Source organism: Myripristis murdjan, chromosome 16, assembly GCF_902150065.1.
Source record: "Myripristis murdjan chromosome 16, fMyrMur1.1, whole genome shotgun sequence".
Taxonomy (NCBI): Eukaryota; Metazoa; Chordata; class Actinopteri; order Holocentriformes; family Holocentridae; genus Myripristis; species Myripristis murdjan.
In genome coordinates this window covers 19,525,623-19,594,642 of record NC_043995.1, presented here as the reverse complement: position 1 = coordinate 19,594,642, position 69,020 = coordinate 19,525,623, and the positions used below count along the sequence as shown (strand labels likewise).

The following is a 69,020-nucleotide window of genomic DNA, read 5'->3' as shown; positions in this document are numbered from 1 at the left end:
AATAATGACTGATCAGATTCAGAACTGAGATATATTTATTAAAAAAGAGTCTCACAGACAAGTCTGAAATACACTTTACAAAATACATTCACAATATACATATATTAATAATAATAATAATAATAATAATAATAATAAAAAAACACTAAGCTTTTAGTTAAAAACATGAAGCCTGTATGTTATGATGGTTATGTCAGTCTGTTTTTGCCCTCTCTTTTGATAATGTGGTTTCATTGCAGTGTGCAGAAAAGACTGCTGGGGGCGCTTGGTTCCAGCTAAGGGAGTGGACAGAGCTGTACTGTTTCTCATTTGCTTGCACTGTATTCTGTGGTTAAGAAAGTAATTTGTATTATGTGGCCAGTTTAGCCAGTCGAGGTGACTTTGATGGCTCCCAGGCGCCTCCATGTGGAGGTGTTCCAGGCACACCCGGCTGGGAGGAGACTGCTGGGCAGACCCAGGACAGGCCGGGGGACAGGCCTTCCTTGGGATTGGTGAGGAAGGCTGCCCATTCAATCTGCTGCTGGTGTGACCCAATCCTGGATAAAAAGAAAATGGAACGATGGGGAAAATAAAAAGTTCTCCATAGTCAAAACAACAGGTTGGAATAGCTCGGCTGAATTTGACAAACTCTCTCTCTCTTTGGTGAAGAGTGACCACAGTACATTTTATGCCAGCTCCACAAACCCCCAATGGCATCATTTCCCAGGTAAATGTATAACACCAACAAATTTACAGTGATATGCAATGGCAACATGCATTTAATGGGAGAAGGAGTTTGAGATAGACTGCAGTGTAAAAAACATTACACTACAAAAAAAAAAAAGCTTTCCTAACTTTTTCCTGCTTTGCCAAGTTTTGTTATGTGAAAGGAAAAATAAATCATTTTGTATAAATGTTTTTTTTTTTTTTTTTTTTTTTTTTTTTTTGACTCTGTTGACTACAACCAGGATCACTCACAGACATCTATTGCCTCTAATATTTCAAAAACCCAAACCTCTGTGGCATTTGGGAAGGATTGGGGGGCAAATTCATGATGAAATAGATAGATTTGTGCAATCTATTCATGCAGGGAAACCATCTCTTGTGTCCAGTCTGTCTTTAACTCTGGATAGAAAACAAGAGCAGGAAGTTCACAGAGTGGGCCATATGAAATGACAAATGAACTCAGCTCCATTCGCGCCTTCATGGATGACCTGACAGTGACCACCGAGTCGGTGCCGGGAGGCAGATGGGTCTTGAGGGGGCTGGAGAGGCTGATGGGATGGGCCAGGATGTCATTCAAGCCAACAAAGTCAAGATCCTTGGTCTTGAAGAAGGGAAGAGTGGCAGACAAGTTCCGCTTTTCCATCGCAGGAACACCAATCCCTACCATCTCTGAGAAGCTGATAAAGAGCTTGGGGAAGTTCTTTGACAGCAGTCTCAGGGACACAGCTTCCATCAAGAACACCTGCGAGGAGCTGGAGGGTTGGCTGAAGGATGTCGACAGGTCTGGCCTCCCAGGAAAATACAAGGCGTGGGTGTACCAACACGGGATTCTGCCAAGGATACTATGGCCACTGCTCCTTTATGAGTTTCCGATCACCACCATCTCAGACCTGGAGAGGAGAGTCAGCCGCTACCTGAGGAGCTGGTTAGGTCTGCCGAGGAGCTTGAGCAATATCGCCCTTTATGGAAACACCTGCAAACTGACACTCCCCTTGAAATCTATCGAGGAGGAGTTCAAAGTTTTGCGAGTAAGGGAGGTGTTGCAGCTGCGTGAGTCAACAGACCCCAAAGTTGCCGGGGCAGGGGTGGCAGTCAAGACCGGCAGGAAGTGGAGAGCAGAGGCTGCAGTGGAGCAGGCAGAGGCACGGCTAAGACATGGAGTCCTGGTGGGAACAGTGGCCAGAGGAAGGGCTGGACTAGGAACCAGTGCCCCCTCCCCCCGTTTTGACAAGGCTCGGGGGAAAGAGTGGAGGCAACTAGTCCAGAAAGAGGTGAGAGCAGCCGTTGAGGAGGAGCGGTCCAGCAGAGCAGTGGGGATGAGACAGCAAGGCGCCTGGACTAGATGGGAGCAAGTTGTGGAGAGGAAGATCACGTGGACTGACCTCTGGCAGGCAGAGCCACACCGCATCAAGTTCCTGGTCCAGGCCGTCTATGATGTCCTGCCCAGCCCATCCAACCTGCACTGCTGGGGCCTGGCTGATACATCAGCATGCCCCCTGTGCCAGAGGAAGGGAACCCTCAAACACATATTGAGTTGCTGCCCAAAAGCTCTGGGGGAAGGCCGATACCGGTGGCGGCACGACCAGGTGCTCAAGACCATTGCAGAGAGCATCGGTTGTGCCATCACCAGCTGTCAGAAGTCAAGACCCGTGAAGAACAAGATCAACTTCATCAGAGCCGGGGAGAAGCCAAAAACAACCTCAAGAGCAACACCAGGGCTTCTCAACACTGCACAGGACTGGCAACTGTCAGTGGATTTAGGTAGCCAGCTCAAGTTCCCCAGCACGTAGCTAAAACCACCCTCAGACCTGACATCGTCCTAGCGTCAGAGGCAACGAAAACCATCGTCATGCTTGAGCTCACTGTGCCTTGGGAAGAGCGCATGGAGGAGGCCTTTGAGCGAAAGAAGGAGAAGTATGACAGCCTAGTCAGCGACTGCCACAGACAAGGCTGGAAGGCAAGGTGCTTGCCTGTGGAGGTTGGGTGCAGAGGCTTTGCAGGACAGTCTCTCTGCAGAGCATACATAGCAATCGGCATCACAGGAGAGAGGAGGAGGAGGGCCATCTGCAGTAGCACAGAGGCAGAGAAAGCCTCTAGATGGCTCTGGATGAAGAGAGCAGATCCGTGGTTGAGTGCAGCTAGGGTGCAAGCTGAGGCCTGATCAACCTCAGCTGGGTCGCCTGAGCGAGGGTGTCTGATGTTCGGAAGACCCGAAACACCCAATGAGCTCAGGATACATCACTGATGATGTGCCCTAGCTTTGCATCGGAAGATGTGTCATTACAACTATAACACCAACAAATTTACAGTGATATGCAATGTCAACATGCATTTAATGGGAGAAGGAGTTTGAGATAGACTGCAGTGTAAAAAACATTACACTACAAAAAAAAAAAAGCTTTCCTAACTTTTTCCTGCTTTGCCAAGTTTTGTTATGTGAAAGGAAAAATAAATCATTTTGTATAAATGTTTTTTTTTTTTTTTTTTTGACTCTGTTGACTACAACCAGGATCACTCACAGACATCTATTGCCTCTAATATTTCAAAAACCCAAACCTCTGTGGCATTTGGGAAGGATTGGGGGGCAAATTCATAATGAAATAGATAGATTTGTGCAATCTACTCATGCAGGGAAACCATCTCTTGTGTCCAGTCTGTCTTTAACTCTGGATGGAAAACAAGAGCAGGAAGTTCACAGAGTGGGCCATATGAAATGACAAATGAACTCAGCTCCATTTCAGCTTTCATGACCATGAGGTGTCTGAGCTTGAAACTGGATATTGTCTATTTTGTGCATGTGCAAGTTCAGTTTACACAGACAGTAATGTGTGATCTGGGGTGACACAGGTCAGCCCCGTCCCACCCATGAGCTCATATCCTGAGGTCTATCCCTTCCACTGTAGCCTCTCTTGCAGGTGATTTGTGACTCCAGGTTAAAGGAGGAAGTGTTCTCCGGTTCACTCTGAAGTAGCTGAAGTAGGAGCCACAGTATTTTTGCCTGTGCAAAGCTGGCAGCCAAAATTCACAGTACAGGCTGTTACTTGTTCATATTTTATTAGTGCTGGCTGAGACACATTGCCACTGAAGTGCACACACCTCTGGCATTTCTCAACTCAAGTTACTCCGAGTTACCTTAACACAAGGTGGCTAGTGACCCAGCCACACCTGGGCAGCCACACATATTTGATACATATTATAAATGCAAACAAGCAAACTGGTTCATCTGATTTTCAAGGGAAATGTGGGTCATTGGGGACTTATTTATACAAGGTCTGGCTTTTAGATCCTCAATAAGTAATAATAATAAAAATAATAATAAGTGTTATTATTATTATTATTATTATTATTATTATTATTATCATTATTATTACTGTTGTTGTTTGTTTGTTTCTCTTTCATACTGCAACAAACCTTATGGGCAGGACAAAAGATTATATGTTTCAAAAGCCTTTGCAATAAAATGTGGACGTGGTTAGATACTACAGTCAAATGCTGACTGGATGCACACTATATTATGAAATCTATCTTTGACAGTGTAGTTACCGTGGTGCAATAAAACCACCTACAAGGCCTACGTATGTGGTGTCCTCCAGTGGCATATGAACAAAAACAGGACAAGCTCGCTTTCAAGAGGTTAACTAACTGTTGTTTTGTCTTAGCTTGCCACAATGGGTTTTCTGGAGGGATTCCAGATTCCAGGTCAAACAGCAGCTGTGACTGGAGTTTCTTCAGCAATGACCAAGCACCTGGTTTGCACTGATCCAAGAAGCAATAATTATTTATGTCCTTCCTTCCTTAAATTTGCTAAGTTTCATTACCTCACTCTTTGTGTGACTGCCAGATGCTTATTTGTCACGTTTTTATGATAATCTCAATATAGACATCCACTGGTATTATTGTGCATCATTGGTTCAAATGTACACTAACTTTGATGTATCAGTGGTTTAAAAGATTAAAAAATAGCCAGCGACCAATCTACAGATGGTTCTGTACTTTGTGATGCAGCGTTGCTGAGTGAGCCTTTGGAATTGCTTTCTGAAGATCTCTTTATGAAAATTTGCAGACACAGGCTCTGTATTTAGGCTTGATTTCAATCTGGCCTTGCTTCTCTACACTTGTTTTTGTTCACCTGCCTCTGCATAGAAACAAAAGCGTAAGACGATCTCAGATGAAATCCAAGCTGTCAGTCATCGTCACCTGCTGCCCAGCTCCATTACCTGTACACTGTTGCACTCACTAATCTCTATCAGTATGCAGCTATCCTGTTGGGTTTTAGCCCAGGATTTGTAACGTTGAGAAAAAAAAAAGATTTCATTGTAGATTTAAATATTATGAATAACTGCCTTTCTTTCATCTCCAGGTATCTGTTATAGCCGCCGTGTGTGTGCATGTGCAACAGCCAAATGGGTAACTGGTCAGCTGTAAGAGTTCACTTGTTTACCTTGTAAACAGGGCAAACGCATTCCTGGTGTGTCTTCTCTGTTTAATTAAAGGCTCACTTAAGCTGTGTTTCCATCAGAAGTGCCCAGAACTTTTAGTCCCAGGGATTATTTTTCAAGGAACTAAAAGGTTCCATCAGCCCATTGCTGTCACCATGCCGGTTTCATTCCACAGTAATGATATCTAATTCATGCTAGATGTGCAGTGATTTCTACAAAAAAAAAAAAAAAAAAAAGCATATCTTCTGTTGATTTCTATGAATTCTCTGCTACTAACGAATATGCAGTACATTTCCAAAACCAAGATAAACACAGGACACATTCTGCACATCAAAGGGTACTAACAAGCCAAGTTTCAGCCATGTATGTTATGCATCAGATGTGCAAATTGCCTGATACCTTATATCTGCACTGTATTTACTGGGCAGATTATTTGATAGCTGCCCAGTGAACACAACACTTGGCTATGCTTCCGTATAGTTTTCTTGTTCTACCTCTTAATCCTTACCACTGTGTAATTATCTCGTTGTGAGGAAATACATGCACACAGTACAGTACAGTTAAAAACCTCATGTGCATGTAGTATGTTAACAGATGCACATACATAGAGGCAGTGAACAATTATTTTGTGTAGTTACATGAAAAATATTTTACATTATAATTTTATGACATAATTTTTTCATACACTATCTGAACAAAAGTACTGGGCCACCTATATACTACACCTATAGGAGCTTTTCTCATAGGCATTAATTTGGAGTTGGTCCACCTTTTGCAGGGATAAAAGCTCCTGCTCTTCTGGGAAGGCTTTATACACGATTTTGAAGTGTGTCTGTGGGAATTGTTGCCCATCGAGAACAGTATTTGTGAGGTCCATTCTAGCTCATCCCAAAGGTGTTGGATGGGGTTGAGGTCAGGGCTCTGTGTGGGCTAGTCAGGTTCTTCCACACCATACTCATCCAACCATGCCTTTATGGAGCTTGCTTTGTGCACTGGGGCACAGTCATGCTGGAACAGAAAAGGGCCTTCCCCAAATTGTTTCGACAAAATTGGAAGCAGAGAATTGTCCAAAATGTCTTGGTGAGCTGAAGCATTAACATTTCCCTTCACTGGAACTAAGGGGCCAAGGCCAACCTTGGCCATGGAAACCCATGCCATGAAGCTCCTGGCGCACAGTTTTTGTGATGATGTTAATGCCAGAGGAGGCTTGGAATTCTGCAGTTATTGAGTCAGCAGAGCGTTGGCCACTTTTACACACTGTGCACACTGTGGTCTGCCTCTTGCTGGCTGCACAGTTGCTGCTGTGCAGCTGATCGTGGAAAATCTAGGAGAGAAGACCTTTCGCAAAATTACTTGTTGGATTGTGGCATCCTATTACATTACTATTACAGTGGCACTCTTGAATTCAGTGAGCTCTTCAGAACGAGCCATTCTTTCACAAATGTTTGTAAAGGCAGACTACATGGCTAGGAGCTTCATTTTATACAGCTGTGGCAATGGGACTAAACGAATCACCTAATTCAATAATTAAGAGGAGTGTCCCAATACTTTTGTCCATGTAGTGTACCATGCTCCTTGCAGTCCTCAGCAGAAGTTGCTCAGAAGTTGCTGTTTCGATGCTCTTGCTCCACCTGCCTGACAATAAGGAGAGTGCAGCTGCTTTACCGTACCAAAACCACAAAAACTGAATGGAGTAGATCAGACCTCGTTCTATTTGCTGAGGTCATTTGGGTCATTCTGAATAAAATTGCGATTATAGGCTGCTTGTTTTCCATGGTAACATGCCACTAGGCTTGTAAAATGTGTCACATTTGCTTGAACACTGCAGAAATGTTGTGCCATGACTGTGGCATTAAAAAAAATACAAAAAGAATTATTTGAAATATTTGAATTCATGTGTCATATGAGGTGAGCATAACATTAGTAAGACTGTGCTTCTCCTATAGCTCCTCCAGCCAAAATGTGCAAGCTAGTAAACCTTGCTGGTCAGCCTCATCAAACAGACTTTTTACTTAACCTTTTGAATGCTACAAACTGCCATAATTTAGGCCAACTATAGCAGAGAAGAAAACATGATTGTTTACTTTAAACACAAAAATGCACATAAAATGATCTGCCGCTCCAACCGTCTTGGTATATGAATTTGAATGGTAAAGACTGTTCCATCCCATTCAAGTTCTGGGAACAAAACAATCAACATCTTTTAGGTACCCGTGGGAGCCAAGATTTTCAAAGTGCCAGAGGAACAAAGTGACCAGAAGGTCTGAGGTTCCACGGCAGAATAAATTTACATTCTGTAATCCCAGTTCCTGCAGTGCTGTGTGATATTCAGTGACAATGTACGGCCTGAACACAAACTTTTATACACAATTAAGATTCAGATTCAGATAACAAATCCTTCTCTTTTTAAATTACAATTGCAGTTTGAATAAAAGCTAGAGCTAGATGGTCAAGCCACTCAGTCAACCACATGAAAAGGAGGCAGGAGCAGAGTGAATATGGACAAATAGATATGTAGCTTTGAGGCTGTGATTGTTTCTACACAGGATGGAATGTGAGTCAGTTCATTTTTTTGTGAGAAGGATTCACAAATGGAACTCTTTCACATGAATGCATGAAGAATTAATATCATATTGGTGATAGGGAACATATAAAAGTCATCCGAAAGTAGGTACATATCCTATGGCCCCTGTTTACTTCATGCATTTGCATTACTTGAAGCTTTGCAGAGGTCAGAGGGCTTTCTCAGTGAGTATACTTCACAGATAAAGTGCTGAATAAAAACAGAATTCTCCTTGAAATACGGTGTTAAAATCTAATGAGTGAAGATACAATCAAATGCAATGAGATCTGCCTGAACTTGATGGCCTGATAGTGTCTTGTGAAGACCTTGGCCTACTTGGATTCTGTCGGCCCTTTTCGTCTACCAAGGTTAACCTGGAACTTTCCATAACCTGTGACTTGTCAGAAGCCATGAAGTTCAGGGACTGCCTTTTATTATGGTTATATCGTAATTATAAATATCATTATTGAAATTAGATTATTATTATTACCATTGTACTGATCAGGACATGTACCCATTCTTCTGCCCAACTTGCACTTCGTATTTGCTGTTTGCTTTTCCAGTCTGTTTTGCTTCAGCTGCTTTGTGCTGAAGCCCTCAGATAGTGCATGTTAAGGAGGTATTGTGAAGTCAATGCTTGGACCAGTTAAGATCAAAAGCCCTGCTAACCCCCCCTAAAAGTTCTTTGAGCTTGATGCTGGCATAATCTCCAGAGCAGAGGTTCAATCATCTTTATCTGGAACAGTGTCACTGCGAGTGGAGACAATCCCAGAGTCTGTGTAAAAGCCTTCATGCCGCATGGCTCGCTAAGTTGTTACAGCGGGAAAGTGCCATCATGGTGCTGATATGGCACACACATCAGTCAGTCTACAACAACAAAGAGCTTTGTAATGGTGACAGGTGTCTTAGAATGTCTTGGAATGTCTTTGAAAATGAACTACTGATGACACACCGATCAAACAAATCCAGACAGCCATGGCATCCCAAACAAACATTTGTGTTTGCCTGTGTTTGCTGGGATTTCTTTGATCGGTGTGCCATGGCCAGGCTGTTTCCTCGTGCGATCAAGGCTCTAGGCTAATTAAACTTGATATCCCAAGTCAGTTCATCTGATCATCATATCAGCTCAGGTGCACATTGACATTGGGCATTAATTCTTATCAAAAGCATGCTGCCTTAAATGACAAGAGAAGAAGTTTTCCCTAAAGCATAGGGTGTGATTTCCACTTTTTCCATGTATAAACATGCCTTTAGTAAGACCAGGTACCATGCTTTTATTCTGCTTGAAATGGCTGGCAGGTTCAGACAAAATCAGATAGATGGAGCAAGAGAAATGAGAGAAAGATACAGAGAGGGACAGACGCAGAAACACAGAAACAATTCAGTGACTCTGAAGAGGTAGGAAAATGACATGAAAAGGATCTGATGCGTATAGCTGCACATAGACAAAGCTTTGACCTGTGTGGGTGTCAGTCAATGGGATTGGAAAGAATAGACCAGACATTCCCATTGAGGAAGCACTGACAGTGATGTCTACACTAGAGTGCATATTGGGTGACCGGTGATGAATGTTTGATGAGTCTATGGTTGTTTCATTTCACAGAAATGACATTTAATACTTGCTGTACACATGCAATGATTGCCAAAACAAACCCCCAAATACCACATTAAAATATATCTTCTGTTGATTTTTATTAATTTTCAGATAGTAATGAATATCCAGTACATCTCAAAACCAAGACAAAGAGAGAATAAACACTCTACATATTACATTCTGCACATCAAACTGTATCGAGAGGTGGTATATTTTTGTATGTTCCCAGTGGACACACCAGTCTAGGCAGCAGTGCATATAGTACCTACATGCCATATGTACAAGATAGTTTGTTAAATGTACATCATGAAGGCTAGAAGCTTTTTGAGGGTTTCATGAGTCTGCTTCTGGGTCTTCTTTCCCCTTGCCCCTCTTGCCACCCTTGCCCCTCTTCTGTTTGTGGTAGCCTTTGGCCAAGGCAGCCAAGCACCTTGAAAACTCACGAAAGTTGACTTCACCATCATGGTTCTTATCCAGCAACTCCAATGCCTCTTTGATGTCATCTGGGTGGATTTTCTCCTAAAGAACATATTACTTATGTTTACCAAAAAGCATGAAACCTATTGGGTTGTGTTTAATATCTATTTATGAAGAAATACTTGCACACAGCACACTACAGTACAAACACACAAGCAAGGCAAGGTTAATGTGTATAGCACCTTTCAAACACAAGGTAATTCAAAGTGCTAGACATGCCGTATATGCATGCATGTTAATGCTATTACATGTTGGTGACAGTAGATTGAGTGTGTTCAGTCTCTCACCTTGAGTTGAGGGCTCTCCACATCTTTCTCAAGCAGCTCTTTGAGTTCTTCTATGCTGACCTGCTTGCTGTCCTGGCCTGCATATTCCTCAAACAGCTCCACCATGATTTTAATGGCCTCCTCTAGACGAGGCATAGCTGCAGCTGGAAGAAACCGGTGACTTCTATTAATTACAAGTAACTAAAAGGGAAACACAGAAGTAAAGTGCAGGAAGAATGGAGAGCAAAGTTGATACAAAGAATTTTACATACATAAAAAATGGCATGCATGCAAATTGTTAAGATTCATGAAATTCATTGACAGTGAACAGCTAGATATGTATACTAAAAGCCCAATGTTGTTGTTGTTGTTTTTTTAATCAGCTTATGTTGTAAAAGTCCCAGCAAGACTTGAAAGCTGACAAATGCTCCATGTATTTGCAGTAGTTCTAAGTGAAACTACTGCAGACTCACAAAACTGTTGTCAGGTTTTGGGTAAGTAATAGTGCCAGCATATAATCAACACTTGACCATTTCAGTGGCATGTTTGTGCTCCACCATATCCTGTTGTTGCATATCTTATTGCTACTTTCTCTCCATCCATGAAATGTTCTTCTTTCAATAGCTTACCCTTCATCTGTACTCACCGTAGAGTAGAGTAGTAAACTTGGAGAAGAGAGCTGTTGTCTGTGTTGCTGGCTTGGTCCCGTGTGAGACTGGTGTCAGACTGAGGGCAATGCCTCCTCTTAAAGAGCAGACGCACAGTCTCACACATGCACACGCACACACACACACACACACACACACACACACACGCGCACACACACATGCATGCACAGACATAGACACACACCAGCAGTGAGTCATGCACATAAAATGTGCCACACTCCACTGGCTTCACCATTCCTGTCTCACATTTGCCCCACCCCATGATTTTCTAATGCATTTATTATTGCTCAAAAGACTGACATTACAGTCATGTTTCTTTTGTATATATAGTCGGTGAATGCTAGTAAATACATGCATGCAAAGTGTGTGTGCATGGGTGTGTGAACTGCTAAATTTGTACCAAAAGAGTAGACAATTAGTGGCGGTGGCGTTCACAGATTCCCTCTTTGGGGGAATCCCTCTCTTCAGTGAGGAGATGGTTAACTTGGTAAAGCTGTGGTGAAATTACGTCAAAGTAAGTGGAAAGTTACAATGAAGAGATTCCATTTCAGCTCGAAACAGTGGGTTTAAGTCACAGCCTTACGTTTGTCTGTATGCATAAATGCATGTGCATGGGAAAGCACTTCATTTCATTTTTGCAAAAGTATGCTTGTGTAAGGGCGCTTGAGTTTGTGTTTGAACATGTTTATGCAACTCCCATTCATCGTGCCTGTTACATAACTCAGCCTCCATTTTCCAACCCTCTCTTCCAAGGCAGCAGTCAGACAGAGTTTTCTTTTATAATTCCCTTCTCTTACCCCCTACCCATCACCTTTATAGATCAGTTAAAACAGTTAAGCACTAGGCTCTGTTTGGTTTGGCTGCATAACTTACCCCTATCATATGCTATCAGATTCTCCTTGCAGGGGAGAGAATGATAATGGAGAGGAAGGATCAAGTGCTCGTAATTACAATGAATGGTGTCTATCTCTCCGCACTCTGCCAGCTGGGGCAGGTGCTACAGTTTCACTGCTGGACACGACCTGTAACTCTACAGTTCAACGTCTGCACCAGGTAGATATCCACACTGCTTTGACAGGGTGTTAAATTAATAGGAAGAGCTTCTAATATCTGTTTGCTGTCAACTTTTGTATGAATGTTTCAAAAGTAGATTTTTTTTCAAAGAACATGTATTATGGGAATGATCATCTTGGTGTAAAGCAGCAACTGCACACTGCAGTGGTGAACCCTACCGGCAACATATAGGAAAAAAAAAAACAAAAAAAAAAAACATGAGTCATAGTCGGAAAGAATTTTCTTATGACATGTTAAGTGTGGGTTTGTTATGTTTTGGCAAAAAACTATGGGTGTGGCATACAGGTTTCTCTACATTGGGTGGGGAAGACAGGCTAATCAACATTTTGGCGTTTACAGAGCAAACCATCTGAATGCATACATAAAAGAAATGGGAGTTTCTGTTATTATTTTCTTTGTGGCGTGTGTGTTACATAACTGATGTTTTGGAATAAATTGTCTGCTCCGAATGATACTGACTGGCCTTTCATGATCATTATGGATGAAGAAACATTGTATACTAACACCAATGACTGTGGTGGAGAGCGTTCACATTATTTATTTAGGAATGGCATGATGCCCCCTAGAGGAGTATCTGGGCCTAATTGATAATACTGAATTCATGCTATTTTTGGGAATCATTGGTGTCATATTCACATTTTTAATACCTTGATATTGTACTGTGTTTTGCCCTTTTAAATATGTAAATGATCATTTTTAAGTTGTGTACATGTAGTCTTGACAACACACCAGGATTGACACCCTCTCTGGCCACACCCTGATGAAGATACCAATTTTTTTTTATTTTTGTATATGCCTTAACACGCTCTAACTCCTAAGGTATTTGATGTACTCCCCTGCTTTATGTCACTGTGCCTGAAGCCAAGCCCTTTTTACGACTGTTTCTCTAATTTCCAGCAAAGTTGTCCTTTTCTAAAAGAGCACCATGCACAGCCTGGAGGTTACCAGGCCTGTACCTCTCGCTGATGAACACTTGTTTTCTCCATTTTTTGCTGAAAATGTGTTCTCTCGCAACTAGTTGATCTGTCCTGTCTGATCAATTGTGTTCATTATAGCTCCTGCATTTCTGTCACCTCTGATGTGTGCATGTGAATGCTGGCTTCCTCCTTGAATCTGTCTCACCCACAACTGTTCATTTTGGCCCATACAACAAATAGAAAATATTTAATAGGTGCTAATTTACCTAAACTATGTACTTCTTCTCACTTCCCAGTTATTGTAAATTAGGGTTCTTCCAATCTAGTAAGCTCTAAAATGAACTAATATCAAGTTTGTGCAATAGTAAGAACTGTCCTTACACACCCTGTCTGGCCCTAACAAACATGTTATTATGACATAATAGCTTGACTCACTTTGGAAAGAAAAGGCATGGGGGAATGCTGGAAGAGCGAGTAGAGTGATCTGCAGGGTTTTCATGACATCTAGTGTTCGCTTAAGGACAGAGCGTCAGAGGTTTTAAATCACGTGGTACAGTCTGAGTAACCCACAGTAGAATCAGGATTTCAACTTAATAATATGGTAATATTAAAATCTGAATTGTGAGATTACATGAGCCCACTGGGATTGAGGTTTTTTAGATCTTCCCTCCAACCAAAGTCTGCACCATGGGTGGCAATTTTTCATGCTTTTGTATAAAACTTGGATCACACTTTTCTGGGTAATCTGTCTGAAAGCAGAATTATCTCACCAATTTTGAGTCACTTTGTCAGAACATGATAATATCAGATGATTCTGATACAGAGATCAAAAGATCAAGATTTCAAGAGCTCCAGAATTGCAGTGTTTTTATAGTCTTCTATTGTGCCATCTGTTGGATGAATCATGTAACAGCATGTTTGTCTTTCATGCTTTTCATGCCTGGATTAGAATTTATGATATCACTTTTGAAATGCCCAATTTTTAGATATCATCCAGTCATATTACTGTTTTCCTATCAGATAGGGCTTGGAAAAGTGGGCCTTGGTAGTCTTTGTTTGGAATAGAAAGCTGGATACTCTTTGCCCTCCTTGGCACATGATTTGCGACCCCTGCAATACATTCACTCCGTGGAGCTATCTCAGCTCAACTTATGCCTCACCGTTTATCATTTCTTTTGGCTCCGATAGCTGTATGCTTTCTGAGGTTTGTTACACCTTGTATCGGTGAAATCACACCCACATACACAAAAATGCAATGTCAGCTGACCAGATATTCACTTGCAATAAGAGCTGCCGCGGGAGAGCCAAACTTGTGTGGTGGCAAGGCAGGGCAACTTTATTTATACATAGCACATTCCATACACAGAGGCAATTTAAAGTGCTTTACAGGTGGATGTGAGGCTGGAGCACAGAGGGGGTCCATGGGAGAAATACCTCCTCCAGAAACCAATAACCTTCATAACTCCCATCAAATCTGGCCCTGATTTGCTGCTGGCATTTGCTGACTAAGTCAGCCAGTAGTAGAGCATTTGTAAGAATGCTTACTTGGAATTATTACAGAGCTCATACAAGCATGTGTGGTGCAACTGAGTTTAGGCCTAGTTGTGGTGCGCGCGCGCACACACACACACACACACACACACACACACACACACACACAAACACACATCTGGAAGCGCATTCTCATATGAAATAGTTTATAGATGGGAGTGAGCCTCTCTGAAAGATGTATGGGATGAAAAATACTGGCTCAGTGGTAGATTCTGAGAAGATTTGTGGATGAAATGTGCATCAGATGTGTACCCATCAGTGCACTCTTGACATATCTAGAGGCGTTCTACAGGATTTGCTGGCGCTTTTCTTAACTAAAATGGTGCCAGGTGTTTTAAAGATAACAAATGGATGACATAGTCTACACCAAGTAATTATGTTTAGTATTTTGTATTTTTAAAAAAAAGCCAAAATATTATAATAAGCACAAAAACATTTACAGACACAGTACTTAAAGGTTGTCAAATTCAGTGTTTACTTGTGTTCAAACAGTACATGTTCACCAATACATTCTTATCCTAAAAAATTAACCAAGCAAATCTCATTATGTCCTTGGGATGTGTCCTTCACTTCTTGGTGGGCTTCTGCTTGTGGAACTTGTACATCTGCTCACAGGCAATCGAGAGGCCAACGACCAGGGGCACAAATTCTTCAAAATCCACCTTGCCATCTTTGTTTGAATCCAGGTCCTTCATTATCTTATTCACTGTCTCTGTGTCTTTCTGGCTCTGAAAGGCAGATATAATGGTATATGGAGTTAGGCGTTGCAGAAATATGTATGGGTGGAGGCTGCGTGGTGGGTGGTGACACAGCATACTGTAACTGGATGAGAGAGGAAAAGTAGATCTATACCTTAAGGAAGGAGGACAGCTCCATCTCCAGGAGTTTTTTCAGCTCCTTTTTGGTCAGGGTGTTTTTGTCACCATCTTCTTCAGCGTAGCGGTGGAACACCATAATCATGTTCTCAATGCTTGTCTCCAGGTCAGAAGGCATGGCTGCAGACACGTTTGCTGAAAGAGAAGTAGCCTCTAAATACTGGTGGTTTGGTGGGTCTTTTATGCTGAATTACAAACTTCACTCAAACTTGACCACACAATTTTGCATTATACAAGCTGCAATAGGCCTATAGCTCATTTTTCCACAATGTGGTGTTTCATCCAGATGTTATATTTCACAGGACATGGGTGTTGGTTTCACTGGCACTCAGATCAAATTCTTTGGATATTAGGCAGTTCTTTTTTCTGGCACACAAACTGCTCTCCTTATCTCATGGCTTTCACGTTGTCTCCGCCTTTTCCTTCCATGTATTTTTTTTTTTTTTTTTTTTTTTTTTTTGTGATGAGAACTGAAGTGAAAAACTGACCTAGCTCACAGAGAAACTGGAATCAAGTTGAACCTTATGTCAGCGTCAGCAAATGGAGCCAGTCTCAACTTGACCGAAAGGAGAGAAAGATACGCGTAATGCTCCAAAAATGTCCAAGCCCACCGAGACTTGTGGAAGTCATCACACTTAACAAAGTCTAACCTACACATAAACCTTACAGAAAAGTGTCTTTAAGAGAGGATCTTATGCAAGTTAGGCCCAACGCATCAATCGAAGTCGTCTCAGACACACGTGAAGAATCAAACTCATATAACAGTCCTTATAATAAACCAAATAACTCCGAGCGCATTGAGGCCATTGCCCCTAAACACGCAGTGTGAAGAAATAAAACGGAAAAGGACAACTGGTATAAGATTATTCACACCTGAAGAACTTACCAGAGGAGGGCTGAGTAGAAAAGTGTGGACTCAGAGAAGATCGCGAAGACTGGGAAAAGTTTATTCAACAATTTATAGTCTAGGAGGCAACGCCCATGTGATGAGAGAGGAGGGGAGAGAGAGAGAGGGTGAGAGAGAGAGAGAGAGAGAGAGAGAGAGAGGTGCAAATACTGGAGTAAAAGGAGTATTACATGTGTAAATATTGTCTCTGTCGAAGACGTTTATCAACCGAAGTACTACAGTCGACCTAAATATTATGAAAGTCGCACAGAGGTTGCCACAGATACTGAATGGCAGAACATGAATTTCAGTTTATGTAGGTTCCCAGCCTCCGATTTAACTTTGTTGAGAGCTACATGAGGTCTACTTATAAATTTAAAAAATGTCAATGAATGTGGAAGTTTACGGCATGTGGTATAATTTTTCTCTTCTGAACTTTGTCTTGGATCTTTATTTATCAAAGGAGGGGTCATTGCCCTGGGGATCCGGCACAACCAGTCCATTACTCCTGCGTATCATCATACAGAAGCTCAAGCAGAGCAGGGATGGTTAATTTGAGACCACCTCCACCTCAGCTCTTATGGGAAAGGAGGTACTTGCTTGGTCTCCACCCTCATTTTTTCCCCATTGGTCCTGGACATTTAACTGGTGGTCCTCCAATAGCAGCTCTGCCTCTTAAACCTATAGGCTGCTGCCACATCAACATATATATAAGAGTCTACATGTGTACATCGAATGAGGAACACATTCAAAGTCTTTGAAAAAAAAGTTTTAATTACAAATTCATTTCAATATAATCAAAAAAAGCAGTGCTCATGTCCTGATGACTGTATCAGAGAAAAAAAAAAAAAACTGAGGAGATGCATGATTCTCTGTACAACCAGTTAGAAACAAGTGCTGAGCTCTGCCCCATGGAAGGAATGTTGACAACGATGTCAGCCAGGCTTTTTTTTTTTTTTTTTTTTAAGTCTTTCAACCTCGGATGAAAATTTCTCTGTGCTTCCATGTTTGAGATGACCACAGTCAGGGGGGTAACAAGTGAAATCTTCAAGGTTTAGGGTGTATCGGGGTCACTGCACTATTACATTTGGAAGAATTACTCTGAAACAAATACAATAATACAGCAAAAGGATGATCCATCTGTTGACATGAATGTGAGTGATTGTGTTTTACGAAACACTTGAGTAACTGTGTTGGCAGGCACTGATCATCAGCAGCACTGGCAGACTGAATCCAGCTGTGATGGGCGTGATTGCTCAGTTCTTCCTCTTGCCCTTGCTGGTTGCCTTGGCTGGTGTTACTGAGGGAACAGCTGCTTGGTAGAGGGCAGCAGATACTTTGTTGATGTAGTACAGAGCGAAGAGGGAGAATATCAGACTGGACAAGGGGGTGGGGGGTGGGGGGTGGGGGGGACAAAAGACAAGACAGTTAGTGAGTAAAAATTCTTCTAATTTTGCGATATGAAGCTGAAACTGGTTGTTTCTGATCTGCACAGGTAATTTTACTCACCACGTGGTGACACACACACGGTGCACCAAGCCCGAGGCAAACAGTGAGAGGCACAGGCACAACAAGACTGGAAGACAAATGGAAGTAAACATACATGAGGAGTGAGATAAAGCAAACAAGGTAACTAACTGCACAGACACATCCCTTAAATCTTTAAGATGCTACCATTAATGAGACTGTACATGCAACCATTATCTTCTTTAAAATCAAACTGAGGAACACCCATGATGATGAGAAGAAACCAGAATATGATAGCTTAAATATGCTAAGGCATTGACAAAACCTTATTCCAGTTACTGCTGGCTACTGAGGTGGACACAAGCAATATTCAGAATAGTCTGTTTATTTGTGTACACAAGACCTCTGATTATTGGTTATTAACCATGGCATGTAGGGGTAGTCATAGATACAAAAACAGGACAAATAAAAATAAGTACCCAGGGGACACTCTACTCACCATATCATGGGAAAAATATTTAACAGTTACACAACATACTGGCCTATAGACTGACTTCATTACATGTCCAGACTATCGACACTTACTCTCTGGGAATATCTTGGCTTGGAATCCCTTCCCGAAAACAAGGTTTTCAAGGTTATTGAACGCCTGTAAACAGAGTTAAGGTGGGTAGCTCCTTCATGATGCTGCAAACATAAATCACATAAATGCTACAAAGGTGCTATGGTGCTTTGGCTTTAATTGCAAATGCGTCACTGCAACAGATAATAAAACTGTCAAAGCAAAGATTATAATAAGACTGCTGAGGGAAACAAATGAAGAACTTTATTGTCACAATCAGCAACGCAGGTTAAACAGTTCAATCAGTCCATGCTGCTGCTGCAATAAAAGGATACAGTGAGAGAGCAGATGAAGAGGACGGAGCCGAGGAAGCCTCCCAGGATGGTGAGCCACTCAGTGGAGCCCAGCTGTTTACTGAACATCTGCATCCCAGCAAACACCAGCACGGACAGCAGGCTGGACAGCACCAGGGATGTGCCTGTGTTCACCGCTGTAAAGTACAAAATGTGATGAGGAGGGACACCTCAGGCTAGTATAGAGGTATCAACAAGTGAACATGATATAACTGAAAAGGCAAGTTAGTGTTTAGTAGGAAATCTACTGGTCTGTGCCAGAAATAATAATAATCTGGGCCAACAAAGTGCAGGCTAGACAGGAGCAACTGGCTTTAAAAAAGGGGGCATGTCTGAGATACTGAGCATTAAAAGTGGACACGAGTCGTTAATAGAAAGATTTTTCGCTGCATGGCAACATCAAGTAAGTGATCTCTTTGTAATGTTTTATTTTATTTTTCTCGACTGATATCAGTTTAGCTTGCTAGGCTAACGCAGCGCCACGTCAGTGTACGCACGTAAACGCTTCCGTCCTAGCTACAGCTGACGTTAGCTTTGCTAGCAGCGACACAATTCAGCATGTTTGACGGCCCAGCCTCACAAACACAGTAAACCCAACTAGTTTCAGCTCACAATCTACGTGCTGCATAAGTGATAAAACACTTAAGTGTGACGGTCGACAGCAATCAGTTAACCGATGCATTTTCAAACATTAGCTAGCTAACTCGAATTGCCGGCTAGGACGATTTTGAATGGTTGTTACAGTATTTTATTGCAACCTCCAGCTTTGCCTTGTAAGATGACCTAAAAGATGCAGTAATCATACGATACATACCCATAACGTGTCGTTAATTAGGTAATCTCTGTTGCAATTTAAAGAAATCACGTTCCACTTGGTTGAGCCGGTGAGTCGCTGGGTTCCAGGAACTTACAACTTCACCACCCGGACCGAATAGCAGGTGGCACCAGGAGGCGGAGTCAGAGCGCAAACGAGAACGCGCGCGCGCACACACACACACACACACACACACACACACACACACACACACACACACACACACACACACACACACACACACACACACACACACACACACACACACACACACACACACACACACCACCTTAAGAGAGAATTTGTACAAAATGCTCAAGAATGAATAACAGAAAATCACAAGTTATAACACAAATAATTTTAATGCATCCATTCATATTGTTAAAGGTAAAAAAAAACACAGACAAAAACAAATCTTTAGGCTATGAAACCATCTTGACTTTGTGTTCCCAGTAAGGACCTCTGTTGTTGTTGTTGTTGTTGTTGTTACAGCAGACAGTTTGTAATCTATGTAGGGCAGCATGTAGGTCATTCCATTCATTGGCACCAGTTTTCAGTCTGTCTCATAGTGGCTTTTTCTTAAGTCCAAACACGGCAATAAAGAGAAGAAACTCCACGAATGCAGGGAGCACACTGAAGGGAGAGAAACACACAGAGAGAACATGTAAGACCCTCACAGCCGTTGTACATACACAGGTACATGCCCTTACTCGTTTGAGCTTGCATTCTTGTCTTCTCTGTGACTGACACACACACTCTCGCACACAAACCTGCAGAAGGCAAAAATAACCCAATACGTCCAGCATTCCCACTTCTGAAATACATAGAAAGACAAGGAGACTGATGCGCTGCAGTGGACAGCCAGTGCTGGGTGAAACGTCTGTCAGGGAAAAAAATAAAACGTTTTGGAGGAATGCATACACGTGAATGCACTGACCTGCAGGTGACAAAGATCCACCAGTAGATGTCACACTCCCATTGCTCAAAAAGAAAGAAAAGCAGAGCCACTGAGGCACTGGCATGGGCTGCTGTGGCTATGGTGGACGGAGAGTCATGGAATCACCAAAGTCCAGATCAAACCTTCACTCCTAATAAACTCTCATTTCTGTACAGTGCTGCTTTATTTTCAAACTAATAAGTGAGTAGATATCTTTAGCTGGATTTCCAAGTGACACTTTACTGGGATGAATACACCGGCTTGTCATTTAGAGACAGAAATGGCTTCATAGCTCCCATTCTTTGTTGTGGGAAGCATTACATTGCTGATGAAAACGGCAGCTGTGTTTTCTGTGTGGCATTTTTCTGCTGAAACATCTCCCATAAACACCACAATCACAGCTGTAGGGCAGCTGATATCAACCTTTACTGTTGAGATCCAGAAGTGTGTCTGCATTTGCTTTTGGTAACTTGTATATCGGTGTCTAAATCAATGAGTCGGAGCAACACAGTGATGTAAAGGATACAGAGGAGGCCCTGGCTGCAGTTGAACATGGACACTCCTGAGAAGAAGCCGGCCAGCTCCACAGCAAACAGACCGAGGGTGACTGCCAGTGCCACCACCAACCTGAGATACAGACACGCACATTACTGAGTGTGTGTGTGTGTGTGTGTGTGTGAGAGAGAGAGAGAGAGAAAGAGGTAATACTCTTCCCAGATTATTACCTCATTGTATATTACTATATATTACTTATACACTGTATATTGAACTACTGCAACTGCTCATATTGCTGTTGTTGTTGTTACTATGACTATTATTATTTATTTTTCATGTACAAAACGCCATATGTCATGCCAATGACGTATGAACTGAACTGGAAAAGAGAGAGAGAAAGAAAGAAAGAAAGAAAGAAAGAAAGAAAGAAAGAACGAAAGAAAGTGTGTTTGAGAGAGAAAGAGAAAAAGAGAAAGAAAGAAAGAAAGAGAATGAGTGAGTGAGTGAGTGAGTGAGTGAGTGAGAGAGTGAGAGAGAGAGAGAGAGAGAGAGAGAGAGAGAGAGAGAGAGAGAGAGCCTCTTGCCTTCTGTCTTCAATGTCGTACTGCTCCTGTGTGAACTCCAGAGGCAGGCAGGCCTTCACATTATATTCCTGTGAAACAAACATTAATAGCGACTCAACGGACTACATGAAAAATAACATAAACAGAAAATATAAACTGAGGCTAGTGGTGAAATGAGAAGCGATGTGGGCGATGGTGTAGGACACTTAGCGTGAAGTTATTACACATTACAGCAGGTGGAAATGATCAGGCTCACTCACCCTCGACCAAAAGATGGTGATCACGATGACGAGGTGAGCTGTGATGGTGAGGAATCGTGCAGGGACGAGGCTGCTGACGGCAGACATCTCTTTAGCTCTTTAGGTTAGCTAACACAACGGGAAAACGGCAGTATGGTTCACTGAATGTACGGTCTGCTAGCAGCATTAGTCCCGATAAACGACTAGTAACCCTAAATATATTGGTAACATCATCAGCTGTTACTTCAGTGTTTATGATCGTTAATACTGATGCTAACGCTAAAGCGCTAGTAACACGAACACAGTGAAGCTAAGCTAATCAAACGGATCACAGGTGGAAGCTAACAGCTAGCTTAATGTCACGTTGCCTCAGCTAAATATGGATTACCAATCACAGCGAGCAGCGCAGATAATGATTAAGTTATCCTTTAATTCCCTTGTTGTTGCTAATGAAGACGGTTGCCACAACAACTGCATGCGATGTGCATTCCTTATTACTGACCGGTTCAATCAACAACCAGAAACAAAGGTTCCTACATCGCAATGCTTCTTGCCTTTCTTACATAATGCTGCCATCTAGCGGCCAGATGGTTAACTGGGCTACAAATATTATTTATTTATTTTTTTTTGCACACAATAGGCTTACATTATACCCATGACACGTACAGATTACACTGCACCTAGGCTACACGTGTCACACGGACGATCCTCGACCCCCCCAACCCTAAAACACATAATAATACGGAAGTAGGATGACAAATGAATCAAATATGTGTTGCAAAAATGAATGCCTCATTTTTGCAATATGTAGAAATTACCCTCACTAACAAGAGTTAGCCTACAGGAATAAACACAGCAAAACAGTGCATATGCTACAATATTTAAAATATTATAGGTATAATGATATACTAGTGATACAGTTTGATAGTGGTACTGTAAAGGAAAGCCACTGGTGAACATCACAGGTAGACCTATTGGCCAAAACAAAATACATTAAAATATAGAAAAAAAAAAAAAAAAATAGTGATTTTTTTTTTTTTTTTTTTTTTTTTTTTTTGTCAGGGCAATGCGGCTGCGCTACCAGCCAGACACTTCCAAACCCCCCTCCCAACCTGTCCCTACAATGAGTGAGCCCCCTGCGAGAGGAGCAAACAGAACAGTGTGTGCGCCACTGCTCATAGTCAGCACACCAAATCAATTAGACCAGATCTGTCGAGCTGTTCGCCGTTCAGGCCGGGGCTCGCTTGCTTCACCTGGATCACTGGCTTTCCCGGGAACGGATTTAGTCATCCTCTCGCCGAGACACGCACAGTCACAGACATTGTACAGGCATGGCAGAAGCGGAGTTACAAACCTTTACCTCGATCATGGACGCGCTGGTTCGCATCAGTGTAAGTGTGATGCTCGTGGTATTTCATTATTTCATTCGATATTTTTTTGCCTGTTCTTATTTTTAATCTAGATTACCGGTTGGTGTTTTTCACCCCCTTTCATTTCATCCCGGATTTTGCAGCATTTCTCTGCGATCTCGCTCCACACAAGGGTGGCTGTGCCATCCAGGAATATGAGGCATGAGAAACAATTTTTGGCATCTCCAGAATTAAAGAGGAATGGTTCGCTTTTTGGCACAGCTCCAGCGCCGTGGATGGAAACACGAAGGCAAGGCCACCGATGAATAGAGAGGCTACGTGCAAGATGCAAACCCCGGCAATGGGGATATTCTCATGCGCTTACAGCTTACTCAAGCAAAAATATGTAGACAAACAGTTGCTTCAAAAGCTTGCTTAAAGGCCGCTCAAGATAAGAGGGCAGAGATGATGCGCGTTGTCATAGAAACGGGATGCAGCGCCTGGCAGCTGCAGGGCTGGAATACGGCCTGGAAAAGCAAAGCATGTGTAAAACCGGGGCACACCGCTTTGCACTGTGCAGAAAAACGGAAGCCTTATACTTTTTGAGCATTTTGATATGTATATGCTTTCTCCTGGTTTCGGCCTTGCACTCACTGACCAAGGCCTAGTCTACTTCTGAGCTTGATGAGCCAATTCTGTATCATCATTATTTCTGACAGGCAGAAGAAAAAGGTGAAGCTACAAGACTCCATTCATATTGTAGGAGACTAGCTAGTGCCTGAAGTCAGCAAAGGCTATTTATACCCCCAACACACACACATCTGCCCCTTCTATATGCCCAACATCAATACTTAACCAGAATCTTTCCACTTTCTCCATTTCTGACTCTCTACGCCTACACAGGTTTGCTGTCTCTCTCCTCCACATTTTTTTTTTTTTTTTTTTTTTGAGTACATAGGATGCTGTGTTGAATGTAAAGGGAGAGCATCTGAGTCTTACTTCTTCTGGTGACTCAGCCTTTATCTGATCTGGCTGCTCTCAGTTCTACTTTAACCCCCTCCTCCAACAACACTTGTGTTTTATCTCCTCTCCTCTCCTCCAGTCCAACATGAAGAGTATGGAGCAGGAGCTGCATTGCCCAGTGTGTGACGAGATGGTGAAGCAGCCCATCCTCCTGCCATGCCAGCATAGTGTGTGTCTGCTGTGTGCGGCCGAGGTGTTGGTGCAGAGAGGCTATCCTCCTCCAGACCTCCCTCCAGAGCCCAACTCACCGGCCTCCACCCCCAACACACGCTCCCCCCGGCAGGCACGCAGACCCACACCCAGGACCCCGGACCGCCTGGAGCGGGTCCTCAGAACAGGTGGATGTGTGGAGTAGGTGGTGTGTGTTTATGTACGTGCGTATGTGTGTGTGGGATAGTTTACAGTTGCAAGTGGTTATAATAGAGTAGGGTTATGGTTGCATTGGGGATACAGTTTGCAAGTGTATTCGTTTGTATGTGGTTGCAGATGAAAAACTGAATGATATCAGCCTCCAAGCAGATGACTGCAGGGTTATCAAGAGTGACATCATCATCTAAAAATACAAAGACGATGAGCTGATATGACATCATTGTCCACAGACCTCTATTTTAAGTGATTTTGTTATAGGGAGCCTGGTATGAAAAGATATTTTGTGCTAAGAAATGAATTGTTTAGATGTCATTGTTGAACCCGGACAAATAGATTCAAAATGGTGGGTTTAAAACATAATCTTAAAATAATAACTTGTGTTATTTTTGGATTGCCACAATTTCTTGTCAATAACTGTGAAAGCAAACTATTCCTAATTTTACTGAAGACCCCTTGGCAGCCTGTCAAGGACTCTTGGTTGTCATTGGACCTCCCTTTGAAAACCACTGATATGGCTGACACATCAGTGTGTCCTTTTACATTCATGGCATTATTTATTCTTCTCATGACTTATTTAAACGTATGTAGAGCGAGGGAGACAGACGGAGAGAAACGAAATGTGTCGGAAAAGGAGGTGAGGATGTCTTGAGCAGGTGTGCTTTCAGAGTGTGTGTGTAAGCAAATAGCATTTCTTCTACAGTAAACAGCCGTCTTACTTTCCCTTTCTCTATTTATCATAAGGCTTTACGTCAAGGTGAAGAATCCACCTCTTTTGACCTTTTCTCATAAATTTCTCCACCACTTCCCTTGTTTTCCCTGTCTCTCATCCCCATACAAAATCTTTTACCGCCTTAATCATTTTTTACCCTTTCACTGTGATCCATTCCTCTCTCATCGTCCATCCCGCAACTCCTCTACCCCTGTGTCCTTCTCTCAGTGTGCGGAACGTACCCAGGACGGAGACGTAAGGAAGTGGCCCCTCCCCCCATGCTGTTCCCATGTCCTTCCTGTCAGCAGGACGTGGAGCTGGGAGAGAGAGGATTGACCGAGTGCCTCCGCAACCTCACTCTGGAGCGCATTGTTGAGAGGCATGCACACAAACAGACACACACACACACACACACACACTCAGGAACATCCACACAGAGATGCAGGCACAGGCACAATCATGCATAGCGACCTGTGGCGTGTTGTGGTTTTCTTCTTATGTCCGGTCATGAACTTATTACCATGAGAGATCAGAAAAGAAGAAATCAGGGATTTGGGTTGCTTCTATACATCACCGAGAAAAAACAATCCCTTTAACCAGTCCTGCAGGAAATTAAAAGAGGCAGTGAATGAGGAGGATAGTCAATACTGCTTTATAAATGAGACAGGAAATCATTTGCTGGAAGGAGTTTCAAGAATCCCTCCTCCACTCCTGATGTAAGGCAAAGCCTTTGAGCAGATTGCAAAGACAGCTCAAAATGTCAGTGTAGAGCAGCAGTGATGAAATAGTTACATTTTATCAGCATTACAGTGAAGGAGCTCTGAGAGAAAATACATCTTAACCCTCTTTCACACACTGATCAGAAAGAATATGCCTTTCTCTCAAATAGAAGATAGAAATAGAAGATCAAAGTGAGAGAGAGGATACTTTGAAAAAGAGTGTGGGGATGCAGTAAAGCAGAGGGAGTGGCAGGGAGTGGGTTGTTGTGAGATGATATCAGAGAGAGAGAGAGAGAGAGAGAGAGAGAGAGAGAGAGAGAGAGTGTTCTGGGGATAGGCAGTTTCCCAGTTTCACACGCAGCAGTTTGATGGGTGCAGCTGCTCCCTCCCTAGGCAGTGGTTGTGTTGGTCAGGAAAGTGTGACGATGCATGTTTTACTGCTCAGGATGCACTAACACAGGCAGCTGCTGGTGATGTATCCAGGTCAGGAAGTTAAAGAGTTAGTCTCACAACTACTGAAAAGGGAGCAGGATAGACACAAATGAGCTATTCCTCATCCTAACTCTTTCTCTCTTTCTCTCTTCTCCATGTCTCTTCCCTTCGTCCGCCCTCCAGATACAGGCACACAGTGAGTCTTGGCAATGTGGCCATCATGTGCGGTTTCTGCAAGCCGCCTCAGTCTCTGGAGGCCACAAAGGGCTGTGCTGACTGCAAGTCCAACTTCTGCAACGAGTGTTTCAAACTTTACCATCCCTGGGGAACCCCGCGAGCCCAGCATGAGCACATTCTACCCACCAACAACTTCAGGCCAAAGGTTCACCTGTGTTTATATTTGGTATTTGTGGGCATTTGTGTGCGTCATATAGCTTCTTTGCTGGTTTCATTATGTCTTACTTCTTTTTTTTTTTTTTTTTTGGCCTGCAGGTCCTAACTTGCACAGAGCACGAACAGGAGAGATTGCTATGGTTCTGCCGTAACTGCCACAAGCTGCTGTGCCCACTTTGTAAGCTCCGTCGTGTCCACCACGGTCACAAAGTGTTACCTATAGCACAAGCCTACCAGGCACTCAAGGTGGGTACCAGCCCTGAGCCTCAGGTAGTCAGACAGGCTGTCTTTTTAATCTGTTTGGGCTGTGTCTTTGATGTCAGCAATCTTATAACTTAAACTTTGTTGGTACTGTAGGACAAGATCATCAAAGAGATCAACTACATCCTGGCCAATCAGGAGACAGTACAGAACCAGATCAGTGATCTGGAAAGCACCATCAGCCAGATGGAGGTGAACCATCTTTGTCCCACTTTATTCTCTCTCTGTGCTTTATCAAAGTATCCTCATACTTCTGCGTGTTTGTTTCCTTTTTTAATCTATTATTGTCTCTGTCCTTCAACAGAAATAATCTTTCCCTCCCTCTCTCTCCCTCTGTAGGTGAACAGTGCAGTGGCTCAGGAGCAGCTGACTCACTGCATCCGGGAGCTGGGGTCAGCGTTGGCAGAGCGTCAGGGGGCCCTGGCTCTGGCGCTGGAGGGGGCCCGCAGCAGGACGTGGGAGGCCCTGTCTGCCCAGGTGACAGAGAGGAGAGGGCTGTTGGAGCATGCAGGCCTGATGGCGTACACGCAGGAGCTTCTCAAAGAGACCGATGCACCCTGCTTCGTACAAGCCGCCAGAGTCACTCACAACAGGTAGCTCCGGCAAACACACCACCACACGTTTAGCTGGTGAATTTAGGGGGAACTGGTTAGATTCAGCTCACCAACATCTCTCCTTTTGCTCTGATTTTTGTTGATCTAGAGTTGTCTCTGTTTCATTTGTACACATTTGTAATTGAATCTCTCTGCATTTTTCAATCATTGTTGTTTTACATCATGTTTTATCACCATGCAAATATATCAGTCTAAGATAATATGAATTCTCTCTCCCTCCAGGTTGGTGAAGGCCATTGAAAACCTCCAGTGTTTCTCTCTCTCCGCTGATCCCTCCTTCAGACACTTTCAGCTGGATGCATCCAAGGAACTGAAGCTCGTCAGCAGTTTGGAGTTCATACGTGGTGGGTTGTTTGGCCGCCTTTGCTTCTATGACATGAAAGAAGTGGAGTAAAAATTTTGCTGTGCCTTAAAGACATTTAACGTGTCATTTAATCTCTTTTGCCTGCTTACTTCCCCGCAGCCCCACTGGCTCCTGTAATTGACACTCAGAAGACACTAGCGTATGACCAGCTGTTTCTGTGCTGGCGCCTCCCTCAGGACTCGGCCCCAGCCTGGCACTTCTCTGTTGAGTACCAAAGGCGAACGGGCGTGATTGGAGCCATGTGGGGTGGAACCAGATCCCCTAATGCCAGAATGGACTGGCTGCGTGTAGATGACGTGGGAGGGACCAATGCTGTGATTGACAGGCTGGAGATGGACAGTGTTTATGTGCTTAGGGTGAGAGGCTGCAACAAGGCTGGGTTTGGAGAATACAGTGAAGAGGTTTACCTCCACACTCCACCGGCACCAGGTGAGATACACATCAATGAGTCATACAAATGTTAGACACATGGTTTGTTATTTGAGGTAGCATTTCATTCACTGCAAAAATGTCCATCTTAACAATTTGATCTTATTCTGAGTTCTACTTATTTATTTCCCATGTAGTTTCTCTTGCTAAATGAAATACTGTGTATGTAGCTTAACAAGGTCTAATAAGGCAGGTCACTTCACTAAGATCAAGAAAATGGCAAATTTTCACGTGAAACAAATGAAACTGAATGTTTACTTTAGGAATAATACATTATAAAAACCCAGTCTTAGATTGAAGGGATTGTCATGGTGGATATTTTTGCACAGTTGTCATTTTTCATGTGATGAACTAATTTTGATATCTTTTCTCTCCATCCCTTTTTGCTTCAGTTCCCTCATGTTTGTTTGTTTTAGCCCGTGCACCGAACCTTCTCCATCTGTTGCGCATCCAAGTTCCATCCCACTCAGACACTTCTCTTTTCTCAAAAGAATCTTTTTTTATTTTTTATTTCATATTTTTACTATTTTTGCATACAGTCATGACATACATACATTAATAATAAGTTAAATATTTGATCAGTTTAAAAGACTGGTGGTTAGACTGAGTGGAGGCCACCATGTAGTCAGCCCTACTTACTTTTATTGTTAAAGTCTCCCTCCTGTAAGTGCTCTCTTGATAGGAATAACCTGTCTCAACATTTCTCTCTCCTCTACACCAGCACTTCATTGGGTGTTATTCTGCCTTTCCTCTTGAATACACCTTTTCTCTTGATCTGCTGCTTATTCTGCTCTCTGCTCCCAGTCCTTTGAAACTCTTTTCCCAATGAATTCAGACTCTCTGTAGTCTGACTCTTCCCTACTGACCTCCCTACGTTGACTTCCCTTGCCGCCTCTCTCTGTGCTTACCCCTCCTTATGCCTCCCTTCCCCTCCTCCCAGTGCTGAGTTTCTCCCTGGATTCTCGCTGGGGGTTGCATGCCGACAGGCTGGCGCTGGGTAAAGGCCAGACCTACGCCCGCAGTGTGCCAGGCCTCTCCCTCCTGCAGGCCGCCGACCGCACGCTCACCTCCTGCCACTTGACATCCGACCTGCTGGTGGCAGACTTGGCCATCACTCAAGGCAGACACTACTGGGCATGCTCTGTGGAGCCTGGTTCCTACCTGGTCAAGGTGAGGCGCATGCCCATAGGTCTCATGACTTGGCAATGTAATGTGTGTATGGAAGGAGCGCTGCCCAACAAATTGCCCTCGAAATGACAGACATGACTGAATCTCTCTCTCTCTCTCTCTCTCTCTCTCTCTCTCTCTCTCTCTCTCTCCCTCTCTCTCTCTCTCTCTCTCAGGTGGGGGTGGGACAGGAGGCAAAACTACAGGAGTGGTTCCACCTCCCACAGGACATGGCCAGCCCTCGGTAAATATCTCCCCAAGTATCTTAAATCTCATCTCTTCAGCAGTTTGATTATCATCGTTACTGATCATTTAAGAATAGTTTTGGTTAAATGAGCGATAGCTATTTCTTAAATATCTTAAATATCCTGCTACAGAAAGTCAAACATGAATGGTATCCAACATTACCGCTGAGTGTAGAAAAGGTCCCACAAAGAAGGAGAAAGGCAACAGCTTCCTAGAATCAATTACAACAGCCTAATTGAATAAAATAAAATACTAAAATAAAATACTGTTATCATTATTATTATTATTATTTTAGCTTAAACACAGGAATCAAGCACTGGAGTAAAACAGATAGTGTATGTCATTTTAGCTGAGACTGGGATGGCAGAACTGCAAAGTATTTTACATCTTCTACATATAGCGCATATTGTATACTGAAATGGTGTGTAGTGTACTTGGTGTATGGACATCTGTTGAATCATATGTGAATGAAGTGTTTAATTCTAAAATGATATATATCCATTTTGGAAAACATTTACAACCTGAAATCCATCAATTCTGCCCTCAAGAAATGAGATTTTATATAAGTAATAATGTTAAGATAACCACTAACTTCAGTACAAACTCATAATGCAAATGATAATGTCACATAGTTTAACTAATTTTGGAGCCAAACTGTAAAATATAGTATATATTATATATTATTATGTATTTTATGTATTATATAATGGGGTATAATAGGCAAGTATATTATGTAATTTGTTCAAGTTTATTTTATAATTAATTTTGTTTTAAACATGTCCAATTCATACATTATGTCGATGGCATGTGTTTTCCTCCTCCCTCTTGCTTTCTTCTCATCGCTTCTCTCTCTCTCTCTCCTCAGGTGTGATCCAGACAGCGGCCATGACAGCGGAGCAGAGGATGGCCAGGACTCCCCTCCCTTCTGCTTCCTCACTATGGGTATGGGCAAGATCCTGCTCCCCAAAGGACACGGTCAAAGTCAGAGCCAGGGGCACAGCCAGAGCCATGGAGCGGCAAACTCCCACTACAGTGGCCATGCCAACCTGCCGAACCCGCACACCGCCCCTCTGCCGCCCCGGCTGGGAGTCTGTCTGGACTTTGACAAAGGACGGGTCACTTTCTACGACGCCCACTCTCTGCGTGTCCTGTGGGAGGGACATGTGGATTGCTCTGCCCCTGTCTGCCCAGCCTTCTGTTTCATTGGCGGAGGGGCCCTGCAACTGCAGGATCTAGTTGCTAATCGCAGCATAGAGGAGCCGCCTCCAAGGAGGGTAACCATCCAGTCACGTGCAACTAACCTTGGTAAATAAATTGGAACGGAGGCAGCAGTTAAAGGCATAGTTCAATCAATGCTTAAAGTTTGTCTCATGTCTATAGAGCTAAAGGTGAGTTGTAATCACTGCAAACCAATGTGAGGATCCAGTTATGCCCTCCATCTTGATTATGAATCGCCTTGATGTCTGTCAGACTTTGACACTTGATTGAACTATCATTATGACCATGGTTACACTTGTCATTTCAATGTGATTTTTGAAATCTGATCAAAAAAGTCTGATTCTCTTTATTTTGCATCTGCACTTGGCCTGAAAATATCTACGTCTCCCGTGGCTGTATTTAATTAAATCTGTGACCGCATTATTTTTCCCTGCTCTCTTTTTCCACGTCTTTACAATGCTCATATGGACATTGCGGCTGAAATCATTTCAGACTATGCAGAATTCTATTGACAGGGTGAGCCGAACACCTTCACTTCATGTTGGGAAAATCTTGACCCGACTTTCATTCCTTAACATTTGTCGTTTGATTTGCTCTGATACGGTTGGATGACAAAAGTTGCATGCCGTTGTCAAGTGTAACTAGGGTCTATAACCTAACATATATGCAGATAAACAATTGTCTCCATGTAAAAGCACCTCAGATGTACTGTACATTTACTTTTGTATCTTCAGGTTTAATTTTCTATGTAATCTCCGCAAGTGTTAATGATGTATATAGTGCAGAATAGGAGAATGTGCACACACTTTGGTTGTTGAGTTGTCAAGTTCTGCTGGCTCTATCAGGATGATGTCTCAGTGTCTATACACTTCCTGTTGGTATTTCTCATCATAGTTGCTGTTTTGCATCTCAAAGGGACTTGGGTGGCATTTCGGCTGTGTAAACACGCTCACAGTTGCCTCTATGCCTTCCAATTACAACAGAAGTCAAACCAAAAAAAAAAAAAAAAAAAGAAAGAAAAAAGAAAAAAAAAAAGGTTCCAAGAAATGATATTCTCATCATGCTGGCTGACTGACTTATTAACAGGTAAATACAGCGCAGTGTTTTACATTTTGAAGAAAGATAGGAATGTAGATACTTGGTGAGTACAGTCTTGTGCTGTGTTGTTGCACAGTTATATTAATAATCAGATTTGAAGTAGGACAGGGCTATAGATGACAAGAAAACCAGCTCAAATAATGAGAAGAGAGTACTGTTTATGTCTTTTATGAGCTCTGACTGTGATAAGTTCTGTTTTTTCTATAGCTTTCTATAGTTTTTGTTTTGTCAGCTACTGTCACCAACAGTAGTTGATTAAGTTGGTTGACTTACCGTAGAGTTTGGGGAATGTAAGAACCCAATTCTGTGTGACTGAAATGCAAGAGATTCTCTATATTGTAATATTTACAAAGTGATGGCTCTGACTGTATTTTCATATATGATTATGATTATGATTATGTGGTGTGTGCGTATGTGGGTGTGTTGGGGTTATCATGTTGAGCTCTGGCTGTTACTTTCATGCTTTCTGTTTCTCTGTGTCTGTTCTGTCTTGAATGACCTATCTAGACTCCTTGTCTTACTCCTCCCAGCGCAGCACTTGAATGACTTTAGACTGTAGCATTTCAGAAAACAGAATCTCCTAATTTAGACTTTGCCTTGCTGGCAGAATGTTTCTAACATGTCATGACGATGAAAAAACAACAACAACAAAACAATAAATGACTGATAACTGTAGTATGGAGTGACTTCTCTATCAAACAATCCACAGTAGTCCACAATAAACTAAAAAGTGATTTTACTTATAATGTTTTCAGCTTTCACCAAGGACTGTCAACTCAACAAAAATCTAAGGAATGCAGTGACGTCTGTTTCTTGCCACAGAGTCATTGAATGTACATAGGTGGGTGTAAAGGAACACTGTCTTCCTACTTTGTTTTCTCCAGAGCACCATCACTTGCTTTGTCTGGCACAGGTAAGACACAGACACATTGTTTTACTTGATTTAGTTCTGTCAGTCATTAATTAAATTCCTACCCACACTGGGTATTACAACAAACCGGTTGTTATCTCTTGGTTGTAAAGTCCCTAACAGAACACATCAAAGAAGAAAACATCTCTATTCTTTTATTTAATTTGATTTTTTTTTTTATGCCATCAGGCCTGTCATATTCCTTCCCTGGAGCAAAAGAGAAGAAACATGTTTTTGATTGTCAAATGTGAACACAGGTTGAATTGTTGTGTGCTGTAAAGCTGTCACACTTTGATTGACTGTAAATAGAAGAATAATGCTCTGATGAGGGATTACCAAAACAGACTCTTGCCTTGTTTGAATGTCAGGAGTATTTTGATGAGCATGCGTGTGTGTGCATGTGTGTGAGTGAGTGTGTGTGCCAGCATGCGAGTAAGCGCAAGCATATCCTTAATCACTTAAATGTGTGTTTACCATGAGCTGTTACAACAGGTAGAGTGAATCCTTTGTGCCACAGGGTTAAATATAATAATCTTATTCTGTTCACAGCCAGGACACACCTTAGGACGCCTGAGATAGAGCACAACAGAGACAAAATTAAGAGGCAAAATTAAAAAAAAAAAAAAAAAGAATGAAAGAAAGAAAAGAAAAGAAAAGAAAAGAACAAAATGAATTGGGTGCACAACACTAAATAGATATATATGAAAACTAGACAAAGCAAGTAGAGATGTGGAAGGGTTGTTGGTGAATGATGAAACTAAGTGAGCCAGTCGAACAGGTAGTGGGAGCACATGTTGTTATAAAGGGTCATTATCAGTTCATCACCCAGACAAGGCAACAAACTGGAACATTGTCTGGAATGTAACAGAGCTAAATATAGATGTTGTGTAACCACAGCCAAGTGTTTTGACCACCTGTTTTGTCGCTGGCATGTCACTTTTGGTGGCTGAGCTTTGTGTAAAGCGTCTTCTGTCTGTTGCAGGGAGTTGCAGTGATGAGGATCCACCACTTGGGGGCGTCATTGGCTGTCCTTTTTCTGGTTTCTTCAGTCCTCGCTGAAAAAGGTCAGCAACAGGTTCACCTTACATCAGCACTGATTTGTCTGGTCGCAAGTCTGGAATGATTATATCTTATAGTCCAGGTTAGACCGTTTCATATTCTGTCCGTCTTTCTCTATTCTCACCCCGGACTCTCTCTTTTCCTCTTTCTCAGTCATCATCCCACCTCCTCGTGGCTCTGCTCCCAACCTGGCTGCAGTGTTTTTCAGCTACAGCTCAGATGGAGTTTACCTCACCCAGGATGAGCTGCGGGAACTCCTCCCCAAAGAGTTCAGCCAGATCCAGGTGTGTGAGTGTGTGTGTGTGTGTATCTGCGTACGTGCAGGCTGGTGTGTTGGTACATAATTCCCTTGAGTTTCCAGTGAAGAGTGCCAAACTAACTTTCGATCTCAAACTTTATCTTCTTTGTAGAGTGTGAATGACGAGTTAATGGAGGAGTTTATGCTCCCTGCTGATGCAGATGAAGATGGGAAGCTGAATAAGCAGGAGTTTATCAACCTGGCCAACTTCATCACCAGAGACAAGCACCAATAAAAGAGAAACGAGCTTAGAGTAAATTAAACTCCTGGAGGCCTGTGCTTAAAGATGAATACAGATGAATATGAAATGTGTTGTTTCTCAAAATATTTCCTAACTCATATACTTCAAGGTAAACAGGCAGATCTATTTTTTTCCATAATTTAAACTCACCTGCTGGGAAGGTCTGTTTGCATTCACAAGCTGAGATGAAAGCACTTAAGAAGCCAGTAAAACTCTGTTTCAAGTGGAGAAATGTCTTAAGCAAACTGAAAAAATGCTGAGTGCCATGGACTGCACAGACTAAGCCTCACATGCTATGAGATGTAGTGAACTTTCAAATGTGCACACCGAGCAGGATGCTGGAGAAATGTTTGCTAATGCAAGCTCCGGCACCAAGTCCCCTGAACAGCTGTGTCTCCTGTCTTTCCTCAGCACCTCTGTACATCACACATGCACATCCACACGAGCGTGCACGCGCGCACACGCACACACTCACACACTCACAGAGCTTAACAGGCCCTTAGCAGCTCTACAAGTTCTAACTGCAGCCTACAATTTCTCCAGAAAAGTGTCTGTAAATCTGTCAAACAAAATGGATCTCTATCACTGGCAGATGTTTGTGAACATCACCAAAGCCATTTTTGTTTGGAATTGCACCGAGTCCCATGCACACCCACACAATCAAATGCAAATCCACTTTCAATGGTTGTCATTCAAACACACACACAACCCCCCCTGCACATACACTCACTCACACACACACACACAAATTCTGGATGAATGCCAAAGAGAGCAAACATGTTCCAGCAGGACCAGAGCTCCTCAGGCTCTCTGTGTATTTATGTGAGACTGTCATCCTTACACTGGAAAAACATTAGTTATCCATTAAGTCTTTACAGTTGTCTTGACTGTACCACCTGTTTGTCTGCTAATCATATTTTAAACAACTGTAGCCCACTGCATGGTTCTACGATGTATAGACCTATAACAAAAACGTAAATACCATGGCCAACAGGCTGTTTGTGAGTTGAACGCACAGATTCATACATGATTAAATCATATTAGTGCCACATGTTCCAGCAGAACATGATCAGCTATGCCGAGTTTGAGACGGACCTTCATTTAACTGTACTAAATTAAACTGAAACGTGTGCTTGACATCAGTCATTTGCTGTAATGCTGTTGTTGTAGGATCAAATGGTATCAAACATATGGTGACTGAATCTCTGATATACTTTGCGGGTAAAACAGAGTGGAGATACCTGACCAGTGATTTATATGAAAGGTGAAGTGTCTATGTTCAGTCAAGCTGACAGTGTTTTGGTCCATAGGACTGTTCTCTGACAGCTTAATGACTAGCTGTCCACATATCACTTCACTCTCTGTTCCCATTATTAAGGGCAGCAGCAGGAGGAGGAGGAGGAGAGGAGGAAGGAGGAGGGAGCAACCATTCTGGAAGACAGAGATGGGACACACGCAAACCCTCCTAGGAAACACTGGCAGGCTGCTTGTTTATCTGTTTGTGCCATAGCTACAGTGCATGGCATGTTACGAGATGTTTCGTGTGGGAAAGAAAGGCCTCCAAAAGGTCTTCCAACACCAACTGGCCACAGTGGAACATTGGGCTGCATTTATGCACGTGTGTGCATAAGTGTGTGTGTGTGTGTGTGTGAGAGAGAGAGAGAGAGAGAGGGAGAGAAAAGAATGCAGGGATTTTGTCACCTGCATTGTGCTCCTGTAGGAGCCCCTCAGCTGTGCAACCTCCAGGCCCTGAGGAGGAAAATGCTGATTACAAAGTCAAAAAAACAAAGCCTGAGAATCTGGTGCTCCTGGACGAGCTGGTAAAACTGGGAATAGAAAGACACTTGCTGCTCTGTGCACATTGTTGCCTATAAATACCTCCTACACCAACTGCATTTACATACAAGGGGCGACATGTACAAATGTCAGGTGTGTCTGTCTGTGATTTTTATGAGTGTAGCGATTTGGCAATCGGCAAAAAACCCTGTTAGTCAAAGTTGAACTCACTCTTATTACATCAGAAAAAAATGTGACACAATTAAATTCTGCACCACAATAGACTGTGATGGCCAAAGTTTTTTTTGTTTTGTTTTGTTTTTCCAGGGCAGTGAGAAAGGTTATGTGCAGCCCCCCTCCTTTTTTTAGCTGTCTCTGCCCATGAAAAACACACATACTATATTTTAAAAACTGGTTGACAGTTTTATGGCCTGCTTATCATTGCAACTGATCTGAGTGTACAAAACACGGCAGTCAGCTGGATGACTATTTAATCAGTGTAGGAGCTGGACGATGAGACCACCAAGCATTTATGGCTGTCATTTTTAAACTTTTACAAGGCAAGATTGATGAACGGAGTGAGAGGGGGAAGAAACAAGGGAGAGACGGGACAGGGGAGCAGATAAAGAGAAAATAAGACAATGAAGAGGAACTGAGATGACAGTGGGAAAGAAGGGGAGAAACAACATCTGACCATGAGAATAATTAGATAAACAAGGCAAGGGGGGGAGGGCAGGGGAGAGCTGGCTGGGTGAGGGGCTGACAGGAAAACTGAGAGAAGCACATTCCTTCTCCTCCTCTCTCGGTCGCTTCAAAACAGCAGCTGGGACAGGTGTGCTTTTACTGATGGTAGAAAGTGCACATGCTGCTGACTCCCTCCCTGTGTGTGCTCTGTGTGTGTGTGTGTATGTGTGTGGGTGCATTCATGTGTTTATGCTGACGGCGCACACTGTCGCGCTGCAGACAGCATGTTAGCGGAGACTGTGTTATTTTGTAATTACTTTGAAAGAAAATGAATGCATCAGAGTTTGGCTATAACAACAAAACAAGAGAAAAAACACGTGCAAATGCAGGTATGAACGTATGTTTTTAAAGGTTTGAGCAAAACTGTGTGTGTGTGTGTGTGTGTGTGTGTGTGTGTGCTGTGTTAGGACATAGTCTCTAGTCCAGGAAACAGAGGGATCCTGTTTGTGAGACAAACTTATTGTTCAGCTGATTACTCCCCTCCCACCCACACGTGCACACACACACACACACACACACACACACTCATGAACTAAACACCGGTCTCAAATTTCTATGCACCAGTGCCACAGAAAAAAAAAATCAAACACACTGGCTATCTACCAAAAACATGTACACACAGGAGTGTAAGGAGTTATTTCCCGCCAGACAATTAACACAGGACACACAGTACACACACACACACACACACACTGTCTGAAGAGGAGTCTATCTGACTCCATACATTAGGCCCATTCATTGTCCCTCCTTCCTTATTGCTCTCTCTGTCCTCACCAGAAGAATGGACAGCACCCACCCATCTCTTATCTTCTCCTGGACTCATCATCACTCATTTTTGTCATTACTGCAAACCCCCACCCCCCCACCCCTCCCATCCCCCTTCTCACCCCCCTGTTCTCCTCTAATGGCTAAGTACTGTCAAGACTGCAACAGTGTATCTGGGTTGTTTACCTGAACACTCCGTTTTTTTTTATTCCCTCTCAAGAGCAGACCAGATGAGACTGACTCACTCGTCTGCAGCGCACGGTCCCTGTGGTGCACAGTTTACTGTCATTCCGACTTCTGTCTCTCTTACATATCATTTCCCTCTGATTCCTCACCTCCCACTCGCCCTTTTCCCTGCTGCTCTTTCACTCGTTTTGCTCTTTGCTCATTTATCTCTCACAGGTTCAGGTTTTCTCTTTTTTTTTTTTAACCCCCTAATTCAATCTCAATACTGTGTTGTGTCTGTGTTCTCAGTCAGGGGGCAGGCTCTTTGAGCACAGGAAGAGAGATTAATGTGTACACACACACACACACACACACACACACACTTTCACACACACACACACACACACACACACACACACACACACAGAGGCTGAGAACCTCTGGCATAGCCTTTCCCACCACTGGCCTCTGTATCAGCACACTCACACAAACAAGCTCATTCTCACTGCTGAACTATCACACAGCCTTTTTTCTCTCTCGCACAACAACCTGATCACACACACTTCTCTCCACACGTCTACATGTAAACTCATTACCACATCCAAAACAAATAAAAATGTCCAAACTACAATGAGAGGCTTCCTCCCTCAAATGTTCAAGTGCAGCCTTCTTCCTTTGCTGAACTAAAAAAAAAAACTTTTTTCTTTTATCTTGAGTTATACAAGCAAATGAACATCTTACAAGTTGACTAAATCAGCACTGACACTCAGCTGTTTGACTTGAATACCATATGTTGTTATCACAAACAGTAAATAAGGAATACGCAAGACCTTATGTAACCATAAAATACATTTATTACCCATGACAACCAGCCACCAGACTAGCACCAGCATTCATACTCGTAAAAAGATCCCATAGCGCTAATTTCATGTTGCATGTATATAATCTCATATACAAGAGCATATAAAAATACACAGACATACAAAAAAAAAAAAAATCAAATATCCAAATACAAAGAAAATAATTTCCAACAAATATAAGTTACTGCCACTGTTATGACAAAATATTCCCTCTATTTGATGATGGAAAGGCTCAATGTGTTAGAGACGTTGAGTGCTGACTCCGAAGGTGATATGATATCAATCGCCTAGCCAGGCCAGAGGGACCAACATGTAACAGGATGCTACAATATCCCACAGGCACTTCAAGGGAGTCCCAGGAAACCGGGAAACCATATGCATTTTTGTGTTGGCAGCCAGAAAGTTACACCGCCACTAAATCTTTGGCAAGGATAAAGATTGGAAAGTTCAGTTCACCACACTGGGAACAGCTTTCCAATCCCCTCAGCTCTTTGAGGATCAGGGCGCCTAACAGAAGGCACCAGGATATGAGGAGGAGACTGAAGTTCTGAATCCACAGGAAACCAATCACCGGCAGAGGGGGTACTTCAAGTGACAGATTTACCCAGTTGGCCAGGAAATAAATCTCTGTAACTATTTAATAATTAATCATCATTTTTGCAGTCATCTGAGTAATTCTGCTTTATGAAACACAGCCCCTCTCTGGAATGACTGAATAGAGTAAACAAACATGACACATTATCCCCAGCTTCTGAGGGGCCTTGCTCAACAGGAGCTTGGGTCTTGCCACGCAACTTTGTCTCATTAAATGACCAATAAGATGAGACCAGTGATGGGAGAGAAATAATCCAGTCCACCACGAAGTTAACAGAATTGTCATCTCTCTCCTTTTTTTTTTTTTTAAAACCCCTAAGACCCCTCATATCTGGATAAGTCTGTAGGATGGTGAGGTTTGACGGACAGATGCAAATCTCCAGAACAGGTAGAATCTTATGAGGCTGGTGAGGATCCCCGGTGTGTTTGGAACCTGCAATGACAAATCAACAGTCAAAATCAAGAAACAAAAGGTCTATTTCATTTGCAAGGAGGCGATTGTTGCTCACATCAAATTTAAGACACTGGTAGAGCATCAAACTGCCCCTCCATATCTACAGTCTGTAATCTCGAGTCCAGCTCCTTCAATCCGTTCCTCCACCTTTGCACCTTGTCTTGTCCCACCATCACCATCTCACAAGTCATTCACCCCGGTCGTGATTCTTTTCATTCCTTGCACCACAGTGGTGGAACGAGCTTCCCCCTTCTGCCAGAGCGGCTGAATCGCTGCCCATCTTTCACCTGAGACTGAAGATTTATCTCCTCAGGTCACATGTGGACCATACTGCACTCCACAAACCTGTTTTACCAGACCCACTTCTTTACAATATATATTACAACCATTAAAAGAAAGTTATTGTTGCTGCAGGCTTAGCTGATGAAGACTGTGATAAACGGTTGGTTTGACAACAAAATGTAAATACAGTAAGTTGCTAAATGATGTAATGTGATGTTATAAAGCTTCCTATCACCTTGGTACTGAGTTAAGAATGTGTCTTACCTTGGCAACTGCTTTGTCCAAAAGGTTATAAGAGTTTAGACATGCTAACAAGGAAAGGTCATGACTTAGAATACCAAGTTGCACTAAGTGGTAATCAAGCCTCTGGTAAGACTTGAACACTAAAAAAGGTAACGTAAAGGCACTGCTAACAACCTTATGTCAGGTTATACCTCTGGTAGGATGTATAACGGCTGTGGTAGCCAACTCACACTGCAGTGCGACCAACGTTTCCAGCTCATTTTGAATCTTTTTTATTTTGTTTGGTTAACATTTTATTCATAAGTGGAAATGGAAAAAGAAAAAAAGCAGAGGACAGAACCATTTTGAACCGACACAGGATTCATTTTTTCTCCTTATCTTTGTTGTAGCATGTGGTTTTATCAATGCTCATTACAGAATTCTTTGTATTTGAAAAAGGGCATTAAAAAATGAAGGAGGGAGGGACAAATGAACAAATAAATAAATAAAGTTTCTGGCTCTCTGCACTTTTACCAAAATCAAGACACCAGAATGTGTCCTGTGCCTCTTGCTGTAATGATAATGCGACAGTCCTGAGCAGCCAAATTTCTTTAAAATACCGCCAAACTGGAAAGCCTCCTTTCAAATGAGACAAGCTGAATGTTCCAGAACTGCACTCACATAAAAATACATGCACCACTGCAGGTGCACATTCACTCTGCGGCTCTCACCATGATGTAGTAATCGTTCATCTGGAGGCCGTAGAGGGTCCAGGAGGACGAGGTGAAGAAGGTGGCTACAGTCAGAGGGAAAGACAGGCACTCCAAATTACCACTACGCACGATCGCTACCTGGAACAAGAGACAGAGAGAGAGGAGGGCAGCAACAAGGATCAATTAACAAATCAACTTCGCTTGATCTTCTATAAGTAATGACTGATGGACAGACCATCCATTTATTTTATTGCTTTATTTTTTTTGGAGAAAGGGGCTGGTAATATAAGACTTTCTTCTTCCTGCCCCTTTCCGATCATGGAATGAAACAAATGTAACACACTTGGGATTGGTTATGAACTATTGTTTTCATGATACGGAATAAAAATGAAAAATGAAATGAAATGAACATGATACAAGCAGCAACACCAGATAACAGTCAGAAGCACATACTGAGTGTGTTGAGGGATGTTTGCCTTCCTAATGCTGGCTTTGGGGTTCGCTCTTTTACAGTAATCTCTGAACAATGCAGTGCACCGTGAATGCTGCGTCTACGTACAATACATCAACTGTTAACTGTAAAGGGACGGAGCAGACTGTTACCAAGGGGATGAGACACAAACACTATAGGCAGGGAACAACAGGAAGACACAGATGAGGGAAAGAAAGGCAGGAAACTGACTGGGGGTCATTATGAGGAGTCAGATGGAGGAAAGGAGGGAGGGAAGGAGAAAAACAGGATGGTGGAGAGCCACAAGACGACAAAGAAAGAGACAAAGGGAAACAGAGATGGGCGGTTTTTATCCTTGCATCTGTAAATAGCAGCATGTGCAGTTTGCTAAGTAAACATGAACACAGGTTCCAGGGGAATTAGAGATACAGTGATACTTTAATCCTGGGCATAATCATAGGCATACAGTTGGATGGGTAGCCTTTGTAGGGTTTGGGCTTTGTATGTATTGAATTACAGAGTCAGAGGTGCCGGTTGCACTGAAAAGCTCAGAGCAAAAAGGACTATTAGCTGGAGTCGCAGACTGGGGAACAACAACAACAAAGACATGAAGACCACTAAGCCGACATGTTAGCACATTTTTGTGACATGGCCAAAGTAAAAAAAAAGGTGAACCTGAGATGTGTCCATGCTGTGAGAGCAAACTGGTGTCTTTCAACATCATTTTATGAAGGAAAAAAAAAAGCACAGTGGAAAACGTGATATGTGCAATTTTTTGTTGAATATTCTGGTGGCACATGTACATTCAGCTTTTATACCATGCTTTGTATTTAGTGCTTAAAAATGGCAGCTCCCTCACCCCTCCTGAAACTTAGGATGGTGCACAACGCCAGAAGAGACTGTCTGAAACACCTTAAAATTGGAGTCTCTTTTGTTGTGAATGACTAAGAATGCAATTTTCCTGCAATCTCTGGATTACTTGCACGCCCTTGTGGAGCAAGCTGCCCCGCTGGTGTGTGTGTGATAATGAACACATTTTCAGAAGAGTCAGAAAAGACGATGTGCACAACGTGTGAGGTGAGCGTCAATGGGCATTAACTTGGTTTCCTGGGTTTTCATGGTGAAATGCAATCAGCACTGGATGGCCTGACCAGCTTGCACTTAGGGCTGGGCAATGAATCAATATCACTTATCCTCTTTCAGTAGAATCAAATTGTGATAAATTAATGATACACATTCAATTGTTACTGTTAAAACTGAAGTACAAATTCAATCACCGTCAAAACTAGATCTGAGAAAAAATAGGTGATACTATACGTTTCTTATGGTTATTGTGATATTAATCCCGTCCATATTGACCAGAATAGGGTGTGTTATATTTTCTGAACCTTGTCTCTATGTTTTGTGAAAGGCCGGCGAGTCAGGAAAGAGAAATTCAGTCACTCGCATGTTTTCTGTGTGTTGTGTTTGCCTGTAAGGCGTGCAGCATACCAGGTCAGTGAGCGGGGACAGGTACATGCTGACAGTGAACACGCTGCAGGTGAGGCCGAGCTGTGCCAGCTGGGTCTCTCCGTGGGGAAGCAGCGTGGTGAAGTAGAACCAAGCGCAGGCCAGCACCGCTCCGGCTGCGAGGGTCTGAGACATCACGCGCCTCTGAAAAACAACAACAACAACAACAACAGCATGACAGGGGCTCACGCACATACAGCCACAAACAAGTTTCACCTGAGAGCCACCCAGCAGCTTGCGTGTGTAAATCCAGCGACTTTGCAGGGGTGTGGAGGAGGAGGAGTGGGTGGAGTTGGTGGAGGGCATTTTTCGCATTTTCGGTTTCGTTTCTCGGGGGCGTGCTTACCTTTTCTTTGGTGTAATGGAAGTAGAAAACAATGTAGACAATCTGCAGAACGGCTCCGATGACGTTGACCAACACGACCGTGCCATCTTTCTTCAGGATCCCGTAATACAACCAGCCCAGGTTACTGTTGACACAGGATCGGTGTCAGGATGTGGGCAAGAGCAGGTCAACACTGTGGCATTCATAGGACGAGGTGTGTGTGAGTGCAAACACACACACACACACACACGCACACACATACACTCACTTGAGACATGTGGTGAGGAAAGGGAGAAACTGGACATTTTCAGCACTCTTGGATGCTTGCATCTTCTTCAGGTCGGTCCTGATGGAAATAAAGACACACACGCACATGCACACAGACACACACACATGCATGGGATACAGTGAGAATGCTGCAATTTGAATGCTGTTAGACAATCAAAGATACTTCTGAGACTGAGGTAATGAACCTAGTTGTCTCCATATGCTCACACATTCAAAAGTTACTGTCACATCAGAATAAGGAAATACTTCATAAAAACACACGGGCTCTGCAAACACATTTATCCCTTCCTTGTCATTTTCCCCACCGGCTCAAGTGAAGTTAGAGCAGCGTTGTGACTGAACAGAAGTTAGAAGTGAAGTTGGAAATGAGGGAAAAAAAATACAAAATGAAAGTGATCAGCAGCACAACTTACAGTCCAGTCGAGAACATCCCGACTGTAAATATGATGCAGGCCCATGACAGAAGCTGCAAAAAATCCATAGAACGAAAAAAAAAAAAATGTACTACCTAGTTAGGTATTGCACGTCTAATGTGCGTTTACAACCACAAATATCAATTTGAGCTACAACTGAGCTGTTCCTAGAAATCACCTACGCTGACGGTGTCCACACACACTGTATTTCCGTGTTTGTAATCAGGACGCTCGGGCTTCCTGCGCTCTGATTGGCCACGTAAGAAGATGGGCGGGGTCGCGACGCTGTAATGGGGCTGGAGTGCCTGCTGGAGGATCGCACACGTAGGCAGATTGACAGATGCTGGAGGGCCCAGTGAGCGGGCTCTGCCATGTTTGATAGGTTTTGGCTTATAAAGTGAGGCAATGTCCAGGGACGTTTTATGCGAGGCGTTCCCCGTGGACATTTTCCCCGTGGACATTTTCCCTGTGGACATTACTGCGCTGTCCCAGAGGGAGTGTGCACAGAGGGAGGAGGACTGTGCTCTACATGGTGCAGCGTAGAGGAAAAGCTCAAAAAGTACTTTAAAAAAAGGCCTAATATAAATAAGTCATTGAATAAACATAGCAGATCAAACAAGAGGCCAGATCACGTGGTCCATTTGCAAGTTTTTACTGTTAAAGTGCCGGAGTGGTGCAGGCGTGAGGCCAGCAGTCAAGCCCCCTGCTGAAATTACAAGAACTATGAGAAAGAAGTTGTATGAAAAGATTTGTAGATTGTGGTATTTTTAGGGCATTCATGTTTGGATACATGAATTTCATGTCTCCTTTATAGTCTTGCATCATTGCAAAAGCAGTGATCATGGCCTTGCAGGGCTGGGCGGGTTAAGTGCCAAATATAATCCACTGCGGAATTGACTTTTCTGAGGAGTAATTTTCCTTCTCATTTGACTTTGTGTCATAAAACTGTAATGTATCCTCTTTTTTTTTTTTTTTTTTTTTTGCTGTGAAGCATGATAATATTGTTATTTTTAGGTCTATCATTGTCAAGCTTTTTTTGCTATGTAGATGCCTTTTGTCACCATGAGTATATTTGATCCTTATGGGACGCTACAAGGAATGTTGGGCCCCTTGACAAGTTTACTTTGCCCCTCCCTCAATATTAAGTAAACCTGACATCATAAAAATCAATAATCCCTGACTTGTTGCAGGGTCCCTGCAGTTCTGCGGGGCCCCTAAATCATTTATGGCATCCCTCCCCTTACGTCACTCCTGTCTATGTTGTCCAAAAACGAATCACCTGCATTTTCAAAAATAACCACCCTCTCATCACTCTGTTCCTTTCAGGAACTCTATCCGACTACATTCGTATTTTTTACAGCCTAATAATTATAATCTGGCAGCATGTAATTCATCACTTCCCATCCCTGTAGGCCACATGATATCATCTTGAACAGGAACATTACTAAGGCCCACAGCAAATATTGCCATGTGTGGTCTGCTCCATCATCCATACAGCATACGGGTAAAGTGTATTAACTTTTAAACCCTGTAATTCAGCAGCACATATTTGGTATTTTTGGAAACCTCGGGATCTCCACTAGAATTTAAAATAAAATTTTGATGGGTTGAACAAATCTCAGTAGCGCAGAAATCACAAACCCGGTGACGTTGAAGAGTTTATAACCCTCTCTATAGATACATGGGTGTTATATAACGATTTTCTGAGATTATGAGATCATCTGTGCGTTTGAACCATGACATGATTATGGAAGAACAAATCAAAAATTTAATGTCCTGTTTTGGAATATATATGTTGCCTGGTTTTACAGGGGATGGAGACTTTTCACAGCAGTGAGTCATCTCTGAGGTTTGCATGTAGGCTTATAACGGGCCATGGACGATGTGTGTGTGTCTCTTCATTCCAGCGCCCCGATGTGTTCAGGATGTTCAGCTGCTTTCCTTAGAAGAGGAGGGGGAGAAGCACAGAGAGAGGATGTACAGAGCAGCAAAAAAGGGCAAAGGAGAGAGAGTGCTTGAGTGTCAGGGTGAGAGAGAAAGCGAGAGTGACACCCTCACACTCAGTTGTCAGTTTGCTTGTGGGGTCCTCTCTCCCTGCGCTATCCAGCTCCCTCCCGCCCTCATCGCCCCCCTTCTCGCCCCTTGTGTTTGGTTTTCAGACTGTGAAGTCTGAGCCAGGGTAAACCATGTCAGCAAGGATGAAAGACAGAGGGGGCAGAAAAGAGGGAATGAGAAAATAGAGGTTGAGAAGCACCCAAGGGTTGAAATTTGGAGAGAGTTGGTGAAATTTCATACAGTTGGAGATGGATAGCTTTGCCAAAAAATTGCGTCATCAATTATGTCTTCCCAGGCAGGCCGCCTCTGTGGGATTCTCAGCTCAAATTCTGGCCAAAGCAAATCCAGTCCATTTTTTTTTTCTTCAGCTTTGCCTTAGTAGCGATAAAAAATGTACCAGCCACAATATTTTATTACATCACAATTTTTTTTTATTTCACTAAAGATTTTTCACATTTTAAACAGTTTTTTCATATAATTTTATCTATGTACAAATTTACATACAAACATGTACAAAATGACACAAATATGTTTAACAAGGAAAAACAAAACAATCTGTATACATGATGGTAAGTGTATTCTGGGGAGCCTGTTCAATCTGATTTCTTATTCTATAATGTGCAAATGCATTCAGGTCTGCAAACATCACCATAACAGGCAGTGTACCATGATACTGTCAAGACAGCGAAGATCATTGGAGAAGCTCAGCTCCCAGGCCACAAACACAAGAAAAACACCTTAACTTCCTCCATTGCTGTGTGTTCTCCCCGATCTCTCCCTTATCCTTTTCTACAGTTTAAAGCAAACCGTACAGGTGAGCTTTACACACACAGGTGGAACAAAAAGGAAACACAACCACAATTCGTTCACTCAAAATGTCTTGTAACCCAAAAATGTGAGATGTCCGATATTTTCTGATGTTTATCCAGAATACAGAGAGTGAATAAAAGCGTCTGCCTGCGTCTTCATCACAGAGAGTCAATGTCACGACGGGGCTCCTAAACAGTGGCTTAAAGAGATATAACCGGGAGCTGAGTGCTACACAACAAGATGACAAAAAGCCTACATAAAGTATACCGTCATTATAGGTCATAACACATCCAATACACAGAACCAATCATTTCTCTACATGTAGAGGAGGAACAATGAGAATGACAATGAGATGAGCAATGCCAGAAATACAACACAGCTGTACCCAAGGTATGATGCTTTGAGAGGAACAAAAAAATTAGGATAATTGTTATCCTCTTGTCGTTTGTATCTGATATTAATTCGTCAGGTTTTTTTTTTTCATATGCTTGTTTCCAGTTTTGTTGATATTGTCTCTTTTTGAAAAAAGAGTGCATGATCAAAAGTAAGAAACTGCCATCGTCATAAAATAATAATAAAAAAAAACAACAAAACAAAACAAGCAAAACAAAAAATCTTTGAGGTCCTCTTCTTTGAAACGATCCACGTTCCAGTGACGTCTGCATTCACACACACAAATACATCAAACACATCAAACACACAAACACACACTTGCAGCTCTGTCCATGCTTATATAAAAAAAATCTCTATAAAAAAATCTTCTGAGTGTCCGTTGTGCCAATGACCAGCATTGGGTTAGCATTGTCTCTGGTGTGGCTCGGCCCGGGACGAGCAGTGTCACAGCGTCCCAGTCGGCCTCAGTGAAGCAGCAGGGTTAATAAGACTGGGATCATGGTGAAGAAGAGAGAGCGAGAGACCAGCTGCACTCCTGAACTGCCAATACTCCTCTGGACATTAGGCTCCATCACAGCGGGATCATCTGTGGAAAGAGAGCGGAGGAAGTGTCAGTATTTGATTTCATCATTCATGCATGGTAAATGGACCCAACTGAACTCCCCTTTTCAGAGGCTCAAGTCTATTTTCTCAAACAATCCTCACCTGCTGGGAGCCGGTTGGAGGGGTTGTGCACTCCCCCAGCTGCGGCAAACTTTCCTTTTCCGACATCCATCCCTTTCTCCATTTCCTCTGCCTTGGCTTTGTCTGCCTTGGCCTTTCCAGAGCCTTTATGCCCGATGACATCCACCTTCAGCCTCAGACACTCTTGGCCATGGTGATGCAATGGCTTGGCTGGTAAGAGTCAGAGAGAAAATTCAGCACAAAGTTCTGCACAAAAACCTTTTTACCATTACATTAAGATGTCAAATCTGCAGGTGTGAATACTTACAGATGTAGTAATAGCTCTCTCCCTGACGAAACTCCTTGCCCAGGGTGAAGGGGGTGAAGCGCTGGAACTTCTCGGAGAACCTCTCGGGAGCGTGGGGGGCGAAGGGCCGGGAGCACTCCCATCGGAGCTGGTCGAAGGAGTGAGGTTTGCACACCTCGTAGTCCTCCCTCTCCACCATATACAGCACGTAGCGCTCAGCCTCCTGCGACGGCAGCTCACCACGGGCGTAGTGGGGGCAGATGATGTCTAAGTAGTCATTGATACGCACCTCCACGGTGTACTCGTCCCAGAGAAAACTGCAGAAAAACACAAAGAAAGAGGAGGTCATTGACAAAAGCTCCTCAGCCTTGAGCGAGAAAACATTGTTACTTAAAAGGACTTAAACAATTAGGATGCGGATGTCGGTTGGGTTTGTATTGACACGTGAAGCACGCACCCAGGAAGGCAAAAGGCTCATTGACAACCTAACCCACACACCTGTTATGACTAGAGCTCTGAATCAGTGATGGCGTGAGCTGATCACATGTACACACCTGCAGAGCGGCAGAAAAACAACCTGACTCACGCAAATGCAACCATTTAGACACAGCTGAAAGGTGTCAGCCGGGCAACGTGTGAGAGTGTTTGTGTTGGTGTGTTCTTGTGCAGACCTGCCAGTGCTACACAATTTGAAAGAGGCCAATCAGGCTGGACTTGTTCACTTCACGTTTTTCGACAAGAACATAACATTAACACGCCTAGAACCTCGTAAACTCTCCCTCCATCTCATGTACAGACCTTGTCTTTTCACTCGTTTCCCTTCAGCCGTGCGATTTGATTTTGTTTTCTGCCACTGGGCCAACGGGCAGGCTAGATTCTGAACGGCAGCTTATCTCCTCATCCTGCTCCTTCACCCTTTCACCCCTCCAACCTTTCACTTCCATTTCCATCTGCACAACTCGTTTGACTCCTTATGTGTTCCTGTCTTTCTCTCATTTCTGTCTCCCTGCACCTGTTGGTTTGTCCACGGGTTTGTTAGTTCCACTTATGTGACTCCTCGCCCTAATTTGCTGTCTCAATCTCTCTCTCTCTCTCTCTCAATTTCTCCCTGACTCCATCAAAGAGAGCGACAGAGTGGGTGGAGACAGTCAGACTGTTGCTCTCCCTCTTTCTTTTCATCTTTACCTTTCATTTGGTTTAATGGTTCTTTTTAAGCTTTCCCCGTCTCCTCTTTGCTCATTTCCTGTGCTCGTTTTTCTCTGTCCTAATGAAGTGCACAGACACAGCAAAAAAAAAAAAAAAAAAAAAGGTAGCGATTGTGTATAGTCCAACAGTGAATTTCTGATGTTGTGCGGTTCTCTCACGCGTGTGAAAATTAGTAGTCAACTGGTGAAAATTCATAGTAAAAAAATATCACCATAGGCTGAGAGAGTTCCACACAATAAGTATGTAAGTATAGAGGAGTCAAAGGACTTGAATTTGCCTCTTGCGCGGTGGCAGTTGAGCCGTAGCAAAAATAATTTCTGTGTCACAAATTCTCACTTGGTATCTTGGTAAATTAAGATTCAACCTTCTCATTCTTCTGCCCTTCAGAGTAATCATAATGCAGCTGAGCCTGCGGTGTGCTTGTGTGTAAGATGTGTGGCTGGCTGGCATACTCGCTACTACCGCGTACAGCCGAGGGCCTGGTGCTGAAGAGAGACTGATGTTTGTAAATGACTCTGATTACAACCTCATGGGGTAACAAGCTCTAATCCCTAAATTCAATTTGTGCTAAATGGAAACAACCGCATGCTGAGTTTGTGCATTGGAGTGTGTGCGCGTGTGTTTGTGTGTGTGCATATGCCTGCATCCGTGGGTGTGTCACTGAAAGCAAAAGTGAGAAAAACACAATTCGTAATGTGTTAGCTGTGTGTCTGCTATTGTTTATGTAAGCTGTGAGTGTGTGCCCTGAAATCAAAGCGTCAGACGAGGCCGCTCTGACCCCCTCCTGTTGTTGTGACTCCTGTCAGGACCCACTTGCTCAGTCACAGACACACTGGCTCCTAATGTGGGCCTCCAGCCCCTCCTCCCCGTGTGTGTGTGTGTGTGTGTGTGTATCGGTTAGTGCAAACTTGCCTGTCAAAACATGTATTGTTAGTTGAGCACGGCTCTACACTTGTTAGCTGGGGCTAATAGGCAGATTACCCACTGCCTCCCTCCACTTACAATCAATGGCATATCAAACAAGGTTGAAATCCTCTAGTTAGTCTGTAAACACCGTGGTGCAATATTTCTCTCTCTCTCTCTCTCTCTCTCTGTGTGTGTGTGTGTGTGTGTTTGAGTGAAAGAGAAAAGATACATAAACATCTGTAGTAGCTTAATTGGCCAAAACAATCTCTGCTCTCATTTTTGTTCCTCTGCCTGCTCTGTTTTCTTTGAGTCAGACCAGTAATAACAGGGTTAGAGAGAACAAGATGTTTGAGAATCTCTAGTGGCTCTCTCTGAAGTAGAGAGTCTTTTTTTTTTTTTTTTTTTTTTTTAAATTACATGCGATGCACCTTTTTCCCACACTGCCCCCTTGTTAGCGGCCTAGTGTACCCTGCCAGGCAAACACAGGCTTGTCAAAAGCCAACAAAACTTATAGATTCTGTTGCTAATCGTATTCACAACTCACAGTCGTGCCTTTTAAGAAAACTCCCTTTATCCTTCTCATCACCTCCTCCTTCCCCCCTTCCCTGCCCCCTCCTTCTCCTCCTCTCCATTGGTCTGGCTAATTAAAAGCTGTTAGGGGTCTGGGGCCAATGTGTTCTCTAGAAAAGGAGGGGAGGGGGAGTGAATGCGGTGTAATTATACCCTTCCCTCCCCAAAGACAGAAAGCCTGAAGGCTACACAGCCCCTTCAACCCCTGTACCTTACCCCCTCTGGAGCTTTCACTGCTCCAACTTGTGTGTGTCTGCACAAGTATTTTTAGTGCTTTGACAGTGGCAGCATCCAAGTGTGCGCGCGTGTGTGTGTGTTATCCAGCTCTACGCGACCACAGCCCAAAGAACTGGGAGGAATCCACCTCGGCGACGTCTGCCGAATCAGGCCTGAGTGTCTCTCAGAGCACAAACACACACCCTTTTTCCACCATGTCGTCCACCAGGCCTCTCCCTCACGCTCTGCGGCTTTACGTCTCGCTCATCAAAGCTCTCTCTGCTGCTGGAGAGTCTCGTCTTTCTCTGCTTCGTCCTTCCCCTCTGACTGACAGTTCTCGGGAGAGTGAAAGTCGCAATAATGTGATAGCTGCGCTGTGTGTGTGAGAGAGCCATGTGTGTGCATGGTTGCAAAGAAAAAAAACTACCACCTACTTTCCCCAGGTGTTTGTGTGTGTGTGTGTGTGTGTGTGTGTGTGTGTGTGTGTGTGTGTGTGTGTGTGCACGGGACAGGGATTCTCTGAAGACCCTTATTCAGGGCGTCTCATGCCCCAGGCTCAGCGAGCACATCTGTTTATCAAGGCCTGGTGGAGCCTCTTGTGTGCTTCCATGAGTTTGTGTGTGTGTATGTGTGCTTCAATGTGTGTGTGTGTGTGTGTGTGTTTGCATCTGAGTGAGAAACTGAGGTGTGGGTAAACAGAGAGGGTTGAAGGTGACTGTAGTCTTTCTTCCTCTCTCCCGCGAACAGATCATTTCTCACTAGTAAGCTACTGTAGCTGTTGCGTCAGTGGGCAAAGTGCGTACATATCCATGTGTGTGTGTGTGTGTGTGCGTATGTGTGTGTGTGTAAGGGTGTAAAATGCTTGTAATGCTAGTGGAAATGACAGTAGGTGAGCTGTTCAACACTTGCTTCTCTTCACTGGGGCTTTGAAGTCTCGCCATTGTCCTTGTCCTCTTCTATCACCTCCCTTCTCCCGCCTTTTCCCTTTCTTTACTTCTTACCTCCTTCCCCTCGTCCCTTCCTTCTTTTTTTTTTCTGGAATCCTTGCTATCCCTTCATTTGTCCCCTGAGCTGTCAGAGGTTTCATTGAGGGAACTGACACAGGAACTCTGTCTTTCACCAGAAAGTCTCTCCATGGAGAGCTTCAAGCTGTGAGCCGGGTCGAGGGGTTAGAGTTCAGGGTCGAAACTTCTCACGCGCACACACACTCCTACTGACTCAGCACTAGTGATGTTTGCTACAGACACACACACACGAATCAGCACCAGTAAAACACTAAACAGATGCATCCCCCAAGCCATTTGCTCCACAGGTAATCAGCAGTGAGTGTGTGCCGGGTGGAATGTCATGACGGGGGGTTTGGTAGTTTGCTGGTTCGGATGTTTTACTGCGTTCTCACATGACACACTCATCAAATTTCCCCATTCACACCCTAACACACGTTCTGACTTTAAGGTGTACACTTAATACCCTATTAATTTGTGGTGGTGTGGCACATTCACACCCCCTTTTCACATAGGCTGAGGAGCTGTCAGCTGTAATAATGGGTTTAGCTACTCACTAGTGGGCTGCTCTATTAGAGCTAATCTAATATACACTTAAAAAGTCTATCTACATTAGCCTCCATTGTAATCTGCCTTCATTCTCTCTCTATTTCATTGTCTTCCGATGAGAAGATTGGTGCAGTGGGAATTCTACCTGTCTTCCTCGACCACACAACACTGAAGGCCTAATACCCCCTGTCCCTGCCAGGATTATCACCGCAGCACACAACTCTGGAGTTCCCCACAGCGCTCAGTTTGCAAGTGTGTGCATGTGAGTGTATGTGTGCATGCATGTCTGTGTGTGTGTGAGCGTGTGTCTGATAGTTAGGGCACCGAGAATGCCGTTGGCCTTAGCAGGATTTGAGCGCTTTTAAAAACGTCAACACGGCTGTTTCTCACTTATTCAATTCCAAATTTCTCCCCTCCCTTCATCCATCACTGTCCCCCTCTCTCCTCCCTCCGTCTGTCTTTCCTTTAGCCTTCCAGAATGGGACCGCCCACCCCCTTCTCCCTCCATCCTGCCCCCTTTCATTCTGCCCTCTCCTAAGGCTGACATAATATACCAGAGCTCTTCATCCAGGCTAATTTCTCAACACAATTCCCTTTCTCTGGTTCACCCCTCTTTCACCCCGGCCTGCACAACCCCCCCCCCACCCTTCACTCCTCTCCCCTGGCCCCAAATCTTTTCACCCTGTCCCCTTTGCACCGCTCTCCGCTGAATAGAAAAAGGCCAAACGGTATCATGCTTGGTTTAATATGTACTATGGCTGAGGGTCACGGTGAGTTAATATGTGTGCCTGCATTTTTTAGGTCAGTCTGCCTGCGAGAGAGAGAGCGCAAGACCAGTAACTTCTGAAAACAAATCTTTTCTCTGAATTCAGTCCCAATTATCTTTATTTTTTTTACTCTTGAAACAACTAAATCAAAACATTCCCCTGAACGGCGTCCTGTAACTGTCGCCGGCTCTGTCCTTTAGGGGGCGATGGTGAGCTACAAGAGTCCAGCAACGCCAAGGTATTCCTGAAATGCTATGAATGAGCAGAGTACACAGACGCATGCATGCATAGCCACACATACTATTATAATGTTGGGCAAAAGAAGGCCTCTCTAATGTTAGCAGAGCGAGGCGGAGAGGCGCTCCGCCTGTCCTCTGTGGAAAACTACTGGGGCAAACAGAGGAAGGTCTGTGAGAAAGAGGGGGGACAGAAAGGGAGCGAGGGGAGGGAGGAAGGGGGGAGGAAGTCTGGAGCGCAGATAAGGAGGCGAGAGGAAGAGCTGAGAGAAAACAGGGGTACACGGATACAGTGAAACGGGGGGGGAGGACGAGGGGGTTACGGCCACAAAATACAGAAGTAAAGTGTAGTTCGCAAATTTTGCCACATGTAATCCCTGTGATTCTTGGGTTCTGCCGTGTGCTACCAAGCATGAAGCTATGCACATAAGTACATTAGGTAAGAGAACAGTTATATCAGCAGGAAATACACACAGAGTCATCTGATGTGATTGAATGGGCAGAAAAATGGGCTTTACAGCGAGCTAAATGGAAATGTCCTATGGCGCTTGTAAATTGATTGTTCTGATGCAGAATGAATTCCATCTGGGAGATTATGGTGGATATGATCCTGCCATAATAGCTACAAGTTCACTGTCTAGCTTATGTATAGCATAAGAGCTAATCCACCCACCCACACACACACACACACACATAAAACAAATTTATAAAAAATACAGCTGAACGCAGCAGACGAGAGTTACGCCACAGGGATCACACAGGAACATAAATATATATAGAATGAATCCAGCAGGATGATGATTTTTGTGTCTATGGGTCAGATGGTCAGATTACAAGCCACTTGTAATCTATGTTAGTGTGTATGTGTTCTCATTCTAGTGAGATTAGAGGCCAACAAGCAGAAGGGACATGGGACAGGGAGGGGTAAATCATGAGTGAGCGGGGACAAAGGGAGACACAGGAGAGAAATAAATGTATGAAATGTAGAGGCAGCGGCTGGTGGTGGGTGAGGGAAAGACGACGACTGCAGTCACCCCAAACCCATGCTCCAGGCCATGTGTGCATGCTCAGGCAGGCCTGCCACCTCAGAAACAGCAGGGCAGACGGAGAGTAAGAGACAGGCGGAGATAAACAGAATATTACATTACACTAAACTCCTGATAAAGATGTTCATACAGAGACGAGGGGAGCGGAAAACAAACCCATTCTGTGAGACGTGCGTGAGGGCAACAACCCAGTGATGAAGGATATGAAGGCACAGGGCTACTCTGTTAACAGCCCGTCTGTGCAGAGAAGAAGAGATCTTGAATATGCTTAAATTAGCAAGTGGAGAGAGAAGGAAAAGAAGAGCGAGAGATGCTCGGGGCGAGTGGCCAGTCTAGGAGGAGACCCAGCTGTTAAGGAGAGGAAAGGGAGTGGAGATGGAGAGAGGAACAGACAGGTACAGACTGAGGGAGGGACGCACACACACACACACACACACACACACACACACACACACACACACACACACACACACATGCACAGCTGACAGAGTTGGGTATGGAAACTGGGGGTGGAATGCTGGCTGTAGCTAATATTAACATACGAGTACTCCCCCTTGCCCCCAAGTGTGTGTGTAAGTGTGACTCACACATTATTTTATCAGGACTGCATACGGTAAGGGCCACTCCCTATATTGTACTGAAGCACTTGCGACACACACACAAACGTGTGCACACTCACACACACGTCCACAACAAAAAATAAAAGCACTTCCAGGAAGAAGGAATTTTAACAGAATTAATGATTAAATGGCTGGTAAAGTTTAAACACCCTCCCTCTCTCCTTGCCCACACACACACAAACACACACACACACACTGTTTGTAAGTAGATACAAGGGCACAGGCATGTAGTAGTGTGAAAACAAGACCGGACCAGAGTGAGAAAAACATGCCTCTCCATCTGTCATGTAGTAGACGGAAAACTGCACCCACATGGGCACACACACACACACACACACACACAAGCCCCCAGTGTCAAATTCCTACAGGGCCGAGGCCACGGATTAAGCTATAATCATTAAGTCATACTGACAGGGCCTGCGGAACACACGCAGACAGACACACACACACATCAGAGTGGACATGTACAGCGAGACACACTTCCCTACTGTCAGAGCATCACATCTGCACACTCCCCACCATCCGTGGACAAGCCGCTACCATCTGGACACTGTCCTCTCTGTAAGACAAATCGCTGCTCACAATCAGACCAAGAATCAATTAGCATCAATTATCTACGGACTGCTGCCACTGACGGCCACTGATGGATCTCTGCATCCCTCTGAACAGGTGACTGATTGATCACTGGGGACGGCTGAGGCAGGTGGGCTTTAGTCATGGTTGGAGGAGACACTGACAGTAAAGACGGAGAGAAGACGGAAAACGTTCAGCGAGGAGAAAAGAGAAAGTGGGGGGGGGGAGTGGGGGAGAAGGGTGTCTGGGAATGAAGGATTAAAGCGTAATGGAGACTGTAGTGTAAAGTGTGGCAAAAACAAAATAATAACAGTGACATGTGGGGGTCAGCCAATTATGGTTTCAATTTAGTTCCTCGGCTGTCATGATTCTGCCGCCATGAATTTCCAGAGCTGAAACCCGAAATGACAATGATTTTCTCAGAAACTCTCTCTCTCTCTCTCTCGCTCTCTCAATCTGTTTGTGTGTCACTAGAAAGCGAGCGAGTTAATGGTCTTGGATCAACCGGGGGGGTATGAGACTGAGGCAGAGTGGACAGTGTCTGCCGCCTGTGTGCCCAACAATATGAAGCCTACAGCAAACATGGCTCGTGCTGCATATTTATGCGTGGAAGTGTGTGAAATGTATGTCTGACTATGCTGGGGCCTATGTTTAGCAAGAAGCTGGCAAACAGATTAGTGTTATATTATGATTTTTCTTGTTGTGGTTATGCAACTCCCATTTGACAGCAAAAATAGTCCAGGGCCGGATTAGAGGACAGACACAAGATTTGAGTCTGAACCACACCACCTTCGCTCTGTGTGTGTGTGTGTGTGTGTGTGCGTGTGTGTGTGTGTGTGTGTGTGTGTGTGTGTGTGTGCCTGTGCCAACCCTCTTTTGTCTTTATCAGCTTTTCTTACTTGAATCTAAACTTGGAGCTCCAATTTCCCCTTTATCCAGCCTGTTCTCAGACTGACCTAAAAGGGATTGGTTTCACATTTCCCTCTGTATAGTTCCCATTTCCCTCCATCTTCTCTGAACCGCTGCTCTCTCTCTCTCTCTCTCTCTCTCTCTCTCTCTCCCTCTGTCTGTCTGAGGTGACTCAGGTGTAACTCAGGTAGGTCAAACTCAGGTGACTGACTCACTCCTGGACTAACCCATGACAGCAGGCATCATCACGCATCATGAGGCCAGGACTTTTCCATTAGACTCGTTATCCAATTACCAGAACCATTGTTTTCCTTGTTATGGAGGGCTTTTTTAGCCCCCGTCTACTGCCATTGTTAAAGGGCAATTAGTGCGCCAGTAATCCAATCAAGACAAGACTAAAAGGCCATAACAGCTTTTACCCTTGTTTCGTCTCGGTGGCGGGTTTTAATCGACCTATCTCTCGGCTGAAGCGGGGACCGTCCTTCTGTTTCAGCTCTCTGTTATAAATAATACTGTCTTTCAAGCCCCAGTATCGTCCGTTCCACGCTAAAAGCTCAATAAATCCCGCTGCGATCTTGCGCGTCTGTCAAGCTCCATCGATCCCCGCTGAGTGGTCGGATAGCATTACATTTCTGACCCCAAAACAAAATAATCAGCATTACGCACCGCGCTCTGCCTCCCTCCCTCTCTCTATCACTCACACACACTCTCTTTCTCTCTCTTCCCAAAGGAAAAACCACTTTATCATGGAAACAAGTAGGTTTACTGTTATGAATACGGAGAGTAATATAGTAATATTTGTTTTGAGACTGTTAATTTCTGCAATATTTCTGTGTTTTGAGGCACACACACACACACACACACACACACACACACACACACACACACACACACACACACACACACACACACACACAGATGCGGACTCCAGACAGTGTCACTGGTCAAGTTCCTCCACGTCAGTCCGTCGGTCTATTTATTACTATTAGAGCATGTCTGTGTCTGCGTATTGCGGTTAAATATAGGGGTGAATCTGTCTGTCCATCTGTCCAGGCATCCGCTCCCAAATCTTTCCCCGCTCTTCTTTTACACCCTGCTGCATGGGCTAAGACTCTAATTACAATCCCGTTAACTGGGTTTTAAGGTAGAACTACAGAGGCCACACTGAAAACGTCACTTGAACCGGTAATTGGCGCACGAATGACAACAACAGCAGCGGAGTTGTAGCGCTCTGAGAGCATGAGTAGCCCCAGGCGGGCCCGAGGAGAAGACAGCTACAGTGATTTGCCGGGATAAACCATAAAGGAAGATGTGAAGCGGTGAAGAGTACAGACACTGGTAACATCTGCTTGGCCCCAAAGGAACAATACACCTCCACAGGAGACATTGCCGAGCTATAAACACACACAGGCTATCCAGAGAGACTGTCCGGTGCAGGGTATACCTGGCTCTGTACTCTCTCTCACAAACATACACACACACACACAGAAAAAGAGTGAGTGAGAGAGAGAGAGAGAGAGAGAGAGAGAGAGAGAGAGAGAGACGCACACTTACTTTGGATTCGTGCTGTTCCAGTACACGCTGTGTCTCTCTGCAGAGGCGAACCAAGCCCCGATGCTGACTGCCACACACACCAGCCACACCAAATCCATCTCCTCCTTTTCTGCACGGGAGCCTCAACAGGTTCAACAAGTAGGCGACGATCAAAGAGCCTTTGTCAATAAGGGTGTAGCCGACGCTGATGAGCAAAACGCGACTTTTGTTTTCTTTCTAAATCAAAGCAGCTGTTTGTCAGGTCTCCTACCAGAGAGTGTTGCAACTCTGAGTGCCGGACAGGAGCGCAAATTGTCTGTTTTGTCTGGCGCTGGCCCCGCCCCTCCTGCTGCAATCAACCAATGGCAGCGCGAAGATTTGAATGCACCGCCCACCTGGCGGACTGAGACCACACCTTCCGAGAGCAGCTCGCACTTTAGACCAAGTGGTGTGAGACGGGAAGAGTGCAGAAAAAAAAACAAGGTAAAGTTTCCCTTGCGAAAAACACCTCGAGCAATTAGTGACTGTCAATAATTATAACCTCATGATATAAAACAAGATAAAACAAACCATAAAGTATTATCAGGTAACTGTAAACCACTGCAGAGTAGGTCACCAAAGTCATTTTAGGTGCACTGAAGTGAATTTTCTCCCAGGATTTTACTGAGAAAATGGATTTATCCGAATTATAAAAGCATAATGCAAAACGGTTATGAAGTCAGCTCTCAGTGGAGCTTTTTTCAGTCTGTGCAAGGGACAAGAGAGTCATTTCACTGGAAATGTGGTCTCATCCCGTGTCTATAAAATCATGTCAGTGTGAATACACAAGGGATTATGGAGGGGGAATGATTGTAATAAAAATAAATGATGGGAATGGGATTGACACAAGTGAAATCACAAAGGCAGTGTGTTGCATTGGTTTGTGTTGTGTTTTGTTGCGTTGTGTGTTGTGCTGTGATAGTGTGTTAAGCTTGGATTGTGCTACATTGCGCTGTAGGCTAATATGTTGCAATTCATTGTGTTGCTGCTGTGTTGTTGTTGTTGTGTTTTGCTATGCTCTTGTGTTGAGGTTTGTTGTTGTGTTGTATTGCATTGGTAACCACGCATCATGTGCATCAGTGTTCACTGTCAAGCTTTATAGTTTGCTAATATTTCCCTGCACTCATGCTGCCAAGTCAAATTCCTATACATGCTGTATTTGGTGTTTATAGCAATTTCGACTCTGTGGTCTCATCAATTCCAGTCTGAATGAGGAAAACATTCCTCTTTAATTTATGAGTAATAAGAGATTATTTTCAGTCATATGAGAATCATTGCACAGAGGTGTGTGTGTACTCGCATAAGCTGGTTGCTGTCTTGGCCCACTGGTGTGCTGATTAGTGTTTGTCAGATAGTAAAGAATTATTACCATCTTATCAGTAAGCCTAATCTCCTGGTCTGTGCTTAGCTGCGTCTCCAGACAGGTAACATTAGAAAACAGACACACAGATGGAGTGGATAAAGTCACGTTGTAGGTTCAGACCACGGGGTGTCAGCGGGATTTTTGCCCCAGCAGGAGAGGGCCTCCCTCGGGCCGGGATGGAGCCCAGCCTGGGTTAACTGGTTCACGGCCTCAGAGCTCCAGGAAAACAGGAGGAGGTACTGTGCCTTAGTACCATGTGTGTGTGTGTGTGTGTGTGTTTGTTGTATGTTCAGACAAGCTGTGAGTGTCTGACTGCAATGTCCCTAGGCTTGGCTGGGCAAGCACACACACGCCCTGGCACCGTGACAGAGTATCTCACACACACACACACACACACACACACACACACACACACACACACACACACACACAGACAGACACACACACACACACACTTACTGTAGATCCCATAGGCAAGGGGATGTTAGTCATGGCTGAGGGTGCTTTTCCATTCAATAATGTCTCCCCCAAAAAGAGGGAGAAGGGATAAGTAAAGAGAGGAAGTGAAATGAGAGATGATAAGGAAAAAACGGGCCCAAGTGGTCAATTTAGCGAAATACTGACACCGTGATTAAAAATGCAAGCGATGGTGGACCTTACTGAACTAAAGGCTCTGTCTGGATAATTCCATCTATATAAGGAGCTATTCATATTACATTGAAGAAAATGTCTTTCATTTACTCAGTATGTGGTCTGACCTTTTAACAGGTACGATGTGTACTGTTTTCTGCCAAGGAGTGACTGAAATGCAAATTCTGTTCCAGCAGCACCAAAACTAGCCAGTGATTCAGAGGGTTAACACTCAGAAAATCAGCAATAGGATCCCCAGCTCTCACACATAGACAACACTAGATATGACTGTCCCACACTGCCAGCTCTGCCTCTTGCCAAGAGACTTCCGCTGTAAAAAACATGGGATCTCCTCGACACACACATCCCACCTATCCAACACGTAACCATGTAGCAAGATACATTCAGAAACACACAACCCACAGATACACCTCATCACTGCCGTTGCAGCCAAGAGTCGGATGGTTGGGATCTCCCATCACACACACACACACACACACACACACATACACACACGAACATGCATGGACACGTGCACACGCATACACATGCACATGTATACGGTGCGCATACACAAATGAATAAATGCATACACACATACAAGAAAACGCCCCCAGAAACAAACATACACATCATCTCTGTCAATTCTTATATCACAGTAGCAGTGTTGTTGCCAGTGGAAACCACTGATGACTCTTATGGTGAGACTTAATCCTCCCACAGCCAAAACAGACACACATACACACACATGCATGCACACATACACACACACACACACACACACACACACACACACACACACACACACACACAGATAGAGAGAGAGAGAGGCATGATCAGAGATTCAGAGAATGACAGAAAAGCAAGAAAGAAGAGGGGAAGAAAGCTGAATGGCTGTGAATAAACACAGAAAACATGTGTGAGATGATGGAAGGCCTGCTAGTTCTAAAAGTGGATCAAAGGAAGTCGGGGGAAGGCCTGACAGCCTGACTATGAACTTTTTAGCAATTGGAAACGGGCTTGTTTATTTTCTAGGGACGCGTCTCCAGGCATCAAGGTATCTGTCATGAGTTGTTAAGCACTCAGTGGAAATGCCGCAATTACATAACCAGAGTAATTAAAGAAATCAGGCACCTTCTCTCTACCTCTGCCTCTTCCCAGAAATGTCTCCTCTCCCTCCCTTAGCAAATGTAAGCATTAATAAAAGCGGAACCTGTAGAAGAGACTGTTAAAGAGGAGTGTGGATTGAAATAATGTATGTATTGGCAAGGCAGGGACAAAACAGATGGTGGCTAAGGAAGAACAGACGTATCACCCAGCCAGAATAAATGTTTTTATAAGAGGGGTTAAGGATATGTAGGAGAGAGCTATTAAAAAAGATTGGGTCCCTTTAGGCTATTAAATTTTCAGTTCTCTCTTTCTCTCGACCCAAAGCAGGGATTGCTGCCGTTCAGAGTGGTCTCCCTCAAGATGTGGAGATGTTCCTCCAGAAACACACACACACACACACACGCACGCATCAGCCCACACAAAACTGAGAAGCCGAAGTGTTTGCTTAATAGAAACAGTGGATAAATGTGCAATCGAAACCAAAATGAGGTGGAGTCGAACCTGGGAGAGAAAGCAGTGAAAGAAGGGCGTAATATTGTCGATACAACACAAATGGAAAACCTGGGAGTCAACCACACAAAAACACAAGCACGAAAAACCAAGCACGGTGGAGTGGCTGCCTAGTAGCAGCTCACGTGAGCACACACACATACATCTGCACACACACCCACACCTAGTGTACGCATGTGCACACAGTTTTTATTAGAGTCCGCAAAATATGGCACACCGCAGAGTGGGAGGGCCCTGATCCCTGCAGCTATCTCTATTGTTGCTGCATTAGAAAAGCGAGCTGTTATCCTGTTGATCATATCTCTGCCTTTTCTTGTCCTGTCTTTATCTCTTCATCACTCTTTGTGCCCCGAGCCTCTGCATCGACTGCTGATCTGCTTTTTTTTTCTCCCCTCCTTCAGCCCCTCTCAGAGAGAATAACCCCAGGTGTGAGAAATAGTGCAGCAACTATATGGCAGACCAGCAGCATGATACAATGAATAGGGAATAAAGGGTTCAAAGATCAAAATCACTTAAATATGCTCCTCATTGAGTCTAGTTAATCACAGATTGCATTCTATATGCATGCCTTTTGTTAGACCAACCTCTGTCATTACTGCTAGCTTAAGCTTGTTAACACTTTGGCATTGTTTCATGTGCACATGGACAGCTTGTCGCCCTGCTGCCCTCTGCCCTCCTCCCCTTGCCTCCTGTGGCCCTTGCCCCTCCCGGCTCATAGCGGCACACTCCGACAAGCTGCTCCTTCTCTGGCACCACAAAGGCACATTCCCCGGCCCCATTCACACACAACCATCTGCATACAGGTGGTCCCACCATTCACACACAGGACGGCACACTCTTGCTTAATAGTGCTCCATGTGTTTGATATCTAGGCTGGCAGGGGGGCATTTAGTGACACAAAGTCTTAAGGCTGTGTTTTGTCTCTAGCAATGGACTGAACCCATGCATACTGCAACAAGTCGTTCAGTTTTATAATAGTTTTAAATTGTAGTTTTTCAGAAAATAAGTGAAAAAATCTGCCTGTTGGATGAGATAGTGCCGCCGGTTGGAATGAGCAGAAATATTCTGAGACAAGGCAGAATAAGGCAGATCAGCCCGTTAGTACCAAGAAAATGACACTTGGTTCTAGAAACAAGTTGATTAGGATTGGGAACAAGCGTGCTATTCCATTCCACAGACAGATTACTTCATTTGTTTTAAGGAAAACAGGATTTTGAGTCTCTGTGAGACTAAATGTCTGTGAGAAAATGGAGATTTTTTTTTTGCAGTGCAGCTGGAAAGATGCCATCTAGGTTGTGTTTCACCTCTGCATATGCGTGTAGCACACACACGCACAGGGTGGTATAGAAACAAAGCCTGGGCACACATGCAGACCAAAACAATACTGCATGTGTGTGTCGGCAGGGGGTAAATGAGCCCCTGCACCCCCACCCCCTACCCCTGCACTAACACTGTCTCACTATTCAGTGCACAGAAATCATTAACTTGCCCAGTCAACAGGCACACTTCGCTTGCTTACTCTCTCCGTTTCCCTCTGTCCTCCTTTCAGTCTCTCAGGGACTCTCAGTCACAAGCCCACACACACAAACACACACATACAGACACACACGCACAAAGAGACACACACAAACCCCAGTGAAATATTTAACCAAGCTACTCAGCTTGCATTGCCGGCCTCTGCCATCATCATTTGTTATATCTCTTTGTCTGTCTGCCTCTCTGTGTTCTGCCGGCTCATCTGTTGTCTCTGCTGTCTTTCCTTCCCATCCTTTCTTCTGGTCATCTGTTCACCCATTTCCACAGAGCCCTTGTCAGCCCCCGACCAAAATGTTCATTTCAAATGTGCATTTCTGCCTATTTCCTTTACTTTCTCCTTTACTTTCTCTTGCTTTTCTCTCACATTGGCTATATCTTTCCGCTCTGTCTCTCTCTTTTTTTTGCCCTACTGCTCTCTTTCATCTGCTACTTCCATCATCTTCCTGTCGTCCAGTTTGCCTCCATCCCTCCGTCCCTCCCTCTCATTTCCAGTCTTTTCTTATCCCTGTTTTTTTCCCCCCCAAAGTACCTCAGGCAGTGCATTTATTGGGAGAGAATCCATTATCCTGCTCTACCCCCCCTCCCCTCCCCCCCACTCTCTCTCCCTCTCCCTTTTTCTCTGTCTCCCTCTCTCTTCCCTCCATGCTCCTCCTGGCCTCAGCCCTATATTCAATAGTGTTAATGATCCCAGATGGGCTGACATGTACTCTATGGGGGCGAGGTGTGACTGGCTTCTTCCAAGGGTGTGTGGGCGGTTGTGTGCATGCGTGTGTGTGTGTCTGGGTGTGTGTGTGTGTGTGTGTGTGTGTGTGTGTGAATTTGTGTTCGTGTGTATGTTTGTGAGTACATATCTTCATATCGACATTTGAGTTTACTGGCAGTGGTTTACTCTGTTATGAGGATATGCTTCTGTTATGCCATTCTTTCAGAAAATCCAACTATAGAGTTGAACAGACGGCAGGCCGGGAAATAATGTAACTTCCTGAACACTTTGTTCCAAGCAGCTCTTTTGAATATGAAACAGGTGAAGGCAGCTTTGTTGCTCCTATGCCTCATCCACAGAATCAAACGAATGAAACAAACAGTAGTTCTGCTCCTAGACTTTTGTCAAAACAGCCAATTAAACTATGCATCACTGCAACAGAGCACAATGGCTTTGTCGCGCAGGTCTGGCTCGTATCCTTACATTTTGTTTATTGGCTAGAGCAGAATATCCTAACTTTGGGGTCAGGAGCCGGCGTGGAGTCCCTCAGTTTTAAAGTAGTAAGTGACAGTGAGCTTTATTCTCACTGAGGGGAGAACGTTTTTTAGTGTAAAACGTTGTCATAAGACATAAAAGAGGCATAAAAGACGTAAAAGACAACGTGATGACGTCTAAAAAAAATCTTCAAACAAACAGGTGTTTCGTAGGCATGCAACCTTGACTCAAATAACTTTTGGCTATAGACGGGGTCAAAACTTGAAGGTGCACAGTTTCATTTAGTTGGTTTCTGACTTCATTAGGGATCACTTCTCAAATAAGGTTCAGAATCACCAGGGGAATCACACATATCAGTACACTGATGATGATGGTAATGAATGACCACAGCTTTCATATTCTGTAATCCCACTCCAATGTCCAATGTCCAATGCCAATCAACTTGTGTCAAGAATTTTCTTAAATCAAGAGTTATCTGCTTGATATTAGTGGACTCATCTGCCTTAGTCTGCCTTGTTTCAACATATTTACATTTGGTCTTAGAAAAATTCCTGAAGTGAAACTGCACTGTAAACCAGTGACACTAGGATTACAAGCAGCCATGAACTGGACTGGCCCATAAGTAAATAACTGAATATGTTGTACATAAAATTAGGCAAGTGAATAAGTGAGGTCAAGTAATTAAGTAAGGAAACAGGCATAAGTAAATAAGGAAGTAAATTTAAGTAAGTAAGGACTTCATGCTCCACAAATTGATGTTGTTAAATATTCTGTATTCTGGAATTCATAAACATTTCAAGTTTCATCCATGAAGATAGCAAAAGTTTTTTTGTGTTTTTTTTTTTTTTTCCATATACAGATTTGACATTGTGTAAGTATCAATTTACAGTGGCCGTATACAGTACCATAGACAGTCACACATTTTCATGCTCTATGAATTTGAAGAACATGAAGAAAAAACCCACGATAGAAGTAAAAAGAAAGAAAGAAAGAAAGAAAGAAAGAAATACAAGAGAAAGGCAGAATAGCAGCAGAATTATATTAATTATTTTATCCCAATCTAGCACATTTTTCACGTGTTCAGTTAAGAGTAAATATGAGGCTAAATGACGTTATTTATTTTTGGCATTTCTGCTTTATTTGGCCGTGACAGAGGAGAGAGAGAGAGGAAAGGCAGGGGAGAGAGAGGGGATGACGTGCAGCAAATGGCCCGAGGTCATTTTCAAACCCAGGACGCTGCGATCAGGACTCAGCCTTAACATATGGTACGTGCTCTTATCTGGTGCGCCACCGGGGCGCTGCCTTGTTTTTATTTTTTGTTTGTCTATTTGTTTTTTTTGCATTTTTTCCTGAAATGACCCATAGATCCACAGGCTTATCCACAGAGAAATATGTATGACATGTTAAAGGCGTCTATGGATAGGACCAGAGGGTTAGAAGTCAGAGCTTCGCTGTAATGCCGCTAACCAAGTTAAGGCCTTGTAACCCACACAGAAACAAACAGAAACACACACAAGCACACACACACGTAGACACACACAAACTGCTAAGGTTACGATGTTACAGGTGCAAGGGCAAAGTGCATGTGTGTGTGTCACTGATACGTTAGCATTCCCCAAATGCATGCACACACTTCTTGACCCCCTCCAAATATAGTTTACAGCATGCTCACCAGCAGCTTACACCCAAACGTACACACTGTGAACCGCAGCGTCCAGCCTCAGCCTGGCTGTGGACTGCAGGCCTGCATAATCTCCATCTCATCTGTTCAACTCAAGCTCTATCTTTGGTTTTCAAACTTCTCTCGTCAAACTTCTCTCACACTTTTTCTCTCACTCGCTGCTTTTCTTTGTCCGCGGTTCACCCCAGCCCTCTCACATGGCTGTTCTCTCCATCTCCTGTTCTGTCTCTCTGCTGTCTCCTCTGCTGTGCTTGTTTTGTACGTCTGCAATTGGCATGGTCAGGCTCGTTGCATAATCGTGCAGTCGCTTAATTAACAAGAACACTTGGTCTATCGCTTGCCGTGTCAGGGGCTGTCCCTGTTTGCTTCTGCACATAAATACACCCATCACGCACGCACACACACACATGCAACGTCTGTGTCTCTGTAGCTAAATCATTATCCCTCCTTTGTTTTTCCCAGTTGAGCAAATAGAATTGTAGCATATATGAAGTGCCACTAGACTACACCAGTAAATGCAAATACAGCCATATCCACCCACGTCCATGTACCCACTCAGCCACTAATTTTGTATGCGTTTTTTTTTTTTTTTTTCAGTAGTTTTAATGCAGTTGCACAGAGCATCACACGGAGGATAATAATGGAAGATAATAATGGTAACTTCACCAAGAGGACACTGAGAACGGAAGCACAGATGTGATTCTTGAAGAAATTGCCTAATGAGAGATTGGAAACAAATTTAGTGAGCACAGTCTATTAATAATTGATGCCCACTCTCGTCAACATAGGAGATGTGTTGCTCGTTTGTGTGCTTGCGTGTGTGTTTGTGCATGCTTCTTGGCACTGAGAGTGGTCACCATGGTGATCCGAGGGTCTCCTAAATCACACAAGTGGGAGGTAGCAATGTCTAGGCCAGCTATCTCACTCTTCCGCTCTCTCTCACTCTTTCTCTCTCTGTCACTCTTTCACTCTTTCTCTCTCTCTCTCAACACACACATACATACACACACACACACACACACACATGCAGGGGGGTTTGGATGGTTTATCCTTGGCAGATGGATACATGCACTGTGGGATATTCCACGGCGGTGCCAAACCTGATCAACAGAGGGTCACCCGCAAAACACAAAGAAACTCACGCTTCCCTTCTTTTTGAGTGAATTCTGGACTTACAGATGTGGCTGTTATAGAAGTAGCTCGAGTGTAGACGGGCTGGGCTCGCAGCATCCTGATTGAAAGCAGTAGATGGGTTGTGTGAAGGTTAGGCCAGATTTTGGAGGTTAGAGGGAGAATTAGAGCAGGCGGTGAGGGAAAGTTCAGTTGGGGTGGTGGTCTCCTCCCAAGCTCTAACAGCTAACAGATGGTGTCCTCTACCAGAATGGACTAATGAAATAAAAGACGTTGATTTAGTTAGAAATACACACACGTACACACACACACACGGAGGGAGACATACACACAGATCCTGTAAGCAGAGGGGCTCACGGGGATCCGATCTGATGTTTTTGAGATCATTCACTTGCAAGAGAAGGGAGGTTCAGGCACCAGGGACTCTCCTCATTCAAATAAAATGTTCTTCTTTTCCGATTTGGGCTTTTATGGTGCTGTCAGAGATAGAAAATGCCTATGACCAAAGTGTCAAATCAGAGCAATTTCAAAAATGAAAGTGATGTGATGAATTTTGCAAAATACATGCCTCTTAATCATACTTGAATTTGACAACAACATTTTTAGGAGACTTGAAGAGTTTCATCCCATTGAAAAAAAAATACAGCTAATCTAAAAAAAATGTTGGGAAAAAATACTGATATGACAATATAATGGTACTTTTTAAATGTTAATATGTAACCTCAGTCCAGGGACGATAAAATTGCATTCCTCAGACTAGTGATGATGGTTTCTTTAATACAGATATGACACAGTTTGAATTCAGGTCTCTCCTATTTTTCCAGTTTTAGGAGTACAGTAAAACAGAAGAGTTTTAGGAGAACAGTAAAAGCATTTTCTGTTTCACCCTTTCAGGTCAAGGTAAATTACGACTTGAAATGTCCTTCTCTTCCTCCTCCTCCTCCTCCTCCTCCTGGTCAACAGTGTCAGTACAGTGGAGGCATGTAATCTAATAGTGTCCTACAGCCTGGGGGTCAGGTTAGCTGGGATACACTTAAAGGCCAGGTCAGGGGTTGAACAAAGGACAGTGTAGGAGTGAATTACTTAGTACCTCAAAGTCCCTATTGTTGCTCTCATACGATTAGACCAATCGCATTACTATGTCCATCTCTATGGGGGGGGATAAGGTATGAAGAGGAGGCACACTAAGACAGGTTATAACTGGCTTATGGCTGCAGGCTGAGAGTCTCTCTATGAATCATCTCTCCAGGACTCACACTGTTTGTCTGCTAATCTGACAACACAGCAGCTTGCTTCGGCCTCCTCGCATCCTTTATTACTTTTACCTTAACTGGAGACGATGGAGGAGGCGAATGAATTAGAGAATGAATTGGAGAACGAATTCTTCGGCGTCGCCGGGGACTGATTTTATGGTCGTCTCGGTGCATGTGGGACCCCTCCTCTCTCGGCTCCACTCCTCTCCGTCAATGGAGCAAAAGAGCTAATCCCATTATTGGATATTACACTTAAGTGGGTTAACGTCAATGGCTACCCACATCCCATGGATGCTTGTGT

At 43.7% G+C, this 69,020-nt stretch overlaps 7 protein-coding genes and 1 pseudogene across 9 annotated transcripts; 2 read left to right on the top strand and 6 right to left on the bottom strand.

Annotated features, from left to right (window-relative positions):
- Positions 1-1,151: 1,151 nt before the first annotated feature.
- LOC115373631 (uncharacterized) lies at positions 1,152-2,866 on the top strand (annotated as a pseudogene).
- A 6,514-nt stretch (positions 2,867-9,380) lies between these two features.
- s100w (S100 calcium binding protein W) lies at positions 9,381-10,768 on the bottom strand. The gene is made up of 3 exons (XM_030072584.1): positions 10,691-10,768; positions 10,066-10,208; positions 9,381-9,820 (listed from the first exon to the last, which is right to left on the bottom strand). Exons 2-3 carry the CDS (start codon positions 10,198-10,200, stop codon positions 9,635-9,637), a joined length of 321 nt encoding a protein of 106 aa, XP_029928444.1. The 5' UTR covers positions 10,201-10,208; positions 10,691-10,768; the 3' UTR covers positions 9,381-9,634.
- A 3,937-nt stretch (positions 10,769-14,705) lies between these two features.
- Positions 14,706-16,120, bottom strand: s100a10b (S100 calcium binding protein A10b). Its single transcript, XM_030072364.1, has 3 exons — positions 16,016-16,120; positions 15,107-15,264; positions 14,706-14,982 (listed from the first exon to the last, which is right to left on the bottom strand). The coding sequence occupies exons 2-3, from the start codon at positions 15,245-15,247 to the stop codon at positions 14,821-14,823; spliced, it is 303 nt and encodes a 100-aa protein (XP_029928224.1). The 5' UTR covers positions 15,248-15,264; positions 16,016-16,120; the 3' UTR covers positions 14,706-14,820.
- An 802-nt stretch (positions 16,121-16,922) lies between these two features.
- Positions 16,923-19,344, bottom strand: krtcap2 (keratinocyte associated protein 2). Its single transcript, XM_030073513.1, has 5 exons — positions 19,212-19,344; positions 18,380-18,534; positions 18,068-18,131; positions 17,525-17,591; positions 16,923-17,392 (listed from the first exon to the last, which is right to left on the bottom strand). The coding sequence occupies exons 1-5, from the start codon at positions 19,213-19,215 to the stop codon at positions 17,272-17,274; spliced, it is 411 nt and encodes a 136-aa protein (XP_029929373.1). The 5' UTR covers positions 19,216-19,344; the 3' UTR covers positions 16,923-17,271.
- A 210-nt stretch (positions 19,345-19,554) lies between these two features.
- Positions 19,555-21,961, bottom strand: tmem107l (transmembrane protein 107 like). Of its 3 annotated transcripts, XM_030073526.1 has the most exons (6): positions 21,834-21,961; positions 21,467-21,574; positions 21,228-21,295; positions 20,675-20,775; positions 20,149-20,245; positions 19,555-19,844 (listed from the first exon to the last, which is right to left on the bottom strand). In XM_030073526.1, the coding sequence occupies exons 2-6, from the start codon at positions 21,551-21,553 to the stop codon at positions 19,775-19,777; spliced, it is 423 nt and encodes a 140-aa protein (XP_029929386.1). In that variant the 5' UTR covers positions 21,554-21,574; positions 21,834-21,961; the 3' UTR covers positions 19,555-19,774. The 3 variants fall into 3 exon arrangements, with proteins under 3 accessions (XP_029929386.1, XP_029929384.1, XP_029929385.1); XM_030073524.1 differs by having other exon boundaries at positions 21,467-21,940; XM_030073525.1 differs by lacking the exon at positions 20,149-20,245 and adding an exon at positions 19,982-20,078 and having other exon boundaries at positions 21,467-21,940.
- Positions 21,962-22,584: 623 nt separating this feature from the next.
- Positions 22,585-32,511, top strand: trim46a (tripartite motif containing 46a). Its single transcript, XM_030073165.1, has 12 exons — positions 22,585-22,836; positions 23,897-24,155; positions 25,124-25,274; positions 26,230-26,428; positions 26,539-26,685; positions 26,797-26,892; positions 27,040-27,293; positions 27,537-27,658; positions 27,778-28,107; positions 29,048-29,277; positions 29,451-29,518; positions 30,386-32,511. Exons 1-12 carry the CDS (start codon positions 22,777-22,779, stop codon positions 30,831-30,833), a joined length of 2,364 nt encoding a protein of 787 aa, XP_029929025.1. The 5' UTR covers positions 22,585-22,776; the 3' UTR covers positions 30,834-32,511.
- A 7,046-nt stretch (positions 32,512-39,557) lies between these two features.
- Positions 39,558-44,091, bottom strand: slc50a1 (solute carrier family 50 member 1). Its single transcript, XM_030072211.1, has 6 exons — positions 43,906-44,091; positions 43,473-43,550; positions 43,226-43,349; positions 42,862-43,023; positions 40,938-41,057; positions 39,558-39,681 (listed from the first exon to the last, which is right to left on the bottom strand). Exons 1-6 carry the CDS (start codon positions 43,971-43,973, stop codon positions 39,574-39,576), a joined length of 660 nt encoding a protein of 219 aa, XP_029928071.1. The 5' UTR covers positions 43,974-44,091; the 3' UTR covers positions 39,558-39,573.
- Positions 44,092-47,240: 3,149 nt separating this feature from the next.
- efna1b (ephrin-A1b) lies at positions 47,241-58,545 on the bottom strand. Its single transcript, XM_030072210.1, has 4 exons — positions 58,290-58,545; positions 48,155-48,450; positions 47,869-48,057; positions 47,241-47,749 (listed from the first exon to the last, which is right to left on the bottom strand). Exons 1-4 carry the CDS (start codon positions 58,385-58,387, stop codon positions 47,628-47,630), a joined length of 705 nt encoding a protein of 234 aa, XP_029928070.1. The 5' UTR covers positions 58,388-58,545; the 3' UTR covers positions 47,241-47,627.
- Positions 58,546-69,020: the final 10,475 nt, after the last annotated feature.

What these genes read in the sequence shown, in the direction of transcription:
- krtcap2 (XM_030073513.1), bottom strand. An exon ending in AGCCAAGATATTCCCAGAGA is followed by an intron (nt 17,592 to 18,067) that starts GTAAGTGTCGAT and finishes TTTGTCTTCCAG; the next exon opens with TCTTGTTGTGCCTGTGCCTC. An exon ending in CGTGTGTGTGTCACCACGTG is followed by an intron (nt 17,393 to 17,524) that starts GTGAGTAAAATT and finishes CCCCTTGTCCAG; the next exon opens with TCTGATATTCTCCCTCTTCG.
- s100w (XM_030072584.1), bottom strand. Translation starts at nt 10,200, where the DNA reads ATGCCTCGTCTAGAGGAGGCCATTAAAATCATGGTGGAGCTGTTTGAG. An exon ending in TGGAGAGCCCTCAACTCAAG is followed by an intron (nt 9,821 to 10,065) that starts GTGAGAGACTGA and finishes TATGTTCTTTAG; the next exon opens with GAGAAAATCCACCCAGATGA.
- s100a10b (XM_030072364.1), bottom strand. Translation starts at nt 15,247, where the DNA reads ATGCCTTCTGACCTGGAGACAAGCATTGAGAACATGATTATGGTGTTC. An exon ending in AGCTGTCCTCCTTCCTTAAG is followed by an intron (nt 14,983 to 15,106) that starts GTATAGATCTAC and finishes TCTGCCTTTCAG; the next exon opens with AGCCAGAAAGACACAGAGAC.
- tmem107l (XM_030073526.1), bottom strand. Translation starts at nt 21,553, where the DNA reads ATGTCTGCCGTCAGCAGCCTCGTCCCTGCACGATTCCTCACCATCACA. An exon ending in TACGACATTGAAGACAGAAG is followed by an intron (nt 20,776 to 21,227) that starts GCAAGAGGCTCT and finishes TCTGTATCTCAG; the next exon opens with GTTGGTGGTGGCACTGGCAG. An exon ending in TGGATCTTTGTCACCTGCAG is followed by an intron (nt 19,845 to 20,148) that starts GTCAGTGCATTC and finishes CTCTCCCTTCAG; the next exon opens with TGTGCTCCCTGCATTCGTGG.
- efna1b (XM_030072210.1), bottom strand. Translation starts at nt 58,387, where the DNA reads ATGGATTTGGTGTGGCTGGTGTGTGTGGCAGTCAGCATCGGGGCTTGG. An exon ending in TGGAACAGCACGAATCCAAA is followed by an intron (nt 48,451 to 58,289) that starts GTAAGTGTGCGT and finishes GTTTTTCTGCAG; the next exon opens with TTTTCTCTGGGACGAGTACA. An exon ending in AGAGAGCTATTACTACATCT is followed by an intron (nt 48,058 to 48,154) that starts GTAAGTATTCAC and finishes GACTCTTACCAG; the next exon opens with CCAAGCCATTGCATCACCAT.
- slc50a1 (XM_030072211.1), bottom strand. Translation starts at nt 43,973, where the DNA reads ATGGATTTTTTGCAGCTTCTGTCATGGGCCTGCATCATATTTACAGTC. An exon ending in TCCATTACACCAAAGAAAAG is followed by an intron (nt 43,024 to 43,225) that starts GTAAGCACGCCC and finishes GTTGTTTTTCAG; the next exon opens with AGGCGCGTGATGTCTCAGAC. An exon ending in TGTCCCCGCTCACTGACCTG is followed by an intron (nt 41,058 to 42,861) that starts GTATGCTGCACG and finishes CTCTTGTTCCAG; the next exon opens with GTAGCGATCGTGCGTAGTGG.
- trim46a (XM_030073165.1), top strand. Translation starts at nt 22,777, where the DNA reads ATGGCAGAAGCGGAGTTACAAACCTTTACCTCGATCATGGACGCGCTG. An exon ending in GCCAGAGTCACTCACAACAG is followed by an intron (nt 27,294 to 27,536) that starts GTAGCTCCGGCA and finishes CTCTCCCTCCAG; the next exon opens with GTTGGTGAAGGCCATTGAAA. An exon ending in CTGGTTCCTACCTGGTCAAG is followed by an intron (nt 29,278 to 29,450) that starts GTGAGGCGCATG and finishes TCTCTCTCTCAG; the next exon opens with GTGGGGGTGGGACAGGAGGC.